The sequence below is a fragment of the Triticum urartu genome, chromosome 7A (genome assembly GCF_056163025.1).
Source record: "Triticum urartu cultivar PI428250 chromosome 7A, HENAU_Tu73, whole genome shotgun sequence".
NCBI lineage: Eukaryota > Viridiplantae > Streptophyta > Magnoliopsida > Poales > Poaceae > Triticum > Triticum urartu.
Genome location: NC_141879.1, coordinates 291,217,607 through 291,289,695, shown reverse-complemented (window position 1 = coordinate 291,289,695; position 72,089 = coordinate 291,217,607). Strand labels below are relative to the sequence as shown.

Genomic DNA, 72,089 nt, shown 5'->3' with positions numbered 1-72,089 from the left:
CGGTGGTCGCTTCGCGACGACTATTCCACCGACCTGGAGCACTCGCTCACCTTCCCCAAAGCGGGCGACCCGCCAACGGCGGACGATGTCGATACCACCTGCTCATTTTCCGGCCCGCTCAGCGCCACCGCCACCGGTCGCAGGACAGACGAGGCCGAGAACGGCGACACGCCGGAAATTTGCGAGGTCGACCGTAGGCCATCCGAAGCCGAAGAAGACAGTCGGCCATGGCCGCCGCCGGGAGCAGCCGAAGCAGAGGAGGAGCGCATGCTGGAGGTGGAGTGCAGGGGGCTGGACCACGCGGACGCCCTGGGCCTCATCGCCATCGGCAACCGGCTGCGGTGCATCAGCAACTGGCTGGTGGTGGCGATGCAGAAGCTGCGGCACCCGCACCCGGAGCACGGCGGCGGGAAGCAGCTGGTGCGGGTGTACGGGCCGCGCGTCAAGTTCGAGCGGGGGCCCTCGCTGGCGTTCAACGTGTACGACTGGAAGGGGGAGAAGGTGGCGCCGGCGCTGGTGCAGAAGCTTGCCGACCGGCAGGCCATCTCCCTCACCTGCGGCTTCCTGCGCAACATCTGGTTCGCCGATAAGTACGAGGCCGACAGGAGCGCCGTTCTTGAGCAGGCAAGCGACGGCGGCGGCGAGGTGGGGATCCACGTGGTGAATGCGTCGCTGGGGTTCTTGAGCAACTTCGAGGACGCGTACAAGCTGTGGGCGTTCGTGGCCAAGTTCTTGGACGCCGACTTCGTGGAGAAGGAGAGGTGGAGGTACACGGCGCTCAACCAGAAGACCGTCGAAGTGTAGGTCGCCACCGCCATGTTCGTCGCTGGCCGGCCCGGTATGGTTCTGTTCACTGCGTCATTTGCTCACGACGCCATTTTTGTGGGATCAGCTCGACCGGGCCGACAGTGAAAGAGCTACTCTCTTCGTCGGAGAGAGTTGTAGCGCTTCTGCTTCTGTGTGAACTGTTAAAATGTAGACTCTGTTTCGTGGCTGGGTGGGGGCGTTCGTTCTTCTGTACTGCATTTGGAAATACAGGCAACCATTGGTAAGGGAAAGGACAGCTCAGGTGCTTAGAGCAACTCTATCTGCCCGATCACCATAACAACCGTCCATATAACGATTTTAGCCGAAAAGGTTGTTCTAACACTGTCGCCATACACCTCTTGATCGACAGAATTTATGAACGGAGCTTCAAATTGAGCCTGCAGGCCTCCATATTTAGAGGCTGTGAGGCATTGGGTTGGAGGGCGTTTCATTTGCAAATCGCTTGCATGAGAGGGAAGTTTCACCTCCCTCCTCAGCCTCTCACGCCAATGGCGTCGAAGGCTAGGCGCCCATGGCACCAATTAATGGTGGTCGTCGCCTGGCAATTTCCCGTGGTCCTTCCCGCCACATTTCCTGCGGCTATAAAAACGGCGACGCTAGGGCTAAATAGCCCATATCCTCGCTGCCTACAACCTCCACTTTTCTCCCCGTCGTCATGTCACTTTCCCGCGTGATGTAGGGTGGCACCCTAAACGGCCGATCTTTCACGAAAAAGCGGATTCCAACGAAGAACACAAAGGACACGAGGGGAAACATGAGAGAATCACTCAAACCAACAAAGAACGATCACACATATGCTAGATTCTCGAACACAAAAGAGATACACGATCCAAATCCAACAATGGACGATACATAGGATAACCGGTTCTTCTCCATGAGGAGGTCTTGATGTCTTCCCGTTAGGGGTCTTAAATCCAGGTGGATCTTCTCCGAAGAGGTGACGGTCCCTCGCGGAGGAGTAGATCCGGATGGATAAGCGAAGCTCTATCTCACATATGAGCTAACACAACGCTAACCCTAACTAGGAGGAGGAGGAGGTCTATTTATAGTCTTAGTGCAAATGAGGGCAAAGTGAAGGGGTACATGGGCCTCGGGCTCGGAACTGAGCGCAGACACCTACCGGACGTCCGGTGGGACGGTCGTCCGGACGTCCAATGGCTTCCGTACTTCCGCTGGTTCTGGCTCGGTTGAGGTGGCACCGGATTTCCGGAGATGGCCGGTCGTCCGGTCGCGTCGGACGTCCGCTGTTTCGGCTCGGGTGCGGGGGCGCCGGTCGTCCGGTCCTGGTCGAACGTCCGCTCACTGTAGCTTGCGTTGGCCGGGGCCTGGACAGGCTGGGGCTTCAGGTGTCGGAAGTCTGGTGCTGGCTGGTCGTCCGGTGGCTGTAGCTTCAGTGGCAGCTCTTCTTCTTGGCACTTGCTGTCCTCGTCGTCTTGTCCGTTGGATGTAGCTGCACCTTGGCTTTCCTCCAAGCACCTGATTACACATAGTGTTTCCGCTTGAGGTAGCAGCCATGTCTCATGTATAGAAAGTGGTAGTTCGGAGAGGAGCGGGTTCACCTTATCTTCGATAGCCTTTGCTCGAGCTCTTATCATTGGTCCAAGTGGTATCGTAGGAGACGTAGGTAGGTCCATGGGGATGACCTTGGGATGCTCCACATCATCTCCCTCCCTTGGGAAAGACCCGACCTCGGATCAAAATCTTCATCATCATGGTAGGGCGAGAGATCCTTGACGTTGAAGACGTCGCTCACGTTGTACTTGTCGCGCGGGAGGTCGATCTTGTAAGCGTTGTTGTTGTAGCGTGCTAGCACCTTGAAGGGTCCATCGGCTCATGGTAGAAGTTTGGACTTGCGTTCGTTGGGGAAGCGTTCCTTGCGAAGGTGTAGCCACATGAGATCTCCAATGTTGAATATCATGGGTTGCTTGTTGACGTTGAGCTTGGTCGCGAGTCGTTGTACTTGGCGCTCGGTGGTGTGCCTTATATCTTCATGCATCATCTTGAGATAGTTCACTCGTGCACTCGCGTCCATATTGATGCGCTCTTGTAGTGGTAGAGGAATAATCACTACTGCAGGATGCTGCTAACGCGACACTACGATCAGAGACCCTTCGACGAAACTGTGTGCGATGCCATAATCGCAAACGGTGGTGTAAAAAACCCATCAAAATAGGTGCAGAACATTTGCGATGGGGGATGCATCAACACGGTTCAGATTTTAGTTACGTGTGCGATGCAGGGCATATGGTTCAGCTCAATTAATTGTTTGTGATGAGGAGGAACAAAAGAAACGGACAGCCAGATGAAGGTGTGTGCGATATACAGCATACGGTTCACTCGGATGAACTGTTTGTGATTAGGCAACACAAAAGAAACGGGCAGCCAGATGAAGATGTGTGTGATATACGGCTTGCGGTTCACTCAGATGAACTGTTTGTGTTGATGCAAGAGAACAGAAACGGTTCAATATAACAAGATGTTTGTGATATGCCGCAAGCAGGTTTGTAATCAGAAATGTGTGCAAATACTGATAATAACAGAAACGGTTTCCTAGTGTGGTCCGTGTTCATCTGATCATCATCTCCTTCTTGTGCCAGCTCGATGTTCCTTCTATGCTAACTTTCCATTAATTGATGGCGTTTTATGAACACGCCACCGTTTTCCACCATTTCCTCACCTGTTTCCCGCCACCCAGCAATATTGCGCATAGGCGGCGCGCGACGCACGAAGGCGACAAGGGCAGCTTGTAGCACACCCACCTTTTCCAAGCATGCCAACCCACCAAAACGCCGCCTCTGCCATCAACCTCGTCGACGAGGAAAACGAGCAGGCGCCATGGCCCGTCGAGGCCGAGGCACTCCCCGGTAACGCGATGGACGACGTTGTGATGTGCGTCATCGCCAGGGTTGAGCAGACCTTTGGCGCATGGCACTTGAGCGCCGCGGATCAAGATAGGCATGTCAGCGCCGATAGGCTGCAGCTCGCCGCACATCATGATCAATGGCGCGCCGCAGAGAAAGCTAGGTGCATCTGCACCGATAGGTTGCGGCTCGCCGCACGGCGGGACCGTTTGAGCGCTGCAGAGCGAGAGGCACGGGGCGCCGCACAGTAAGAGCGGATCCATCGGCGCTTGCCTGCTATCGACACGACGTTGCAGCTGGGTACCCATCCGATCAGTACCACATTCCTCGCTAGGAGTGGGCAGAGGCCCTCAGCGCCGTACTTGCACCAGAGGCCGGCCGCGCCGTACTTGCACCGGACGCCCGCCGCGCCGTTCGCATGGGTGCCGATGTTTGCCTTGTCCGCGGCCCGCTGGATGCCAACACGCTGGTCCGTAGGCTCGACCGCCTCCTTGGCCCAGGTGTCCACCTGGGTGCAGTAGAGGAACATGGCCGTCGCATCCTCGAGCTGGTGATCTCCGATGAAATAGCCAACTTGGAGCTCGAGATTGCGCTCCAGATGTACCGCGGGCGTGTCGACCACTTGGACGGACGCCTGCACGAGTTCAGGCAGAGCCAAGAGCTACCGTAGGCAAGGGCTGCTGGTCATGGTCTCATGGACGCGTTTTATTTTGAGAAGTCATTTCGACGTGGATAGCTATGTGTTCACAACAATCATAGTATTGCTCTGTTTATTGCTCTGTTTCAATGTGTGTACTCTATTTTCCATTCTTATATGTTTTGTTCCAATGTGTGTATATACACTTTCCATTCTGTATATGTGGATGATAAATTAGTATACAAAAACAAATAGAAAATGGAATTCATAATATAAATATATATATATATTAAATGTTCATTAATTCATCACAAAATATATATATATATATATATATATATAATATCATCACATATACGTGATCATACTTAACTACTAGGTACAATGCATAAAATTGAAAACGAACAATACTAAAACTAGTAATCCCTCCTAGGGCCAGTATTCCGGCAGCCCCTCGCCAGCAGCTCCCTGGTGCGCTGTTATAATAAATCCGAGGCACACCGTCGATCATCCGAGGACCAAGCAATCACACGAGCACGACACCGAGATTTGTTAACGAGGTTCACCGATATGGATACATCCCCGGGACCTGAGTATGGGCGCTCCTCCCCATGACACCGCTACAATACCGCACCCGGTCGCCCTGGACACTGGCACATGCCGCCGGCTTCCCCTGCGTTCCGGTGCTATTATATTGGCATGGGTTACATCGTGTTTCTAGCCCCGCTATATATGAGAGGCCTAGGATACAAGTGTCCTACTAGGACACGACTCCATATCCTATCTAAACACAATACAACTACAAGTCCAACTGTAACCTACCTTGTACACTATATTCGACACAACTCCAACAAACTCCACCTTGGCGAATATACTCCACCACCCTGGATTTGTCCATGCGTCAAACTTCCATGTACATGTTGGAAATATGCCCTAGAGGCAATAATAAAATGATTATTATATTTCCTTATTCATGATAATTGTCTATTATTCATGCTATAATTGTATTATCCGGAAATCGTAATACATGTGTGTATACATAGACCACAATGTGTCCCTAGTGAGCCTCTAGTTGACTAGCTCGTTGATCAACAGATAGTCATGGTTTCCTGGCTATGGACATGGGGATGTCATTGATAACGGGATCACATCATTAGGAGAATGATGTGATGGACAAGACCCAATCCTAAGCTTACCTCAAAGATCATGTAGTTCGTTTGCTGTAGCTTTTCTGAATGTCAAGTATCATTTCCTTAGACCATGAGATTGTGCAACTCCCGGATACCGTAGGATTGCTTTGGGTGTACCAAACGTCACAACATAACTGGGTGACTATAAAGGTACATTGCAGGTGTTTCCGAAAGTGTCTGTTGGTTTGGCACGAATCGAGACTGGGATTTGTCACTCCGTATGACGGAGAGGTATCTCTGGGCCCACTCGGTAATGCATCATCATAATGAGCTCAATGTGATCAAGTGGTTGATCCTGGGATCATGCATTACGGTACGAGTAAAGTGACTTGCTGGTAACGAGACTGAACAAGGTATTGGGATACCGACGATCGAGTCTCGGGCAAGTAACGTACCGATTGACAAAGGGAATTGTATACGGGGTTGCTTGAATCCTCGACATCGTGGTTCATCCGATGAGATCATCGAGGAGCATGTGGGAGCCAACATGGGTATCCAGATCCCGCTGTTGGTTATTGGCCGGAGAGCCGTCTCGGTCATGTCTACGTGTCTCCCGAACCCGTAGGGTCTACACACTTAAGGTTCGGTGACGCTAGGGTTGTAGAGATATGAGTATGCAGTAATCCGAAAGTTGTTCGGAGTCCCGGATGAGATCCTGGACGTCATGAGGAGTTCCGGAATGGTCCGGAGGTGAAGAATTATATATAGGAAGTGTAGTTTCGGCCATCGGGAAAGATTCGGGGTCACCGGTATTGTACCGGGACCACCGGATGGGTCCCGGGGGTCCACCGGGTGGGGCCACCCATCCCGGAGGGCCCCATGGGCTGAAGTGGGGAGGGGAACCAGCCCATAGTGGGCTGGTGCGCCCCCCCCTTGGGCCCCCCTGCGCCTAGGGTTGGAAACCCTAGGGTGGGGGCGCCTCCACTTGCCTTGGGGGGCACTCCACCCCCTTGGCCGCCGCCCCCTTGGGAGATCCCATCTCCAGGGCCGGCGCCCCCCAAGGGGGCCTATATAAAGGGGGAGGGAGGGCAGCCGCACCTGAAGTCTTGGCGCCTCCCTCTCCCCTGCTACACCTCTCCCTCTCGCAGAAGCTCGGCGAAGCCCTGCTGTGATCATTGCTGCATCCACCACGCCGTCGTGCTGCTGGATCTTCATCAACCTCTCCTTCCCCCTTGATGGATCAAGAAGGAGGAGACATCATCCGCTCCGTACGTGTGTTGAACGCGGAGGTACTGTCCGTTCGGCACTTGGTCATCGGTGATTTGGATCACGGCGAGTACGACTCCATCATCCCCGTTCTCTTGAACGCTTCCGCTCGCGATCTACAAGGGTATGTAGATGCACTCTCCTCTCGTTGCTAGTTGACTCCATAGATTGATCTTGGTGAAACGTAGGAATTTTTTTTGTTTTCTGCAACGTTCCCCAACAGTGGCATCATGAGCCAGGTTTATGCGTAGTTACTATGCACGAGTAGAACACAAAATAGTTGTGGGCGTCGATATTGTCAATTTGCTTGCCGTTACTAGTCTTATCTTGATTCGGCGGCATCGTGGGATGAAGCGGCCCGGACCAACCTTACACGTACGCTTACGTGAGACCGGTTCCACCGACTGACATGCACTAGTTGCATAAGGTGGCTGGCGGGTGTCTGTCTCTCCCACTTTAGTCGGATCGGATTCGATGAACAGGGTCCTTATGAAGGGTAAATAGAAATTGGCAATTCACGTTGTGGTTTTGGCGTAGGTAAGAAACGTTCTTGCTAGAAACCTATTGCAGCCACGTAAAACTTGCAACAACAATTAGAGGACGTCTAACTTGTTTTTGCAGCAAGTGTCATGTGATGTGATATGGCCAAAGTTGTGATGAATGATGAATGATATATATGTGATGTATGAGATCATGTTCTTGTAATAGGAATCACGACTTGCATGTCGATGAGTATGACAACCGGCAGGAGCCATAGGAGTTGTCTTTATTTTTTGTATGACCTGCGTGTCATTGAGAAACGCCATGTAAATTACTTTACTTTATTGCTAAATGTGTTAGCCATAGTAGTAGAAGTAATAGTTGGCGAGCAACTTCATGGAGACACGATGATGGAGATCATGGTGTCATGCCGGTGACAAGATGATCATGGAGCCCCAAGATGGAGATCAAAGGAGCTATATGATATTGGCCATATCATGTCACTAGATTGCATGTGATGTTTATCATATTTTTGCATCTTGTTTACTTAGAACGACGGTAGTAAATAAGATGATCCCTCATAATAATTTCAAGAAAGTGTTCCCCCTAACTTTGCGCCATTGCGACAGTTCATTGTTTCGAAGCACCACGTGATGATCGGGTGTGATAGATTCCAACATTCACATACAACGGGTGTAAGACAGATTTACACATGCAAACACTTAGGTTGACTTGACGAGCCTAGCATGTACAGACATGGCCTCGGAACATAGAAGACCGAAAGGTCGAACATGAGTCGTATAGAAGATACGATCAACATGAAGATGTTCACCGATGTTGACTAGTCCGTCTCACGTGATGATCGGACACGGCCTAGTTAACTCGGATCATGTTATACTTAGATGACTGGAGGGATGTCTATCTAAGTGGGAGTTCATTGAATAATTTGATTAGATGAACTTAATTATCATGAACTTAGTCTAAAATCTTTACAATATGTCTTGTAGATCAAATGGCCAACGTTGTCCTCAACTTCAACGCGTTCCTAGAGAAAACCAAGCTGAAAGACGATGGCAGCAACTATACGGACTGGGTCCGGAACCTGAGGATCATCCTCATAGCTGCCAAGAAAGATTATGTCCTAGAAGCACCGCTAGGTGACGCACCCGTCCCACAGAACCAAGACGTTATGAACGCTTGGCAGACACGTGCTGATGATTACTCCCTCGTTCAGTGCGGCATGCTTTACAGCTTAGAACCGGGGCTCCAAAAGCGTTTTGAGCGACACGGAGCATATGAGATGTTCGAAGAGCTGAAAATGGTTTTCCAAGCTCATGCCCGAGTCGAGAGATATGAAGTCTCCGGCAAGTTCTTCAGCTGTAAGATGGAGGAAAATAGTTCTGTCAGTGAGCACACACTCACAATGTCTGGGTTGCATAACCGCTTGACTCAGCTGGGAGTTAATCTCCCGGATGACGCCGTCATTGACAGAATCCTTCAGTCGCTTCCACCGAGCTACAAGAGCTTTGTGATGAACTTCAATATGCAGGGGATGGAAAAGACCATTCCTGAAGTATTTGCAATGCTGAAATCAACAGAGGTAGAAGTCAAAAAGGAACATCAAGTGTTGATGGTGAATAAAACCACTAAGTTCAAAAAAGGCAAGGGTAAGAAAAACTTCAAGAAGGACGGCAAGGGAGTTGCCACGCCCGGTAAGCAAGCTGCCGGGAAGAAGCCAAAGAATGGACCCAAGCCCGAGACTGGGTGTTTTTATTGCAAGGGAAGTGGTCACTAGAAGCGGAACTGCCCCAAATACTTAGCGGACAAGAAGGTCGGCATCACGAAAGGTATATGTGATATACATGTAATTGATGTGTACCTTACCAGTACTTGTAGTAGCTCCTAGGTATTTGATACCGGTGCGGTTGCTCACATTTGTAACTCAAAGCAGGAGCTGCGGAATAAGCGGAGACTGGCGAAGGACGAGGTGACGATGCACGTCGGGAATGGTTCCAAGGTCGATGTGATCGCCGTCGGCACGCTAACTCTACATTTACCTACGGGACTAGTTTTAAACCTCAATAATTTTTATTTAGTGCCAGCTTTGAGCATGAACATTGTATCAGGATCTCATTTAATTCGAGATGGCTACTCATTTAAATCCGAGAATAATGGTTGTTTTGTTTATATGAGATATGAGAGATATGTTTTATGGTCATGCTCCGATGGTGAATGGTTTATTCTTAATGAATCTCGAGCGTAATGCTACACATATTCATAGTGTGAATACCAAATGATGTAAGGTTGATAATGATAGTCCCACATACTTGTGGCACTGCCGCCTTGGTCACATAGGTGTCAAACGCATGAAGAAGCTCCATGCAGATGGACTTTTAGAGTCTCTTGATTACGAATCATTTGACACGTGCGAACCATGCCTCATGGGTAAAATGACCAAAACTCCGTTCTCAGGAAAAATGGAGCGAGCAACCAACTTATTGGAAATCATACATACTGATGTGTGCGGTCCAATGAGTGTTGAGGCTCGCGGTGGCTAACGTTATGTTCTCACCCTCACTGATGACTTGAGTAGATATGGGTATGTCTACTTAATGAAACACAAGTCTGAGACCTTTGAAAAGTTTAAGGAATTTCAGAGTGAGGCTGAGAATCAACGTGACAGGAAAATCAAGTTCTTGCGATCAGATCGTGGGGGAGAATACTTGAGTCACGAATTTGGCACACACTTAAGAAAATGTGGAATAGTTTCACAACTCACGCCGCCTGGAACACCTCAGCGTAATGGTGTGTCCGAACGTCGTAATCGCACTCTATTAGATATGGTGCGATCTATGATGTCTCTTACTGATTTACCGCTATCATTTTGGGGCTATGCTTTAGAGACTGCCGCATTCAGTTTAAATAGGGCTCCGTCAAAATCCGTTGAGACGACACCGTATGAATTATGGTTTGGGAAGAAACCTAAGCTGTCATTTCTAAAAGTTTGGGGATGCGATGCCTATGTCAAGAAACTTCAACCTGAAAAGCTCGAACCCAAGTGGGAAAAATGCGTCTTCATAGGATATCCTAAGGAAACCATTGGGTATACCTTCTACCTCAGATCCTAAGGCAAGATCTTCGTTGCCAAGAATGGATCCTTTCTAGAGAAGGAGTTTCTCTCGAAAGAAGTAAGTGGGAGGAAAGTAGAGCTTGATGAAGTACTGCCTCTTGAAGCAGAGAGTAGCGCAGCTCAGGAAAATGTTCCTGTGGTGCCTGCACCTATTAGAGAGGAAGTTAATGATGATGATCAAGATACTTCGGATCAAGCTCCTACTGAACTTCGTAGGTCCACAAGGACACATTCCGCACCAGAGTGGTACGGCAACCCTGTCTTGGAAATCATGTTGTTAGACAACGGTGAACCTTCGGACTATGAAGAAGCGATGGCGGGCCCAGATTCCGACAAATGGCTGGAAGCCATGAAATCCAAGATAGGATCCATGTATGAAAACGAAGTATGGACTTTGACTGACTTGCCCGTTGATCGGCGAGCCATAGAAAATAAATGGATCTTTAAGAAGAAGACAGACGCGGATGGTAATGTGACCATCTATAAAGCTCGGCTTGTCGCTAAGGGTTATCGACAAGTTCAAGGGGTTGACTACGATGAGACTTTCCCACCCGTAGCGAAGCTGAAGTCCGTCCGAATCATGTTAGCAATTGCCGCATTCTATGATTATGAGATATGGCAAATGGACGTCAAAACGGCATTCCTTAATGGTTTCCTTAAGGAAGAATTGTATATGATGCAGCCGGAAGGTTTTGTCGATCCTAAGAATGCTGACAAGGTGTGCAAGCTCCAACGCTCGATTTATGGGCTGGTGCAAGCATCTTGGAGTTGGAACATTCGCTTTGATGAGATGATCAAAGCATTTGGGTTTATGCAGACTTATGGAGAAGCCTGCGTTTACAAGAAAGTGAGTGGGAGCTCTGTAGCATTTCTCATATTGTATGTAGATGACATACTTTTGATGGGAAATGATATAGAACTTTTGGACAACATTAAGGCCTACTTGAATAAGAGTTTTTCAATGAAGGACCTTGGAGAAGCTGCTTATATATTAGGCATCAAGATCTATAGAGATAGATCAAGACGCCTCATAGGTCTTTCACAAAGCACATACCTTGATAAGATATTGAAGAAGTTCAATATGGATCAGTCTAAGAAGGGGTTCTTGCCTGTGTTGCAAGGTGTGAAATTGAGCTCAGCTCAATGTCCGACCACGGCAGAAGATATAGAAGAGATGAGTGTCATCCCCTATACCTCAGCCATAGGGTCTATTATGTATGCCATGCTGTGTACCAGACCTAATGTAAACCTTGCCGTAAGTTTGGTAGGAAGGTACCAAAGCAATCCCGACAAGGAATACTAGACAGCGGTCAAGAATATCCTGAAGTACCTAAAAAGGACTAAGGACATGTTTCTCGTTTATGGAGGTGACGAAGAGCTCGTCGTAAAGGGTTACGTCGACGCTAGCTTCGACACAGATCTGGATGACTCTAAGTCACAAACCGGATACATGTATATGTTGAATGGTGGAGCAGTAAGCTGGTGCAGCTGCAAGCAGAGCGTCGTGGCGGGATCTACATGTGAAGCGGAGTACATGGCAGCCTCGGAGGCAGCACATGAAGCAATTTGGGTGAAGGAGTTCATCACCGACCTAGGAGTCATACCCAATGCGTCGGGGCCGATCAAACTCTTCTGTGACAACACTAGAGCAATTGCACTTTCCAAGGAGCCCAGGTTTCACAAGAAGACCATGCACATCAAGCGTCGCTTCAACTCCATTCGTGAAAATGTTCAAGATGGAGACATAGATATTTGTAAAGTACATACAGATCTGAATGTCGTAGATGCGTTGACTAAACCTCTCCCTAGAGCAAAACATGATCAACACCAGAATTCCATGGGTGTTCGATTCATCACAATGTAACTAGATGATTGACTCTAGTGCAAGTGGGAGACTGTTGGAAATATGCCCTAGAGGCAATAATAAAATGATTATTATATTTCCTTGTTCATGATAATTGTCTATTATTCATGCTATAATTGTATTATCCGGAAATCGTAATACATGTGTGAATACATAGACCACAATGTGTCCCTAGTGAGCCTCTAGTTGACTAGCTCGTTGATCAACAGATAGTCATGGTTTCCTGGCTATGGACATGGGGATGTCATTGATAACGGGATCACATCATTAGGAGAATGATGTGATGGACAAGACCCAATCCTAAGCTTAGCTCAAAGATCGTGTAGTTCGTTTGCTGTAGCTTTTTTGAATGTCAAGTATCATTTCCTTAGACCATGAGATTGTGCAACTCCCGGATACCGTAGGATTGCTTTGGGTGTACCAAACGTCACAACGTAACTGGGTGACTATAAAGGTACATTACATGTGTTTCCGAAAGTGTCTGTTGGGTTGGCATGAATCGAGACTGGGATTTGTCACTCCGTATGACGGAGAGGTATCTCTGGGCCCACTCGGTAATGCATCATCATAATGAGCTCAATGTGATCAAGTGGTTGATCACGGGATCATGCATTACGGTACGAGTAAAGTGACTTGCTGGTAATGAGAGTGAACAAGGTATTGGGATACCGACGATCGAGTCTCGGGCAAGTAACGTACCGATTGACAAAGGGAATTATATACGGGGTTGCTTGAATCCTCGACATCGTGGTTCATCCGATGAGATCATCGAGGAGCATGTGGGAGCCAACATGGGTATCCAGATCCCGCTGTTGGTTATTGGCCGGAGAGCCGTCTCGGTCATGTCTACGTGTCTCCCGAACCCGCAGGGTCTACACACTTAAGGTTCGGTGACGCTAGGGTTGTAGAGATATGAGTATGCAGTAATCCAAAAGTTGTTCGGAGTCCCGGATGAGATCCTGGACGTCACGAGGAGTTCCGGAATGGTCCGGAGGTGAAGAATTATATATAGGAAGTGTAGTTTCGGCCATCGGGAAAGATTCGGGGTCACCCGTATTGTACCGGGACCACCGGATGGGTCCCGGGGGTCCACCGGGTGGGGCCACCCATCCCGGAGGGCCCCATAGGCTGAAGTGGGGAGGGGAACTAGCCCATAGTGGGCTGGTGCGCCCCCCCCTTGGTCCCCCCTGCGCCTAGGGTTGGAAACCCTAGGGTGGGGGCGCCTCCACTTGCCTTGGGGGGCACTCCACCCCCTTGGCCGCCGCCCCCTTGGGAGATCCCATCTCCAGGGCCGGAGCCCCCCCCAGGGGGCCTATATAAAGGGGGAGAGGGAGGGCAGCCGCACCTGAAGTCTTGGCGCCTCCCTCTCCCCTGCTACACCTCTCCCTCTCACAGAAGCTCGGCGAAGCCCTGCTGCGATCATTGCTGCATCCACCACGCCGTCGTGCTGCTGGATCTTCATCAACCTCTCCTTCCCCCTTGCTGGATCAAGAAGGAGGAGACGTCATCCGCTCCGTACGTGTGTTGAACGCAGAGGTGCCGTCCGTTCGGCACTTCTTCATCGGTGATTTGGATCACGGCGAGTACGACTCCATCATCCCCGTTCTCTTGAACGCTTCCGCTCGCGATCTACAAGGGTATGTAGATGCACTCTCCTCTCGTTGCTAGTTGACTCCATGGATTGATCTTGGTGAAACATAGGAATTTTTTTTGTTTTCTGCAATGTTCCCCAACAGTACATTGGACTTGAGTTTATCCCATGAGTACCGCTGCTACTCCAAAGACTCCATGTGACTCCACTGCAACTTGTAGTCCTTTCTTTTCTTGACCACAGTCAACACTCGAGCAAAATTAAGTTCCTTGTTACTCTAGTTTGTGCTTCCAACTTCCAGAGTATCCGTCCAACGTCATCACACACTGATCACTGACCTGCGTGAAAGTGAACAACTCACATATTGGATGCCACACATAAGAGTTACCTGAACTCAACATCACCGCTCCTTTCTTGACCGCCTATCTGAAACTTGAAGGAATTTCACCATTGCTTGTAGTCACCCCGAGTCAAATTCGCAGTTGTCTCACCACATGTATGACCACCAGAGCCCTGGCCCATCTCCATGCCCCGTGCATACCGCACGCCTCGCCGCTATTACTGCGTCGAGCCTCCGATGTCCTGGTCGAGCCTCAAGGGTCGCGAACCCACACCACTCAACCCCCACTTCAGAGTACCACCGATTATCACCGACCGATGAAGAGTTTCACGCTTCCGTCAGACCACTGGGCTCGAGTCCGAACTGCATGTCACTCGCTTTTCCTGCTGAATAGGCTTCAACTCTCTGTGCACTTACGTCGTAGCCCCTCAATCCAGCTCCACCTTCAACATGACTCCATGGTCGATGATCAGTCCACCCCTGCGCCCCGTCGACTTCAAGCTCACATGTGTACGCCATCTTGAATCAACCCCGCGCCATAGTCTTATTGAAGCCACACAAGCCCTCGGGGCCTGCGCCACGTGTTTCCATGCCCCAGAAGTCGGTCACCATCAGCATCACGCTCCTATGTCATCGTCGCCGATCCCACCACCGTCTTCTGTACCAACCGACTTGCGTCAATCCGTCAGACTGTTCAGGCCAACTGCCCTATGTGTCTGACTTGAGCCAAACTTTCCTGACTGCAACCATCTGCAACTCCTCACAACCATCATCGTCCATCTTAACTGGCTTGACATCCCACAACGCCTTCAAGCATCACTATTGTGCCAACAAATTTTTCATTCTTGTCTGCCATAACCCAAGGTTTCCAGTTCCGTTGAACATCTCCACCTCAAACCTAGTATTCGTTGATGCCATGGTTCTTTGTATGACTAACCCTGTGAAAAATAACTGAGCGGTCTTCCCGTGATCCCCAAGTACATGAACAAAATGCGTACTACTAGCGATTCAACTAGCTGGTCTTCACGTGACGTAGCTCCTGTCTTGGCTCAACTCCCGATGCTAGCAATTGCTCTCAATCCCTTAGCCTATTCCAATAGACATGTTACATGAAGGAGCTGCCTTGTTGCTGCACATCTCCGGCTCAAACACAAGGACACTTAATCCTCCTAGGACTCGGTCCCTTTTCTTCAAACAAATCTCGTGCAGATCGCTAATGCATCCAGCAAACCAGCCTGGGCCTTCCTCTGCATGTACGTGCCACGCGTGCCTGCAGCTCTCGTGTCCCCCACGCAGTCCACGCTAGCCGGCCGTACGGGCCGCATCCACATGCTCATTGCACAGCCTCCACCTGGGCCGCGATGTACGCGCTTTCGATCCATCGGCTCCTCTGTGTGGCTGCAACCACCAATGCTCGAGTTGGCCTGCGGCACTTCCAATCCGCTAGCGAGTCGTTTTGGATTGCTTCTTCCAATCTTGTCAAGAACCACACCGCACCGGGTTGCATCTCAACTCAATCCTTCCTCTGAATCAACGATCCACAGCCTCCAATAACCTAGCTCATGATACCACCTGTTAGAATAAATCCGAGGCACACCGTTGATCATCCGAGGACCAAGCAATCACACGAGCACGACATCGAGATTTGTTAACGAGGTTCACCGATATGGCTACATCCCCGGGACCTGACTATGGGCGCTCCTCCCCATGACACCGCTACAATACCGCACCCGGTCGCCCTGGACACCGGCACATGCCGCCGGCTTCCCCTGCGTTCCGGTGCTATTATGTTGGCATGGGTTACATCGTGTGTCTAGCCCCGCTATATATGAGAGGCCTAGGATACAAGTGTCCTACTAGGACACGACTCCATATCTTATCTAAACACAATACAACTACAAGTCCAACTGTAACCTACCTTGTACACTATATTCGACACAACTCCAACATGCGCGGCGTCTTCCCAGTGCGGAGGCAGTACTCAGCCTCCTCCGCCTCGCAGCGCTTGACGTACCAATCTGCCTCTTGCTGGCGGACGCGCGCGGCCGATCTTGCCATTTCGTTGGGCGCCCACCGGAGCTCCTCGTCGGTGGCACACTGGAGCTTATCGGCCCACCTTCACGCAGTGACGAGGCGCCCAACGCCTATGACCTACCTCACGAAGTACACGTCTTCGTACACATCCTCAGCACGATGACGCGCCCGGCCCCAAAGCTCCGTCGTCTCCTTTTTCCAGGCGGCATCACGGGCTTCACAGGCCGCCTGGTACCTGTAAGTGCATCTAGTGCCACCCCTAGTTGGTTTTGGAGTATTGACGACAAACCTAGTTGAGGGACTAATGTGTTTGTGAGAATTGCAGGATAACACAGGTAGAAGTCCCTCATTGATTCGGTTTTCCTACCAGAGATGACCCCTAAAAATGTATGAAGACATTGAAGTCAAAGGTGGTATATGAAGATATTCACATTGAAGACTATGACAAGAGAAGACACCACATGAAGCCTATGGAGCTCGAAGACTTAGATCTTTCGTAGTTCTCTTTCTTTTGTGTTGAGTCATAGGAACCACCGTACTGTTAAGTGGGGTCCAAGAGAACCAGTCAGAATGACTGAAGTGATGCTTAAACAAAACCTATGTCTTCGAGTGAAGACTTTGAGAGCGAATCTTGTCCAGAGTCGGGCAAGTCAGCTTTGCTTGGAGCCCAAGTAAAGTTGCCGTGTGAGTTTGAAATCTGACCGTTGGAACACGTGTCAGTTCCTTAGTGACCCAGGGTCATTTCGGACAAATCAGGTCGGGTTGCCAAGTGGCTATAAATAGCCCATCCCCTACAACCATAAACGGTTGGCTGCTCAGATTGAGAGTACGGCTTTTGTCGTTTGAGAGCAACCCACCTCGAAGCCTTTGAGAGAGAATTCCTTGCGAGGATAAAGCCCTAACCACCCAGAGCCAAAGAGAATTAGGCATCACTTAAGTCTTCTTGTCTGTGTAATCTGAAGACTTATTACACTTGAGGACTATGCATCCTCCAACCGGTTAGGCGTCGCGTTCTGAGCATCCAAGAGACATTGTGGATTGCCGGTGAACGAAGTCTGTGAAGGTTTGGGATTCTACCTTGAAGACTTACCAGAGTGATTGGGCGAGGTCTGTGTGACCTTAGCTCAAGGGGAATACGGTGAGGACTGGGTGTCCTGAGCTGCGTGTTCAGGACTGGGTGTCCGGGACTGTGTGTCCTAAGGTTTAAATACCTAGCCGCCCTAACCAGACGTACAGTTGTCACAGCAACTGGAACTGGTCCAACAAATCATTGTCTTCAACGAGTCACTGGTTTCATCCTCACTTCACTTTACTTACTGTTTCTCCTTGTGAAGTCATTGTATGTTTGCTTTATCATTTGTCTTCACTGAGTGACTGCGTGTTCTGTTTGGCTTCAGAATATCTTCCTACCTGATCCTTACTACCTAGCTGCTACTAGTCATTGTGCTTTCACTCTATTGAATACTTGACTATGGCTTGCCTAGTGTAGTCTACCTTCTGCTGCAGGGTATTAGGTTTATTTCTATCGTTTGTCTTCATAACTTCCACGTTTTGAAGACTTTCATAAAAATCGCCTATTCACCCCCCCTCTAGTCGATATAACGCACTTTCAGTACCTGGCTTCCTCCTCCGCCATCTCCTTCTTGAACGCCACTTGTCTGGCTTTCTCAGCCGGCGGTAGCGACTTCCACAGACAAAGATTGTACTGGCCCCAAAACCAATCCAAAGTTGGGGGGTCCGGCACAACCTCGTCAGGCGGCGCGTAGGGGTCCTCGTCGCTGCTAATCGAGTGAGCGTCGATTTGAGAGAGAGAGAGGGAGAGAGAGAGAGGGGGGAGAGCGAGGGGAGAATGTAGATGAGAATGCAGACGGGACGACGTGAGCAAGGTAGTATTTATTGGCGGCCGGAATATAGATCGATGGGGACAGTACACACGCCGATCAGTGGAATTTATGAGTACTGTAATTTGAATTACACACGATTCCCGCAGGAAAATCCGTGTATGAACATAATAGCCAAAATCTGTGTGTGAACATAATAGCAGACGGTTTCCAATGCAGACCCGTGTCTGATTAATGATCCCCGCCATTCACCTACCAAACCTCGAGCCGCGAGATAGACTGCCAATCATGTGGGGGCCGGTTGTCTTGCCAGATCTTTACATTTTCTTTTCTGAACACCAGATATTTTACATCGTCTGATTATTTTTTAACTCACACACAAATACATAAAAATATGATTTTTGAAACTGTTATGGTTAGGCGTTGCATGTAGATGTAGTTCAAATTCAAATTACGGTCATTAAATGGTTAGAAAATCACTTAAATGTGTTTAAAAGGTGAAATGACCCTTGAAATTTTGCAAATTTTTACAAGACAGTTGTATTAGTGCATGTTAAACGTAGAAAAAAATTGAAGGCCGTAAGAGGAAGCTATCTCCCGTCCGTCATCAAACATGCATTGTTCCCTCTCGGAACCACGAACTTTCTAGTGAGTTGCTCCGGTTTGTGAGGGGTGTGTGTCCAAACATTCATCAAACAGGCCAATTTTTTTACCACATCATCTTGGTGGCATGACATTAAATCAAGCAAGGTTTCATGTTTTTATGATTATTTTTTAATTTTTTGGAAATAAAATGCCATGCTACTCCATGCATGTGTGTCCATGCCTTGAGACCAATATGTTTGAAAATTCCTTCTAATTTACTGCACATGGAATTAACTCGCACACAAGTACATAAAAATATGATTTTTCAAACTGTTATGGTTAGGCGTTGCATGCAGATGTAGTTCAAATTTGAATTACGGTCATTAAATTGTTAGAAAATCACTTAAATGTCTTTAAAAGGTTAAATGACCGCTGAAATTTTCAAAAATTTCACATGACAGTTGGATTAGTGCACGTTAGATGTAGAAAAAAATTGGAGGCCGTAAGAGGAAGCTATCTCCTGTTCATCATCAAACATGCATTGTTCCCTCTCGGAACCACGAACATTCTAGTGAGTTGCTCCGGTTTGTGAGGGGTGTGTGTCCAAACTTTCGTCAAACAAGCCAATTTTTTCACCACATCATCTTGGTGCCATGACATTAAATCAACCAAGGTTTCATGTTTTTCTGGTCATTTTTTTTATTTTTTGAAATTAAAATGCCATGTCACTCCATGCATACGTATGCATGTGTTCATGTTGTAAGACCAATATGTTTGAAAATTCCTTCTAATTTACTGCATATGGAATTAACTTGCACACAAGTATACAGATATGATTTTTCAAACCGTTTTGATTAGGCGTTGCATGTAGATGTAGTTCAAATTTGAATTACGGTCATTAAATGGCTAGAAAATCAATTGAAATTTTTAAAAGGTCAAATGACCCCTAGAATTTTCAAAAATTTCATATTAGAGTTGTAGTAGTGCACGTTAGACGTAGAAAAAAATTGAAGGCCGTACGAGGAAGCTATCTCCCGTTCGTCATCAAACATGCATTGTTCCCTCTTAGAACCACGAGCTTTCTAGTGAGTTGCTCCAGTTTGTGAGGGGTGTGTGTCCAAACTTTCGTCAAACATGCCAATTTTTTATCACATCATCTTGGTGGCATGACATTACATCAACCAAGGTTTTCATGTGTTTTTGATATTTTTTTTATTTTTTGGAATTAAAATGCCATGTCACTCCATGCATACATATGCATATGTCCATGTCATGAGACAAATATGTTTGAAAATTCCTTCTAATTTACTGCACATGGAATTAAGTCGCACACAAGTACACAAATATGATTTGTCAAACCGTTATGGTTAGGCGTTGCATGTAGATGTAGTTCAAATTTGAATTAAATGGCTAGAAAATCACTTAAATGTCTTTAAAATGTCAAATGACCCCTAGAATTTTCCAAAATTTCACATTACAGTTGTAGTAGTGCACGTTAAACATAGAAAAAATTGAAGGGCGTTAGAGTAAGCTATCTCTCGTTCGTCATCAAACATGCATTTTTCCCACTCGGAACCATGAGCCTTCTAGTGAGTTGCTCCGGTTTGTGAGGGGTGTGTGTCCAAACTATCGTCAAATAGGCCAATTTTTTACCACATCATCTTGGTGGCATGACATTAAATCAAGCAATGTTTCATGTTTTTCTGATCATTTTTTAATTTTTTGGAATTAAAATGCCTGCTACTCCATGCATGTGTGCCCATGCCTTGAGACCAATATGTTTGAAAATTCCTTCTAATTTACTGCACATGGAATGAACTCGCATCCAAGTATACAAAAATATGATTGTTTTTAAACCGTTATGGTTAGGCGTTGCATGTAGATGTAGTTCATATTTGAATTACGGTCATTAAATGGTTAGAAAATCACTTAAATGTCTTTAAAAGGTCAAATGACCCCTGAAATTTTCAAAAATTTCACATGAAAGTTACATTAGTGCATGTTAGACGTAGAAAAAAATTGAAGGCCGTAAGAGGAAGCTATCTCTCATTCGTTATCAAACATGCATTGTTCCCTCTTGAAACCATGAACCTTCTAATGAGTTTCTCCGGTTTATGAGGGGTGTGTGTTCAAACTTTCGTCAAACAGACCAATTTTTTACCACATCATCTTGGTGGCATGACATTAAATTGACTAAGGTTTCATGTTTTTCTGATCATTTTTATATTTTTTGGAATTAAAATGCCATGTCACTCCATGCATACGTATGCATGTGTCCATGTCGTGAGACCAATATGTTTGAAAATTCCTTCTAATTTACTGCACATTGAATTAATTTGCACACAAGTACACAGATATGATTTTTCAAACCGTTTCGATTAGGCGTTGCATGTAGATATAGTTCAAATTTGAATTACGGTCATTAAATGGCTAGAAAATCACTTGAATTTTTTAGAAGGTCAAATGACCCCTAGAATTTTCAAAAAATTCACATTACATTTTTAGTAGTGCACGTTAGACGTAGAAAAAAAATTGAAGGTCGTAAGAGGAAGCTATCTCCCGTTCGTCATCCAACATGCATTGTTCCCTCTCGAAACCACGAGCCTTCTAGTGAGTTGCTCCGGTTTGTGAGGGGTGTGTCCAAACTTTCATCAAACATGCCAATTTTTTTACCACATCATCTTGGTGGCATGACATTACATCAACCAAGGTTTCATGTGTTTCTGATATTTTTTAAATTTTTTTGAATTAAAATTCCATGTCACTCCATGCATACATATGCATGTGTCCATGTCGTGAGACAAATATGTTTGAAAAATCCTTCTAATATACTGCACATGGAATTAACTCGCACACAAGTACACAAATATGATTTGTCAAACCGTTATGGCTAGGCGTTGCATGTAGATGTAGTTCAAATTTGAATTAAATGGCTAGAAAATCACTTAAATGTCTTTAAAATGTCAAATGAACCCTATAATTTTCCAAAATTTCACATTACAGTTGTAGTAGTACACGTTAAACATAGAAAAAATTGAAGGCCATAAGAGGAAGCTATCTCCTGTTCGTCATCAAACATGCATTGTTCCCTCTCGGAACCACGAGTCTTCTAGTGAGTTGCTTTGGTTTGTGAGGGGGGTGTGTCCAAACTTTCGTCAAACATGCCCAATTTTTTTTCACATCATCCTGGTGGCATGAAATTATATCAACCAAGGTTTCATGTGTTTCTGATTTTTTTTCGAATTAAAATGCCATGTCACTCCATGCTTAATTGTGTCATAGCCTTGAGACCAATATGTTTGAAAATTCCTTCTAATTTACTACACACGGAATTAAATCGCACACAAGTACACAAAATATGAGTTTTCAAACCGTTATGGTTAGCTGTTGCATGTACATGTAGTTCAAATTTTAATTACGGTCATTAAATGGCTAGAAAATCACTTAAATGTCTTAAAAGGTCAAATGACCCCTGAAATTTTCCAAAATTTGACATGAAAGTTGTATTAGTACTACAAAATTTCTCGTACATTCAAAACACCATCCGTTGCCACTGTACTCCAAATTCGTCTTTCATAGCTAATAAAAAATATCTACAACATCACACACAGTTGTTTTCGAGAAACCGTTTGCGATGAAAATATCTGGGTCTATTTAAGTCTCCCTTCTTAAGCTTCGCCGGCTCGTCTGCTCTAGTGTCGGCAACCCTCGAATCCACGATTCCCGACCCCCATTCCCGCACCCCCTTCTTGCAAAGATGACGTCGTGGAAACGCTTCGTGAAGGCCCGTACGATGGCCGCGCCCCCCCCCCGAGTGCCGCCTGCGCCGAGAGCGCAGCCGCCTACGCCGAGAGTGCCGCCGCATCCGCATTGAGCGCGGCCGCTTTCACCGAGAGGGCGTCTGCGACACCCGACAGGGCAGCTGCATCAGCCGAGACGGCTGCAGCTACTGCTGCGACGGCGGCTGCAAACGCAGAGAGCGCTTGAGCTGTCGTCCGTGCCGCTGATGTCGCCATGGCTCGGGTCGAGGCCATCCACACCATGATCGAGGATGCACACGCCACCTCGGACTCCAGCATGCAACCCACGTCTGAAAAGGTGGCGGCAGCCATGGAGCACCTGCTTCCTCATGAGGTCGCCGAGCGGGAGCTGGAGATGCAGGAGGCGGCGGAGATCGAGGAGCGCCGGGAGGAGGAGTTGCGCGTGGCCGAGGTCGAGGTAGAGAAGAGTCTGTCCATGGAGGAATCAGCGGTGGAGTACCAACGTGAGCTCTGGCATAGCCACTACTACGAGTACTACAACCTTGAGGGCGGCGCCGAGGACGAGGACGAGGACGCGGTCGACTTCAGCAGGGGGGCGCGGAGTCCACCAACGTCAGCATGTCGCCAGGACAAGTCATCGACGTCTCATCTCACACCGGCAATGCATAGGGCCGCGCGGCGGCAAATTTGTTAAAATTATGCGTACTTAGGCTTTGTTTTTAATGCTGGTCTTTTGTTAGAGCAATGTTTAGGTCAACTAGCTTTATTTAATTACTAAAATTGCTCGATTCAGTAAGTGTGGTCTGTCTGCTGTACACTCTTTTGTGTGCCTAAATTAGCAAGCGATGTTAAATTATGCAATGACGTACCCGGGGGAATTTTCACCAAAATTTGAATTATCAAACTCATCCCATGCGTGTAAAGCATAAGAATCATTTGCGATGCACACAATCATTCAAAGTGAATGGTCCGGCGGCACCGCGCACAAAGTTTCCCTGGACATTTCCAAAATTTTGGCCTAGCGCCAAAATATCTACCCCCACCCCCTTCCCCAACCCCTTTTCTCCCCGACCACAAGTCACATTTCCCCTGTTTCCTCCTTCCTTCCTTCCTTCTAAGCTATAGCCGCTTCCTCGCTCTCGCCATCTCGCATCCTACCGCCGGGGTCGCCATGGTCTTCTTCAAAGACCTCTTCAGCGGTTCCTCCTCCTCCGACTACTCCTTCACCACCCGGGTATGCCTCTCTTCTCTCTCTCTCTCGGTCTATGACTTGGAATGAAGGATTTTTACCCGGCAGTCGATTTGAGTCATTTCTTCCTCTTGTAGCTCCCTAAGACCATCAGTGGCAACGAATGGAGCGGGGTTGCTGAAGATCTATCTGCTCATTGTCACCATCAATCTCCATGCGTGAAGCTAGTTGCATTTGATTCTATGGACAGTGGAAGGAAGTTCCTGGCATGTGCAAAGAAGGTTAGACCCTCTTTCGTTGTTACAAATCATTTGTTAGATGTGATTCAGACACTGTCACGGTCCCAACCCATTCATACCACACCTTCAACCAAACGCATCCTAAGATAGTGTCACAGTTTATACCTAGTATCTTAAATTGTTGCCATCTCATCAGCGGTGCCATTAGAAAATTATTTGGCACCGCTTCAGCAGTTTGTGCAGCCAACTTTGGTCCACACATCCGAGCAGCCAAGCAGTAAAATACTAAATCTTTATGGCGCAAAGGAACTGGGCATCGGAGCAACTACGTGCTCCGGAGTCCGGGTCCCTGATTTTTTTCCGCTGCATCGGCTCGCCAGTGTAGGGCACCGGTGCGAGATGTAGAAAGAGTTGTCTTTACCCTAATTTTGGCATACATAGTGGACGGCCTTAGTGCTATTAGTTCTATGTTACTAAATTTGTGCATGTAAACACCTGCTAGTATCAATTTGCTGTCATCCGAACATTGTCGCTATGTTGTTGTAGTTATATTTACCTTCCTCATAAAATTTTTAATTTTTTATTTATTGTACATGAGTAAGAACTTGTAGCGTCGTTGTAGTTAATTATAGCTTCTGATGTTCCAAATTTGGTTGTTGTCTCAGTACCAATTATTTCATTTGCACATTGATCTTTTTGAGAAGATATGTCATAATTAACATGTTTCTTTAGTTTTTCAAAATAAGCATTGGTAATTTTCTATGTTGCTATAAACCCATTTCCCCTACAATTGTTAGTGATCTAGTTTTAAATATTATAGGATGAACGGAAGTGTTCTTACTTGGAGTGGGTTGATCTAGAGTGGCCACAGTCTTTGAAGATGTGTGTAGCGAAGCTCTGGAGCATGTATGAGGAAGAGAACACATGTAGGCTTAGAGAAAGTGTTGTCAACGATGAAGCATATTTCAAGATGCGGGATAAAAAGTTGAAGGTGGAGAATGAGCTCAGATTTAAAAATCAGACTTTGCTAAGGTGGTGTTAGCGAAGGAGGAGGCACTTTCCTAGTTGGCCCGTGCAAAACGGGTTCTTACTGAACTAAAAGCAGAGGTGTATAAGACGAGCTTGGATGATCTCAATTAGGGAAATGAATATATTGTTCTTATGAAGTTGAACTAGCTATATGTTGTACTGTGTTGTTTTCATGTAGCTACCGTACTATGATGTTATAATATATTTATGTGCCTGATATGAAATTGGCAAACAGCCGTTCGATATGAAATGTGAATTTGCGTAATACTGGAATTATTAATTTTAAACTAATAAACCTGCTAAATGTGTCATGGACCTTTGCAAACGGTTCTAGCAGTAAAAGCGCTTGCGATGGATAGCCCAATGCCACATAGTTTTCTTCATCAAATAGTGTGTGATATAGTTGATAAAAGCAAACAGTTAACCATGGAAAACCGTGTGTGATAGTTACACCTTTCACACACGAGCCTACACATAAAACTGTGTGGGATGTACGTCAGAACGGAAACGTGTTCCTTGGATTGATAGTGTGGGATGTACATAAGAACGGAAACGTATTCCTTGGATTGACTATGTGTGATATACATACAAACGGAAATGTTTTTTGGGATTCACCGTGTGGGATATACATACCTACGGAAATGATTTACTCGGATTACCGTGTGCGATCTACATACCTACGAAAATGATTGGGTTTAGATGCCTCGCTCGATCGCACATGGCCCCAGCCAGGGTCCCAGGAGGGCCTATCCCCGACGATTTCTGGGTCGTGTGTGAAGGACACCCTACCGCACACACTCACTTGGCGACGGTTCCAAATGACGTCACAGAAAGGGGTTAAAACCCATTTGTTTAAGACCGACGCGCACCAGTGAATGTCCAATGGTGACAACGGGTTGAATCCGTAGACGACCTCGAAGGGGGACTTGCTGGTAGTCGAATGTCTTGCATGGTTGTAGGCGTACTCGGCGATCGGTAGGCACTCTTCCCACTCCTTGATGTTCCTCTTGATCAACACGCGTAGTAGGGTGGAGAGTGTTCGGTTCGTCACTTCCGTTTGGCCGTTGGTTTGTGGATGGTATGTCATGGAGAATAGTAGCTTGATTCCGAACTTGGCGCATAGGGTCTTCCAAAAGTAACTCAAGAACTTGACGTCGCGGTCCGAGACAATTATCTTTGGCACTCCATGCAGGCGTAAGATTTCCCTACAAAAGAGATTTGCAACATGTGAAGCATCATCTATCTTGTTGCATGGTATAAAATGAGCCATTTTAGAGAATCGGTCCACAACAACAAACACGTAATCTTTGCCATTTCTAGTTCTAGGCAAACCAAGCACAAAATCCATGCTAATATCTTCCCATGGGTGATATGGAATTGGAAGGGGTGTATATACACCGTGAGATTGAGCTTTGGACTTAGCTTTGCGACATGTCGAACATCGAGTGGTGAAGCGTGTGTTGGGGAACATAGTATTTCAAAACTTTCCTACGACCACGCAAGATCTATCTAGGAGATGCATAGCAATGAGAGGGGAGAGTATATCTACGTACCCTCGTAGACCGAAAGCGGAAGCGTTCAGTAATGCGGTTGATGTAGTCGAACGTCTTCGTGATCCAACCGATCAAGTACCGAACGCACGGCACCTCCGCGATCTACACACGTTCAGCTCAGTGACGTCCCTCGTACTCTTGATCCATCTGAGGCCGAGGGTGAGTTGCGTTAACACGATGGCGTGTTGACGGTGATGATGAAGTTACCGATGCAGGGCTTCGCCTAAGCACTGCGACAATATGGCCGAGGTGGAAAACTATGGAGGGGGCACCGCACACGGCTAAAGATCAACTTGTGTGTCTATGGGGTGCCCCCTCCCCCGTATATAAAGGAGGGGAGGAGGAGGAGGCCGGACTGTCACAAGGGGCGTGACTAAGGGGGGAATCCTACTCCTAGTAGGAGTAGGTTCCCCCCTTTCCTAGTCCAACTAGGAGAAGAAGGAAGGAGAGGGAGAGGGAAAGAGGGGCCGCGCCCCCCTCCCCTTGTCCTATTCAGACTCCCCTTGGGGGGCGCCACCTCCTGGCTGCGGCCCTCTCTCTCCCCTAAGGCCCACTAAGGCCCATAACTTCCCCCGGGGGGTCCGGTAACCCTCCGACACCCCGGTTTTATCCGAAACTATCCAGAACACTTCCGGTGTCCGAATAACATGGTCCAATACATCAATCTGTATGTCTTGACCATTTCGAGACTCCTTGTCATATCCGTGATCACATCCGGGACTCCAAACAACCTTCGGTACATCAAATCACATAACTCACAATACATATCATCATCGAACGTTAAGCGTGCGGACCCTACGGGTTTGAGAACTATGTAGAAATGACCGAGACTCATCTCCTGTCAATAACCAATAGAGGAACCTGGATGTTCATATTGTTTACTACATATTCTATGAAGATCTTTATCGGTCAAACCGCATAACAACATACGCTGTTCCCTTTGTCATTGGTATGTTACTTGCCCGAGATTCGATCATCGGTATCATCATAACTAGTTCAATCTCATTACCGGCAAGTCTCTTTACTCGTTCTGTAATGCATCATCCCGCAACTAACTCATTAGTCACATTGCTTGCAAGGCTCATAGTGATGTGCATTACCGAGAGGCCCCAGAGATACCTCTCCGATACACAGAGTGGCAAATCCTAATCTTGATCTATGCCAACTCAACAAACACCATCGGAGACACTTGTAGAGCATCTTTATAATCACCCAGTTACGTTGTGAAGTTTGATAGAACACAAGGTGTTCCTCCGGTATTCGGGAGTTGCATAATCTCATAGTCATAGGAACATGTATAAGTCATGAAGAAAGCAATAGCAATAAACTAAACGATCATAGTGCTAAGCTAATGGATGGGTCTAGTCCATCACATCATTCTCTAATGATGTGATCCCGTTCATCAAATGAAAACACATGTCTATGGCTAGGAAACTTAACCATCTTTGATTAACGAGCTAGTCAAGTAGAGGCATACTAGGGACACTTTGTTTGTGTATGTATTCACACATGTACTAAGTTTCCGGTTAATACAATTCTAGCATGAATAATGAACATTTATCATGATATAAGGAAATATAAATAACAACTTTATTATTGCCTCTAGGGCATATTTCCTTTAGTCTCCCACTTGCACTAGAGTCAATAATCTAGATTACACAGTAATGATTCTAACACCCATGGAGTCTTGGTGTTGATCATGTTTTGCTCGTGAGAGAGGCTTAGTCAACAGGTCTGCAACATTTAGATCTGTATGTATCTTGCAAATTTCTATGTCTCCCTCCTCAACTTGATCGCGGATGGAATTGAAGCGTCTCTTGATGTGCTTGGTTCTCTTGTGAAATTTGGATTCCTTTGCCAAGGCAATTGCACCAGTATTGTCACAAAAGATGTTCATTGGACCTGATGCACTAGGTATTACACCTAGATCAGATATGAACTCCTTCATCCAGACTCCTTCATTTGCTGCTTCTGAAGCAGCTATGTATTCCGCTTCACACATAGATCCCGCCACGACGCTCTGCTTAGAATTGCACCAACTGACAGCTCCACCATTCAATAAAAATACGTATCCGGTTTGTGACTTAGAGTCATCTGGATCAGTGTCAAAGCTCGCATCGACGTAACTGTTTACGACAAGCTCTTTGTCACCTCCATAAACGAGAAACATATCCTTAGTCCTTTTCAGGTATTTCAGGATGTTCTTGATCGCTGTCCAGTGATCCACTCCTGCATTACTTTGGTACCTACCTGCTAAACTAATAGCAAGGCACACATCGGGTCTGGCACACAGCATTGCATACATGATAGAACCTATGGCTGAGGCATAGGGAATGACTTTCATTTTCTCTCTATCTTCTGCAATGGTCGGGCATCGAGTCTGACTCAACTTCACACCTTGTAACATAGGCAAGAACCCTTTATTTGCTTGATCCATTTTGAACTTCTTCAAAACTTTATCAAGGTATGTGGTTTGTGAAAGTCCAATTAAGCGTTTTGATCTATCTCTATAGATTTTGATGCCCAATATATAAGCAGCTTCACCGAGGTCTTTCATTGAAAAAAATCTTATTCAAGTATCCTTTTATGCTATTCAGAAATTCAGTATCATTTCCGATCAACAATATGTCATCCACATATAATATCAGAAATGCTACAGAGCTCCCACTCACTTTCTTGTAAATACAGGCTTCTCCAAAAGTCTGTATAAAACCATATGCTTTGATCACACTATCAAAGCGTATATTCCAACTCCAAGATGCTTGCACCAGTCCATAAATGGATCGCTGGAGCTTGCACACTTTGTTAGCACCTTTTGGATTGACAAAACCTTCCGGTTGCATCATATACAATTCTTCTTTAAGATATCCATTAAGGAATGCAGTTTTGACATCAATTTGCCAAATTTCATAATCATAAAATGCGGCAATTGCTAACATGATTCGGACGGACTTAAGCATCGCTGCGGGTAAGAAGGTCTCATTGTAGTCAACTCCTTGAACTTGTCAAAAACCTTTCACAACAAGTCGAGCTTTATAGACAGTAATATTACCGTCAGCATCAGTCTTCTTCTTGAAGATCCATTTATTCTCTATGGCTTGCCGATCATCGGGCAAGTCAACCAAAGTCCACACTTTGTTCTCATACATGGATCCCATCTCAGATTTCATGGACTAAAGCCATTTCACGGAATCTGGGCTCATCATCGCTTCCTCATAGTTCGTAGGTTCGTCATGGTCAAGTAACATGACTTCCAGAATAGGATTATCGTACCACTCTGGTGCGGATCTTACTCTGGTTGACCTACGAGGTTTGGTAGTAACTTGATGAGAAGTTTCATGATCATCATCATTATCTTCCTCACTAATTGGTGTAGGAATCACTGGAACTGATTTCTGTGATGAACTACTTTCCAATAAGGGAGAAGGTACAGTTACCTCATCAAGTTCTACTTTCCTCCCACTCACTTCTTTCGAGAGAAACTCCTTCTCTAGAAAGGATCCATTCTTAGCAACAAATATCTTGCCTTCGGATCTGTGATAGAATGTGTACCCAACAGTCTCCTTTGGGTATCCTATGAAGACACATTACTCCGATTTGGGTTCGAGCTTATCAGGTTGAAGCTTTTTCACATAAGCATCATAGCCCCAAACTTTAAGAAATGAAAACTTGGGTTTCTTGCCAAACCACAGTTCATATGGTGTCGTCTCAGCGGATTTCAATGGTGCCTTATTTAACGTGAATGCAGCCATCTCTAAAGCCTAACCCCAAAATGAAGCGGTAAATCAGTAAGAGACATCATAGATCGCACCATATCTAAGTGAGGTTACGACATTCGGACACACCATTACGTTGTGGTGTTCCAGGTGGTGTGAGTTGCGAAACTATTCTGCATTGTTTCAAATGAAGACCAAACTCATAACTCAAATATTCACCTCCACGATCAGACCGTAGAAACTTAATTTTCTTGTTACGATGATTTTCCACTTCACTCTAAAATTCTTTGAACTTTTCAAATGTTTCATACTTATGTTTCATCAAGTAGATATACCCATATCTGCTCAAATCATCTGTGAAGGTCAGAAAATAATGATACCCGCCACGAGCATCAACACTCATCGGACCGCATACATCAGTATGTATTATTTCCAATAAGTCGGTTGCTCCTTCCATTGTTCCAGAGAACGGATTCTTAGTCATCTTGCCCATGAGGCATGGTTCGCAAGCATCAAGTGATTCATAATCAAGTGGTTCCAAAAGCCCATCAGCATGGAGTTTCTTCATGCGCTTTACACCAATATGACCTAAACGGCAGTGCCACAAATAAGTTGCACTATCATTATTAAACTTATATATTTTGGCTTCAATACTATGAATATGTGTATCACTACTATCGAGATTCAATAAAAATAGACCACTCATCAAGGGTGCATGACCATAAAAGATATTACTCATATAAATAGAACAACCATTATTCTCTGATTTAAATGAATAACCATCTCGCATCAAACAAGATCCAGATATAATGTTCATGCTTAACATTGGCACCAAATAACAATTATTCAGGTCTAATACTAATCCCGAAGGTAGATGTAGAGGTAGCGTGCCGACCGTGATCACATTGACTTTGGAACCATTTCCCACGCGCATCGTCACCTCATCCTTAGCCAATCTTCGCTTAATCCGTAGCCCCTGTTTCGAGTTGCAAATATGATCAACAGAACCAGTATCAAATACCCAAGCGCTACTGCGAGCATTAGTAAGGTAGACATCAATAACATGTAGATCAAATATACCTTTCACTTTTCCATCCTTCTTATTCGCCAAATACTTAGGGCAGTTTCGCTTTCAGTAACCAGTCCCTTTGCAATAGAAGCACTCAGTCTCAAGTTTAGGTCCAAACTTGGGCTTCTTCACTTGAGCAGCAACTTGTTTGCCATTCTTCTTGAAGTTCCCCTTCTCCCCTTTGCCCTTCTTCTTGAAACCAGTGGTCTTGTTGACCATAAACACTTGATGCTCCTTCTTGATTTCTACCCGCAGCTTTTAGCATTGCGAAGAGCTTGGGAATTGTCTTATCCATCCCTTGCATATTATAGTTCATCATGAAGCTTTTGTAGATTGGTGGCAGTGATTGAAGAACTCTGTCAATGACACTATCATCAGGAATATTAACTCCCAGTTGAGTCAAGTGGTTGTGGTACCCAGACATTCTGAGTATATGTTCACTGACAGAACTATTCTCCTCCATTTTGCAGCTATAGAACTTATTGGAGACTTCATATCTCTCAATTCGGGCATTTGCTTGAAATATTAACTTCAAATCCTGGAACATCTCATATGCTCCATGACGTTCAAAACGTCGTTGAAGTCCCGATTCTAAGCCGTAAAGCATGGCACACTGAACTATCGAGTAGTCATCAGCTTTGCTCTACCAGACGCTCATAACATCTGGAGTTGCTCCTGCAGCGGGCTTTGCATCTAGCGGTGCTTCCAGGACGTAATTCTTCTATGCAGCAATGAGGATAATCCTCGAGTTACGGACCTAGTCCGTGTAGTTGCTACCATCATCTTTCAACTTAGCTTTCTCTAGGAACGCATTAAAATTCAAAGGAACAGTAGCACGTGCCATTTATCTACAACAACATAGACATGCAAAATACTATCAGGTACTAAGTTCATGATAAACTAAAGTTGACTTAATCGTATTACTTAATAACTCCCACTTAGATAAACATCCCTCTAGTCATCTAGATGATCACGTGATCCATATCAACTAAACCATGTCCGATCATCACGTGAGATGGAGAAGTTTTCAATGGTGAACATCACTATGTTGATCATATCTACTATATGATTCATGCTCGACCTTTCGGTCTCAGTGTTCCGAGGCCATATCTGCATATGTTAGGCTCGTCAGGCTTAACCTGAGTATTTTGCTTGTGCAAAACTGGCTTGCACCCGTTGTATATGAACATAGAGCTTATCACACCCAATCATCATGTGGTGTCTCGGCACGACGAACTGTATCAACGGTGCATACTCAGGGAAAACACTTATACCTTGAAATTTAGTGAGAGATCATCTTATAATGCTACCGCTGTGCTAAGTAAAATAAGATGCATAGAAAGATAAACATCACGTGCAATCAAAATAAGTGATATGATATGGCCATCATCATCTTGTGCCTTTGATATCCATCTTCAAAGCACCGTCATGATCACCATTGTCACTGGCTTGACACCTTTATCTCCATCGTAGCATCGTTGTCGTATCGCCAACTATTGCTTCCACAACTATTGCTACCGCTTAGTGATAAAGTAAAGAAATTACATGGCGATTGCATTTCATACAATAAAGCGACAACCATATGGCTCCTGCCAGTTGCCGATAACTTTGTTACAAAACATGATCATCTCATACAACAATTTATATAATCAAGTCTTGACCATATCACATCACAACATGCCCTGCAAAAACAAGTTAGACGTCCTCTACTTTGTTGTTGCAAGTTTTACGTGGCTGCTACGGGCTTAGGAAGAACCGTTCTTACCTACGCATCAAAAACCACAACGATTTTTCATCAAGTGTGTTGTTTTAACCTTCAACAAGGACCGGGCATAGTCACACTCGATTCAACTAAAGCTGGAGAAACAGACACCAACTAGCACGTCGGTAGAACCAGTCTCATGAACGCGGTCATGTAATGTCGGTCTGGGCCGCTTCATCCAACAATACCGCTGAATCAAAGTATGACATGCTGGTAAGCAGTATGACTATTATCGCCCACAACTCTTTGTGTTCTACTCATGCATATAACATCTACGCATAGACCTGGCTCGGATGCCACTGTTGGGGAACGCGGTATTTCAAAATTTTCCTATGATCACGCAAGATCTATCTAGGAGATGCATAGCAACGAGAGGGAAGAGTATGTCTATGTACCCTCGTAGACCGAAAGCGGAAGCGTTAAGTAACGCAGTTGATGTAGTCGAACGTCTTCGCGATCCAACCGATCAAGTACCGAACGCACGACACCCCCGTGATCTACACACGTTCATCTCGGTGACGTACCTCATACTCTTGATCCAACTGAGGCCGAGGGTGAGTTGTGTCAGCACGACGGCGTGTTGACGGTAATGATGAAGTTACCGATGCAGGGCTTCGCCTAAGCACTACGACAATATGACTGAGGTGGAAAATTGTGGAGGGGGACACCGCACACGGCTAAAGATCAACTTGTGTGTCTATGGGGTGCCCCCTCCCCCGAATATAAAGGAGGGGAGGAGGAGGCCGGACTGCCACAAGGGGTGCGCCCAAGGGGGGAATCCTACTCCTAGTAGGAGTAGGTTCCCCCCTTTCCTAGTCCAACTAGGAGAAGAAGGAAGGAGATGGAGAGGGAGATGGAAAGAGGGGCTGGGCTCCCCTCCCCTTGACCTATTCGGACTTCCCTTGGGGGGCGCTACCTCCTGGCTGTGGCCTCTCTCTCCCCTAAGGCCCACTAAGACCCAGAACTTCCCGGGGGGTTCCGGTAACCCTCTGGCACTCCAGTTTTATTTGAAACTATCCGGAACACTTCCGGTGTCCGAATAACATGGTCCAATATATCAATCTTTATGTCTCAACCATTTCGAGACTCCTCATCATATCCGTGATCACATCAGGGACTCCAAACAACCTTTGGTACATCAAATCACATAACTCACAATACATATCATCATCGAACATTACACGTGTGGACCCTACGGGTTCGAAACTATGTAGACATGACCGAGACTCATCTCCAGTCAATAACCAATAGCGGAACCTGGATGTTCATATTGGTTCCTACATATTCTACAAAGATCTTTATCGGTCAAACCGCATAATACATACGTTGTTCCCTTTGTCATCGGTATGTTACTTGCCCAAGATTCGATGTAATAGCGTTCCCAAGATGTATGCGTCAAACATTTGGCATAAGGAATAGCAAAAGTAGGATCATGCACATATAAGTCTTTTATGTGTTCAAAGCCTATGACATTCAATTCAAGTTGAGTAACAAGCATGCATATATGGGAAAGCGCATCCACCATGACATTTTCCTTGCCTTTAATATACTTGATGACATAAGGAAATGACTCAATGAATTCACTCTGTTTAGCATGATGCTTGTTCAACTTAGTTTGACCCTTAAGGTATTTAAGCGTTTCATGATCGGTATGAATGATAAATTCATGAGGACAAAGATAATGTTCCCATTCATGCAAAACTCGCACTAAAGCATATAGCTCTTGTCATACATGGGGTAATTGAGTTGCGCTCCGGAAAGTTTCTCACTAAAGTAAGCTATGGGGTGCTTCTCTTGCGTTAACACACCTCCTATGCCATTACCACTAGCATCGCAATGAATTTCAAAAGGTTTGTCAAAGTTGGGTAATGCAAGCACGGGAGCATGAGTAAGAAAATTCTTAAGCTCAATGAATGCGGTATCTTGGGATGGTCCCCAAACAAAAGGCGCATTTTTCTTACTCAAAGCATGCAAAGGTGAAGCAATGGTGCTAAAATCCTTGACAAATCGACGATAGAAACCTGCTAAACCAAGGAAACTACGCACTTGTTGCAAGTTGGTTGGTTGAGGCCGAGTTTTAATAGCATCGATCTTAGATTCATCTACATGAACACCCTTAGAAGACACAACGAAACCCAAGAAAACAAGCTTGTCAACACCGAAAAGGCATTTGTCCATATTAGCATAAAGGTGCTCTTTTCTAAGAGTTTGTAGCACGGTCCTAAGGTGGGTTACATGATCTTTGAGAGATTTGCTAAACACAAGAATGCCATCAAAGTAGACCACAACAAATACACCAATATAGGGTCGAAAAACAAAATGCATGAGTCGCATGAAAGTACCGGGTGCTTCGGATAAACCCATTGGCATAACAGTCCATTCATATAAGCCAAACTTGGTCTTAAATGCAGTTTTCCATTCATCACCTTCTTGGATGCGTATTTGATAGTAGCCACTTTTAAGATCAATCTTAGAGAAAATGGTGGCTCCGCTAAGCTCATCAAGCATATCATCTAGGCGTGGTATGGGGTAACGATAACGCATGGTAATAGCATTGATAGGACGGCATGTGAATCATTTGAAGCATTTGAAGGAACTTGTCTTGATGGTCTCATCGGTTGGGGTAGATGATGATGAAGCTCTTGGCTTGAAGTTGCTTGTAGTAGGAGGATGACTTGAGGTTGTCGAAGTTTTCTTGTAACTTGACTTGTCGTCGTTGCTTGTAGATGGCTTGGTTGAGGTAGAAGATGCCGGAGTCATTGAAGCTTGATGGTTGGAGAAACCATGGGACTTGGATAAGAACTTGGCATATTTGAAGTCATCTTGCACTTGACGTTCCGCCTTGGTAGCTTGATGCACTAGCTCGATGAGGTTCGAGTATGGTTGGAAGTCGGCAATCTTCTTGATAGGATGATTGAATCCATTCAAGAAACGTGCCATACTTTGCTCATCATCTTCCGTGGCATTAGCTCATATCATGGCAATCTCCATTTCCTTGTAGTATTCTTCAACGCTCTTGGTTCCTTGCTTGAGGAGTTGGAGTTTCTTGAAGAGGTCGCGGTTGTAGTATGTTGGCAAGAAATGTGCTCTCATGACATCCTTCATTTGCGCCCAAGTAGTGATGGGTGGTTCACCTCTTGCCTCACAGCGCTCAGTGACTTGTTCCAACCAAATGAGGACGTAGTCTTGGAACTCAAGGGATGCCATCGCGATCTTCTTCTATTCCTCATAGTTGTGCAAGCGGAAGATTTTGTCAACCTTCAATGCCCATGAAAGGTACTCTTCGGGGTCATTGCTTCCATTGAACTTGGGCATGGTGAACTTTAGCTTTCCGTATCGTTGCTCTTCATTGTGTTGGGGTCGAGGGTGGTGACGTTCTTGACGAGGAGGATTGTCTCCCTCAACTTGCTCTTGTTGTGGAGGATTTCCATTGTCTTCTTACTCTTGGTGAACTTGGGGTTCTTGGCGAGGAGGACGTGGAACTTGACGATGCACTCGAGCTTGATAGTTCCTCTCTTGAACTTCTTCGCGAAGTACTTCTCGGTGCTCACAATTTTGCCGGTTGCGCATGGCTACGGCTCGATTTGAATCTCGGAGGGCACGTTGCGCCTCAAGTGCTTGAGCTTCTCACAATTGTTGTTCTTGATGTTGTGCCTCGACATCTTGTGCATCTTGGTGTAGACGCGCTCGCTCTTCCTCTTCTTGATGGCGTTGGCGTTGCCGTTCTCGTGCTTGCGCAAAAGTTGCTTGGTTTTGACGGTGTCGTTGCTCTTGAGAGGCGTTGTCGTGTAGAGGATTGCAGTTTGCTTGACGATCTTGGCGTGCGGCACATCGAAGAGTATTCGATGTCGGAGTACTTGAGCCGGAGATGGTGTCGTTGGAGTGTTGACTTGAGCGGCTCCTTCTTGAGTAGGACGACGAGGTAGAAGAGCGGTTGTCCATCATTGTTCGAATATCCTCCTTGAGAGATGCCATGGACGTGTCGAAGTAGTCTCGTGTACGTTGCTCGGTGAGTCGCAAGTCGGTGGCGAGGTTGTCGATGCGTTTGGTCATTGCTTGTTGCTCTTCATGCAAAGCTCGTTGTGCACCGAATAGGTGGCTCTTTGTGACGTAGGAAGACATGTTGTCGTCTTGCTCGATGAAGAGTGGGTTGGTAGAAGTACTTGGCCTATCCATCATTCCAAGCAAAATATGTGAGTGGGAGAAGGAGAAGAACTTATACCAAATGTACCTTGACTGATGTTGAAGATGGAACAATGATCACTCAAATGTGGAACAAGGAAATAGCACAAGTGGTACCAATTCTTGTCGGTTTCTCACACCTACACAAGTAAAAGCTTATGGTGGAGCTCGGTTAGGATGGTGGCACAAAATTTGATGCAATTGTTAGTGAGCTTCAATAATGTTGGAACAAAAATCACAAATTTGCAAATGCAACAAGTAGACCAATAGCAAAATATGGTACATGGGAACTCACACACGGAGAGATAAATGGGATCGTGCAACCAAGGAATGAGCTAAAATATGGAAACCACGAAAATGCTCTTGTTGCACAACACTAGAGAGACGCTAGCACGATTGCACAATAGGCGGATACGAAGACTTGTGCACAACCTACTAAGCAAAAATGCAACGACTTCTATCCCAAGTATGCTCTATGTATGGTGTTCCAATGATATGATCCAAGATGATCTAGAATGACAATCTTAATGTAGTATGATGCTATGGTTCTTGCTTAAAAGTTCTTTGCTTATCTTTTCTTTTGCTTAAAAGCTTGTTTAGCTCTTTCTCTTTTGAGCTCTTTTCTCATGCAATTCTTCACGAACCAAGATAGCAATTGTGTATGCGATGACAACTTTGTGACACAAAAAATGATACCAATATATGCACCAAAATGATATGGTATGTATGCTATGGGGAGTATGATCACTAAGGTGCACAAGTCACATTGCCGGCAATACTCAAAGGCTAGTCTCGATGGGTAAGATACGCAAAATTGGGCTATGGTGGTTATTAATGCAATGGCAAGATTGTATAATGATGATGTATCACGATACCAAGAAGAGGTTACCGTTCTTGCTTACGGTATGGTGTCAAAATGGTGGAGTGGTTGTTGTCGATGACGAATCCGTGGCGAAGATGAGGGGCGGTGATGTTGATGACGAACCGTCCCTAAGTAGCCGAAACACGTTAGGAAACGGGAACCACAACTCAAATTCTCAAAGCAAAATGTGGCAAAAATGTGTCAGAGTGCGAAGCAAGTCAGCAAGGGTGGTTGCGGAAAGCGAGTGTGGTATTGGGTTGTGTATGTGGAAGTGGAAGTGGAGAGGTGGTGGTGACCGAACTGAATTTTTTAGTTTCGTCAGGAAACGTCGGACATCCGGTGGTGGAGCGGTCGTCCGGTCGTTGGACGTCCGATGACTTGCGGACGTCCAGTGCCTGGGTGGTTTCGGGCATGGGATGAACACCTAGGGTTCGTGGTGGTGGAGGCAAAATCGGTCAAATCCGGGCGATTTTGTGGATGGAAAAGGTGGGGATGATGGGGGAAAGGTAGATCCACTCGTGGCAAAACAAATATATGGATCAAACCCAACAAAACTTCATCACACCACCAAATCACAAAAAAAAAATTGGGGCTATTTTTGGTGGGGATTTTTGAAATTGGGGAAGAACACAACAAAATCAAGCTAGAAAACGAAGAGGGGAGGCTCCGAAATCGTGATCAACGTGGCTCATGATACCAAGATGATGTAGGGTGGCACCCTAAACGGCCGATCTTTCACGAAAGGAGCGGATCCCAACGAGGAACACGAAGGACACGAGGGGAAACACGAGGAAAAATACGAGAGAATCACTCAAACCAACAAGAACGATCACACATATGCTAGATCCTCGAACACAAAAGAGATACACGATCTGAATCCAACAAAGGACGATACATAGGGTAACCGGTTCTTCTTCATGAGGAGGTCTTGATGTCTTCCCGTTTGGGGTCTTGAATCCAGGTGGATCTTCTCCGAAGAGGTGATGGTCCCTCGCGAAGGAGTAGATCCGGATGGATGAGCGAAGCTCTATCTCACATATGAGCTAACACAATGCTAACCCTAACTAGGAGGTGGAGGAGGTCTATTTAAGTGTTAGTGCAAATGAGGGCGAAGTGAAGGGGTACATGGGCCTCGGGCCCGGAACTGTGCGCAGACAGGTACCGGACGTCCGGTGGGTTACGGTCGTCCGGTGGCTCGTGGTTGTCTGGACGTCCGGTAGCTTCCGCACTTCCACTGGTTCTGGCTCGGTTGAGGTGGCACCGGATTTCCGAAGATGGCCGGTCGTCCGGTCGCGTCGGACGTCCGTTGTTTCGGCTCGGGTGCGGGGGCGCCGGTCGTCCGGTCCTGGCCGGACGTCCGCTCGCTGTAGCTTGCATTGGCCGGGGCCTGGACAGGCCGGGGCTTCAGGTGCCGGTCGTCCGGTGCCGGCCGGTCGTCCGGTGCCGGCCGGTCGTCCGGTGGCTATAGCTTCAATGGCAGCTCTTCTTCTTGGCACTTGGTGTCCTCGCCGTCTTGTCCGTTGGATGTAGCTGCTCCTTGGATTTCCTCCAAGTACCTGACTACACATAGTGTTTCCGCTTGAGGTAGCAGCCATGTCTCATGTATAGAAAGTGGTAGTTCGAAGAGGAGCGAGTTCACTTTATCTTCGATAGCCTTTGCTCGGGCTCTTGTCATTGGTCCAAGTGGTGTCGTAAGAGATGTAAGTAGGATCATGGGGATGACCTTGGGATGCTCCGCATCACCGCGGCTAGGGTGCCGCTCTTGAAGGAGGATCGGATCTTGGACAGGAGAATGAAATGAGCAACTGTTGTCAGTCAAATCTTTGAGGAGACAGCTCACAGGCACACATTGGCAAAGGAGAGCGGCCACATCATCTGGCTCCATTACAATGAGCCACAAGTTGATTTGGCGACAAAGAGGGAGCACATCATATTGTGCAAAATCGACATGGATATGATGACATTCACTGAGACGAATCATGTCATATTGAGTCTCCCCGACCTCAATGACAAGAATGGGACAAATACAAGGTTCATGTCATATTGAGTCTCCCCGACCTCAATGACAAGAATGGGACAAATACAAGGTCGCCGGACCATCATACTACCACATATAGAGGAAAGCCGGACCATCATACTACCACATATAGAGGAAAGTGGACTCGACACATATGCATGTGCCACGTGCACATCATTCACCATCGCACATTGCTTTTATTAGTACGAAGATGTCACTAATCGACTTTTCTACCCTATGTGACTTTGTAATGCAATGTTATCCCAAATTAGTGTTTTAATCACTCAAATTGAGTGTGATTATTGAGTTAATACAGCCAAAAAAGGGAAAGGGCAATAAAAGATATGGAGCCTACATTACAACGACTTTTGCGCACAGCCGCCACAGCCTTCAAATCCATATGAAGCTCGCTCCATATGCATTATGGCAATTGTTCATATGGCAACTCTGCTAGAATTGCTCTTAGACATAGAATACAAGTGCTCAGTAAAACACAGGATACAATAGTGCTCAATGCCTACTGCCATAATTCATTGATAATATCACAGAACAGTAAGTGGTCACTAGCAACAAAACAATTAAATCAAAGGCAAAGGTAGCAAGCTAGAGGAAAACAAGAATGCTTGTACTACACGAAGGTTTCAGTTCAGCTCAACACAAAAAATAAGCTGAAGAGTGTGGGGGAAACAACTTTAGAGAATAATGGCTTATTTGAAACCGAGCTAAACTGGGAATTCTAGAGATAAATACAACAAATTGTACTGATGATGGCTAATAAAATGCAAGGTGAACTAACAGTATCTGATGATATGCCACTAGTGACCATTTGCAATGCCATTGCTGCACTTGATTTTGCCGTCAACAATGCTATCGGTTTTCTTTTCGTAGAACCTCCTGTACATTGAATCAACTTTTGTAAGGTAGAATGTTCCTGGTGGCAACAAGCTTATGTCCTTGCTTGTTTCAAAATCTTTTGCTCCATATCGGTGCTCCATCAGCTTCAATGTGTCGATGAACTTCTCAGGTGAAGTCTGAAAACATGTAAAGGAACATGTCAGCTTGCTCTGGCGAAATTAAGGGGGGGGGGGGGGGGGGGGGGGGCATTCCTAGGGCAAATGGTTGTTGCCATGCAGATCCTAGCAACGCAGAATCTAATACAAACAGCAGTTCAATCTACTATGGACAGTGGTGACTCAATTAATGGTATGTAGCTATCTTCAAGAAAGGCTATTCTCTAGTACAATTGTAGAACTAAGTAAATTCCAAAATTGTCTAGAATAAGTTTAGCAAAGACCCTGATTTCCTTGATGAATAAAGCTCATATCACCATAGTGACCGGGGCAAGTTTTCTGAGTAATCACATACAGAATTCAGTTTTGTGTGCTTTTCAGGTTCAGAGCTTGTCCATAGTACGGACAACAAATACACTATGATTCCTTTTCTTTAATAAACTATAATTTGGTATGAAACCTCAAAAGGTTATTCTCCAAAATACTTGTAACAAATTCGAAAGCCATGTATGGTAAACCATACCACATTGGTATGACAAATGGCTGTAAAATACTCCCTCCACCCCATAATATAAGAGCGTTTTTGACACTACTGTAGTGTCAAAATCACTCTTATATTATGGGACGGATTGAGTATATGACAAGATCCGCTTTCTATCTACAACAGACTGGCTGAGGGTTGTGAGAATGAAAGACCATACCACATGTCTTGACTCAAGCTTTGCCGTCACATCAAGCACAGAAGCAATATTTGTTAAACTAAAGGGATGCTGACCCTCATTTAGTTTGAATGAAAACATAGTGGATGTCAAGCCACTGCCGTAAGAGAACATGACAATTCGTTGGCCGCTCTGCATAAGAAATGGAAGTTAACTACAAGGAATGAACAGGAGATACAAAGGCATACAAATATAAGATAGAGGCATAAAACCAAAACCTCACCAGACTAGCATGCTTGTTGTAGATTACAGATGCCAATGCAGCATACAGAGATGCAGTATACATGTTACCAATTTGTTTTGGAAGCAACGTTGACGGTTGAACTTTGATGTCATACAAATGCTTTGCAAGTTGTTGAGAGCCCTGAAAGTTCAGTAGTAGAAGATTTAATGGTCACATCAGCGAAGAAATTAAGCATTGTAAGAACTATTATCCACCTAACGAGGAATAACCTTTTCCAAGTCACGACTTTGGTAGCTTTCTTCACTAGTCAGGTTTGCAAAAGGCTGAAGCTTTTCTTTAGCATCATTATCAACCGAACTGACATCAAAGAAAACAAAAACAAATAAGTTCCTTCATCTAGGGGCCAAGACTAAGAGTGTCGAATGTGTATCGTATAACCCGACAAAGGGTGGAGGTCTTTTTACAAATTCAGAATATTATTTGGTCCACATATTAAAAGCTTATAGTTTTTAAGAAGCAAAAGGAGCATGTATTTAAAGGGAGGAACCGCAGACCTGCAATTGCGCATGAAATCGTTGAAGTAAAGTCGAGCAAAACTCTTCTGTACAAGCTGTGATAGTAACAAAGTGAGGAGTCAATGTCTGTATTCCCCAGAGGTTAGAGAACAGAATTGGGAGAATTAAAAGACTGCAAAATCTTATACATCTCCATGGCAGTGTGCAGTCATCATACCTTGTTATATGGAGAATGAAACACACAATAATCTGCGTCCGAAATCGAGAACTTTTCTCCCACTAGCTTCTCATACCTGATTTCGTGATCATAGTGTGATGTTATTGCTTGAGAAGAACAAAATGCTAGTACTGCAGTTGAGTGGGTAAATTATGGCAGTTAACTCACTTGGCACAATACTGTCTATAGCACGAATCCAGAGCCATCAGGTAGCATGTTTGAGATAGTTTCCCATCAACAACCTACAATAACCGAGGAACAGAAGTGTGGATATAATACTATGAAAGAGACAAAAAGTATATCTAGTTGAGAGTTTGTTTACATGCCTAAAACAAACAAACAAACAAAAACAAGTGATAGAATCCTAACCGGATATTCACTTGCAAGATCAGGCTTGTAGAAATCGTAAACATGAGCCATGTGAGAAGCTCTATATTTACTTTCGAAAGAAATAGGTGCATTTGGACCAATAAGCATAGCAATTGCAGCAGCTCCACCCGTAGGCCGAGCTGGTCCCTCTGCATAAACCTGAACATAATATGGGACATCAAATGAGTGCTGCACAGAGACAAAAGGGAGAGAAACTGAATCGACTTAGTGCAAAAATTAGATGGTGATATTGGCTGACTAACCGCGCTATCTGTGCAGACCACAAGGCCGTAGCGTCCATCCCAGCATCGACTTTCAACCCAGTTCACACAATTCAACAGGGCAGCTGTCCCACCATAACATGCGTTGCTTGAGTCAACTCCTTCAATGTCAGTATTACCACTTTCCTGTATTTGTGACAAATATTAACAATAGCGACATTGAGTGAGACTGAAACTGAACTAACAAACAACTAAATGAAGTGAAAACTGTGAATTCATCAAGATCCAGGTTTAGAGGGAATATATGTTGGATCCTAATTCCATGATTTACCTCAAAAATCTGCATCAGCCACGTTTTGATGGATTTACTTTTGTCTATCACTGTCTCACTGCCAACCTCCAGGCGGCCAATTAGCTTCGGATCTATATGGTACTTTTCCAGCAGGGATTTGACAACTGTCAAGCTGAAACAACTTTCCAACTTGAGCATTCACATACCGAATAGAGTATTGCACTAAATAGATATACGTATTTGATAAAATTGATTAGTAAATTCTACTCATCAAGAAGTTCAATCCCAGTAAAAGAAGGTAACGGACAAGGCAGCAATTTTTTCCAATGTGACAAAATATACCTCATCGAGATGACATCTTCTACCTCGCTGCAGAAGGCCATGCAATCTTGCCCAAGACCAATTGTGTACTTCCCCTTGCTGGCTCCGTCATGAACCTCCAGCGCTTCCTGCAACCAGTAGTTCAACGCATCAGCATTCAACTCTGAGTACAACAGCATTGAACGGACACAGCAAATTATCCATGTATTAGTTGCGCACAGCCGCTCCAGTTCCTCTCCAAAGCCACATCAGATAACCATTTGCTCGCTCTGTGAGATACGAAATACTGTACAAGGCAGATGCAGCATCCGACAGCAGGTATAACAGAGTGAAACTAATGATTCAAATATTCCTCGAGTAAACAAATAAATTCACCACCCGTGATCCACAAATTCGCACCGAGATGGCACCTCCGAATCATGCTTTCAGTTTCCGGAAACAATTCCATCGTGGCGATCTCAACTACGGAGTACTTCCTAAACCCGAAATCCCACACGTCTGGCTAAAACCCCGGCGGCAATTCCCCGGAAACTAACCCAAAATACCAAATCATCCGTGATCTCGACGCGGAGATGCTCGGAGCGTCAGATCAGCCACGTTCGCAGCACGCAGCGTGACACGACGGCGACAAATCGAGCGGGGGCGGCGGGAACAGCAGCTCTGGTGGAGAACCTCACCTGCTGGACGCAGGTGGGAGGGAAATACATGTCCATGGCGAGGATCCCGACATCCTTGCACTCCATCTCGCGATCCCTCCTCCCGCTCTGTGCTTCCGCGGGCTCTCCCAGTGGCTGCGAGGAGGAGGAGGCGTGTGTGACGTGAGAGAGTTCGTGTGACTTTGGCAGCGCCGTGGACGCGGAGCACGTCGGGGATAATATACGAGATTCCCAGATTCGTTTGTCTGCATCCCTGAACCGGTCCTGGCGATTTGTGGGCTGCGACGGCCTGCTTGGGCCAGAGGCACGGAAGAATTTTAAAACCTTTTCTGCGGCTTTTTATTCATATATATATATATATATATATATATATATCTATACCAATATAAAAAGATTCAAAAGGGCAGATCCAACTGATCTCGACCATCAAACTAAGTCAATCAAACGACTTAGATTGCTCCAATGGCGAGCGTTCAACATGTTTAACGTGCAATTAATATCATATCAAATATTGCACTAATCATAGAATTAACACACGAATAATAGCATACCTAATATCCGCGTGCAATTAATACATTGCCTAAATATTAACGTGCGTTGCACGTGCGCATTTACTAGTATAAGAAAATATACCAAAGTTGAGATCCATGAGGGCATGAGCAATGAAGGCATCAGCTTGATGCTGCCCCATGTCTTAATTTATACTTAAAGTATTGAAACTACCATTTATATTTTTACTCACTCAACAGAGGCAGCCATAGGTAGACCCCACTTGTTAGGAGCCTTCCTACCATCACGTGCTTGGGGGGTCTGGCCCGTTCCGAAACCACCAGGGCAATAAGAGCCTGGGAGGAGGCGACGTCGAGACCATCCAGTGGATCACGGCTATCGGCACGGCGACTTCCTCTTCTCCCCCTACCTCTGGCTTCTTCCTCCTTGCTCTTGAGCAATTCTTCTTGTATATGTTCCTGTGGCTCGAATTGGTGTTCGTGAGGAGTGAATCCACATCAGTACTCTAACATCTGGCATCAGAGCCAGTCCACCAGACTTTCGCCTTCTTCCTATTCGGAAAAATGTCTAGCCACCAAATGTCCTCAGATCAAGTTCTCAGCATGGTGGTGGAGCAAGCAATTTACCCAACCACCGTTAATGTGATGTATTCCCTCTTCGATCACTTCGGTATTGAGCAGTTGGTGGTGTATCCCCCAACAATATCAGAGGATGGACAACCATGTGTGGCGGCGGATGTGCGGTTTTGTTCGGCACACGCGGCGACATACTGGGATGGCCGCTGCATCTACTTCCGATGCTGTCGTCTGCAGATGTGGAACGCAACGCCTGACGTGTTGCTGGCCCGAACCTCACCACCAACGAGCACGACAACGCCAGCTGCCTTCATGGCGGGTGATATTGCTACATCTGCACACTCCACCGTCTTGGACTCCTCCGTCAACATCCCTACGGTGGCCAGCACCAACACGCCACCTCACGTCCAGGATACATCCCCCAAGTCTTCCCTCGACAGCAACGGTCGCGTCCTCGTCACGGGAATGACCGAGTACAGATTGGTGGCAGCAAATCTGGAAGTCGTCACCGAGCTCTCCATCCTCCCCGGCGACCCCTTCTCCACCACCAAGGCCCAGGAGATCCCCAAGGTTGCCCATGATGCAAATTGGGCCATATGAACTAGGTTGTGCTGGTATTGTTTTCCCTAATTGCTCTAAACATTCCCAATCGAAAGTTGCATGGCCACTCAGTTCCAAAAGGAAAACATTTGCTGGCAGGCCCTGTTTTATGCCATGGCCATCATTTGCTTGCTCTCCTGACGGAGTTACTCTGGAGCACACATGGATGCTACCACAAGTCATTTATGTGATGAAGAGTTTATCTGGTAATCTGAATTCTCTTAGAGATTTCTCAAGGTATTTTCCAAATCCGCAATTGAAGTCCAGATTCAGTCAAACAAATGTCCACCTGAAGCTTCCATGGCCATCTGATTCTTGCAATTGCCGAGCAGTGCAAGTGTGTTCCGAGCTGCCTAAGGTGGAATATTTTGAACACCATTTTATGGGTGTTTGCGAGCATCACATAGCAGTTTGGGACCATGTTGTTTTGGGTTGCATTCCTATTTCTAAGAAAATGCATGGGATAATTCATCTTATGCATATGTCAGTGCGCTGGATTTTTTTGAGTCAAGAAGAATTTAAAGGCAGTGGTCGTGTTTCAATCGACTTTCACACTAATAATGCATGGGAACGGTGCTCCAATATCCTTGGGAATTGCACAAGGATACTTCCAGTGCAGATCTCATGCTCGTGGTTTTTGAAACGGGGCAAAAAGGATTCTGATTTCAGTAATCATGACAAGCTCTTTCACAGCAAGCAGCAATTGGGTGCTCTGTGTACAACATTTCCGAGTAGTGTCTGTCTACAGTTCGTGCATTTTTGTCCGTTATGGTCTTTTGCTCCAGCTGGTATCACAATGCAATGGCAGTGGGACAAGCATCAATCGCGGGACAAAAATTCACAACATATTTTTATGTTGTCGCGTTCCCCTTCTGAACCAATATCATATACTTCTGTTAGTGGCGATCACCTTGAGCAAATCTGGGACCCCGGAGGCCTTGCGAGCTATATATGCAATACATGTGCGTCGACTTCCTTGATGCATTACTTGTTTGAAGCTTGGCTTGCATATGCGACTCATATATGCACCCAATTGAGAATGGAGAAGCCAATGGCCAGCAGCGAACTAAATCAGTGGATGCCCATTCATTTCTTGCCTGGAACATGGGAGCTTGATTGCAGATTTGACAAGTTCATAGAGCTACGGGGGTTCTTGCTGCCACTATATTGCCAGTCATGCAAGTCCACGAGGAGCGAAAAAATCTGTGTGTGGAGCGTACCTGTGTTGGAAATATGCCCTAGAGGCAATAATAAAAGGATTATTATTATATTTCCTTGTTCATGATAATTGTATTTTATTCATGCTATAATTGTGTTATCCGGAAATCGTAATACATGTGTGAATACATAGACACCAACATGTCCCTAGTAAGCCTCTAGTTGACTAGCTCGTTGATCAATAGATAGTCATGGTTTCCTGACTATGGACATTGGATGTCATTGATAACGAGATCACATCATTAGGAGAATGATGTGATGGACAAGACCCGATCCTAAACATAGCACAAGATCGTATAGTTCGTTTGCTAGAGTTTTTCCAATGTCAAGTATCTTTTCCTTAGACCATGAGATCGTGTAACTCCCGGATACCGTAGGAGTGCTTTGGGTGTACTAAACGTCACAACGTAACTGGGTGACTATAAAGGTATACTACGGGTATCTCCGAAAGTGTCTGTTGGGTTGACACGAATCAAGACTGGGATTTGTCACTCCGTATAACGGAGAGGTATCTCTGGGCCCACTCGGTAATGCATCATCATAATGAGCTCAAAGTGACCAAGTGTCTGGTCACGGGATCATGCATTACGGTACGAGTAAAGTAACTTGCCGGTAACGAGATTGAACAAGGTATTGGGATACCGATGATCGAATCTCGGGTAAGTAACGTACCGATTGACAAAGGGAATTGTATACGGGGTTGCTTGAATCCTCGACATCGTGGTTCATCCGATGAGATCATCGAGGAGCATGTGGGAGCCAACATGGGTATCCAGATCCCGCTGTTGGTTATTGACCGGAGAGCCATCTCGGTCATGTCTACATGTCTCCCGAACCCGTAGGGTCTACACACTTAAGGTTCGGTGACGCTAGGGTTGTAGAGATATGAATATGCAGTAACCCGAAAGTTGTTCGGAGTCCCGGATGAGATCCCGGACGTCACGAGGAGTTCCGGAATGGTCTGGAGGTGAAGAATTATATATAGGAAGTGCAGTTTCGGCCATCAGGAGAGTTTCCGGGGTCACCGGTATTGTACCAGGACCACCGGAAGGGTCCCGGGGGTCCACCGGGTGGGGCCACCCATCCCGGAGGGCCCCATGGGCTGAAGTGGGGAGGGGAACCAGCCCATGGTGGGCTGGTGCGCCCCCTTGGCCCACCCCCTGCGCCTAGGGTTGGAATCCCTAGGGTGGGGGGGCGCCCCCACTTGCCTTGGGGGCTACTCCACCCTTGGCCGCCGCCCCCCTAGGAGATCCCATCTCCTAGGGCCGGCGCCCCCCTAGGGGAGCCTATATAAAGGGGGGGAGGGAGGGGCAGCTGCACCCTTGAGTCTTGGCGCCTCCCTCTCCCCTACTACACCTCTCCCTCTCACAGTAGAACGACAAAGCCGTGCTGCGGTGACCCCTACATCCACCACCACGCCGTTGTGCTGCTGGATCTTCATCAACCTCTCCTCCCCCTTGCTGGATCAAGAAGGAGGAGATGTCACGCTGACCGTACGTGTGTTGAACGCGGAGGTGCCGTCCGTTCGGCGCTAGGATCTTCGGTGATTTGGATCACGTCGAGTACGACTTCCTCATCCCCGTTCTTTGAACGCTTCCGCGCATGATCTACAAAGGTATGTAGATGCAATCCGATCACTCGTTGCTAGATGAACTCATAGATGGATCTTGGTGAAACCGTAGGAATTTTTTTGTTTTCTGCAACGTTCCCCAACAGTGGCATCATGAGCTAGGTCTATGCGTAGTTCTCTTTGCACGAGTAGAACACAATTTGTTGTGGGCGTAGATGTTGTCAACTTTCTTGCCGCTACTAGTCTTATTTTGCTTCAACGGTATTGTGGGATGAAGCGGCCCGGACCAACCTTACACGTACACTTACGTGAGACCGGTTCCACCGACTGACATGCACTAGTTGCATAAGGTGGCTGGCGGGTGTCTGTCTCTCCCACTTTAGTTGGAGCGGATTCGATGAAAAGGGTCCTTATGAAGGGTAAATAGAAGTTGACAAATCACGTTGTGGCTTTCACGTAGGTAAGAAAACGTTCTTTCTAGAACACTATTGCAGCCACGTAAAACTTGTAACAACAATTAGAGGACGTTTAACTTGTTTTTGCAGCAAGTGTTTTGTGATGTGATATGGCCAAAGTTGTGATGAATGATGAATGATATATATGTGATGTATGAGATGTTCATGCTATTGTAATAGGAATCACGACTTGCATGTCGATGAGTATGACAACCGGCAGGAGCCATAGGAGTTGTCTTTATTTTTTGTATGACCTGCGTGTCATTGAGAAACGCCATGTAAATTACTTTACTTTATTGCTAAATGTGTTAGCCATAGTAGTAGAAGTAATAGTTGGAGAGCAACTTCATGGAGACACGATGATGGAGATCATGATGATGGAGATCATGGTGTCATGCCGGTGACAAGATGATCATGGAGCCCCAAGATGGAGATCAAAGGAGCTATGTGATATTGGCCATATCATGTCACTATTATTATTTGATTGCATGTGATGTTTATCATGTTTTTGCATCTTGTTTACTTAGAACGACGGTAGTAAATAAGATGATCCCTCATAATAATTTCAAGAAAGTGTTCCCCCTAACTGTGCACCGTTGCGACAGTTCGTTGTTTCGAAGCACCACGTGATGATCGGGTGTGATAGATTCCAACGTTCACATACAACGGGTGTAAGACAGATTTACACATGCAAACACTTAGGTTGACTTGACGAGCCTAGCATGTACAGACATGGCCTCGGAACACAGAAGACCGAAAGGTCGAGCATGAGTCGTATAGAAGATACGATCAACATGAAGATGTTCACCGATGTTGGCTAGTCCGTCTCACGTGATGATCGGACACGGCCTAATTAACTCGGATCATGTTATACTTAGATGACTAGAGGGATGTCTATCTGAGTGGGAGTTCATTGAATAATTTGATTTAGATGAACTTAATTATCATGAACTTAGTCTAAAATCTTTACAACATGTATTGTAGATCAAATGGCCAACGTTGTCCTCAACTTCAACGCGTTCCTAGAGAAAACCAAGCTGAAAGACGATGGCAGCAACTATACGGACTGGGTCCGGAACCTGAGGATCATCCTCATAGCTGCCAAGAAAGATTATGTCCTACAAGCACCGCTAGGTGAAGCACATGTTCTCCCTGCAGAACAAGACGTTATGAACGCTTGGTAGACACGTACCGATGATTACTCCCTCGTTCAGTGCGGCATGCTTTACAGCTTAGAACCGGGGCTCCAAAAACGTTTTGAGAGACACGGAGCATGTGAGATGTTCGAAGAGCTGAAAATGGTTTTTCAAGCTCATGCCTGGGTCGAGAGATATGAAGTCTCCGACAAGTTCTTCAGCTGTAAGATGGAGGAAAATAGTTTTGTCAGTGAGCATATACTCACTATGTCAGGGTTACATAACCGCTTAACTCAGCTGGGAGTTAATCTCCCGGATGACGCGGTCATTGACAGAATCCTTCAGTCGCTTCCACCGAGCTACAAGAGCTTTGTGATGAACTTCAATATGCAGGGGATGGAAAAGACCATTCCTGAAGTATTTGCAATGCTGAAATCAGTAGAGGTAGAAGTCAAAAAGGAACATCAAGTGTTGATGGTGAATAAAACCACTAAGTTCAAAAAGGGCAAGGGTAAGAAGAACTTCAAGAAGGACGGCAAGGGAGTTGCCGCGCCCGGTAAGCAAGCTCCCGGGAAGAAGCCAAAGAATGGACCCAAGCCCGAGACTGAGTGCTTTTATTGCAAGGGAAGTGGTCACTGGAAGCGTAACTGCCCCAAATACTTAGCGGACAAGAAGGCCGGCATCACGAAAGGTATATGTGATATACATGTAATTGATGTGTACCTTACCAGTACTCGTAGTAGCTCCTGGGTATTTGATACCGGTGCGGTTGCTCACATTTGTAACTCAAAGCAGGAGTTGTGGAATAAGTGGAGACTGGCGAAGGACGAGGTGACGATGCGCGTCGGGAATGGTTCCAAGGTCGATGTGATCACCATCGGCACGCTACCTCTACATTTACCTACGGGATTAGTTTTGAACCTCAATAATTGTTATTTAGTGCCAAGTTTGAGCATGAACATTGTATCAGGATCTCATTTAATATGAGATGGCTACTCATTTAAATCCGAGAATAATGGTTGTTCTATTTATATGAGAGATATGTTTTATGGTCATGCTCCGATGGTGAATGGTTTATTGCTAATGAATCTCGAGCGTAATGCTACACATATTCATAGTGTGAGTACCAAAAGATGTAAGGTTGATAATGATAGTCCCACATACTTGTGGCACTGCCGCCTTGGTCACATAGGTGTCAAACGCATGAAGAAGCTCCATGCAGATGGACTTTTAGAGTCTCTTGATTACGAATCATTTGACACGTGCGAACCATGCCTCATGGGTAAAATGACCAAGACTCCGTTCTCAGGAACAATGGAGCGAGCAACCAACTTATTGGAAATCATACATACTGATGTGTGCGGTCCAATGAGTGTTGAGGCTCGCGGTGGCTATCGTTATGTTCTCACCCTCACTGATGACTTGAGTAGATATGGGTATGTCTATTTAATGAAACACAAGTCTGAGACCTTTGAAAAGTTCAAGGAATTTCAGAGTGAGGTTGAGAATAACGTGACAGGAAAATCAAGTTCTTGCGATCAGATCGTGGAGGAGAATACTTGAGTCATGAGTTTGGCACACACTTAAGAAAATGTGGAATAGTTTCACAACTGACGCCGCGTGGAACACCTCAGCGTAATGGTGTGTCCAAACGTCGTAATCGCACTCTATTAGATATGGTGCGATCTATGATGTCTCTTACCGATTTACCGCTATCATTTTGGGGCTATGCTTTAGAGACTGCCGCATTCACTTTAAATAGGGCTCCATCGAAATCCGTTGAGACGACACCGTATGAATTATGGTTTGGGAAGAAACCTAAGCTGTCGTTTCTAAAAGTTTGGGGATGCGATGCTTATGTCAAGAAACTTCAACCTGAAAAGCTCGAACCCAAGTCGGAAAGATGCGTCTTCATAGGATACCCTAAAGAAACTATTGGGTATACCTTCTACCTCAGATCCGAAGGCAAGATCTTTGTTGCCAAGAATGGATCCTTTCTAGAGAAGGAGTTTCTCTCGAAAGAAGTAAGTGGGAGGAAAGTAGAACTTGATGAAGTATTACCTCTTGAACCGGAAAATGGCGCAACTCAAGAAAATGTTCCTGAGGTGCCTGCACCGACTAGAGAGGAAGTTAATGATGATCATGAAACTTCAGATCAAGTTGCTACTGAACTTCGTAGGTCCACAAGGACACGTTCCGCACCAGAGTGGTACGGCAACCCTATCTTGGAAATCATCTTGTTAGACAACGGTGAACCTTCGAACTATGAAGAAGCGATGGCGGGCCCGAATTCCAACAAATGGCTGGAAGCCATGAAATCCGAGATAGGATCCATGTATGAAAACGAAGTATGGACTTTGACTGACTTGCCCGTTGAGCGGCGAGCCATAGAAAATAAATGGATCTTTAAAAAGAAGACAGACGCGGATGGTAATGTTACCATCTATAAAGCTCGGCTTGTCGCTAAGGGTTATCGACAAGTTCAAGGGGTTGACTACGATGAGACTTTCTCACCGGTAGCGAAGCTGAAGTCCGTCTGAATCATGTTAGCAATTGCCGCATTCTATGATTATGAGATATGGCAAATGGACGTCAAAACGGCATTCCTTAATGGTTTCCTTAAGGAAGAATTGTATATGATGCAGCCGGAAGGTTTTGTCGATCCTAAGAATGCTGACAAGGTATGCAAGCTCCAGCGATCCATTTATGGGCTGGTGCAAGCATCTCGGAGTTGGAATATTCGCTTTGATGAGATGATCAAAGCGTTTGGGTTTATGCAGACTTATAGAGAAGTCTGCGTTTACAAGAAAGTGAGTGGGAGCTCTGTAGCATTTCTCATATTATATGTGGATGACATACTTTTGATGGGAAATGATATAGAGCTTTTGGACAGCATTAAGGCCTACTTGAATAAGAGTTTTTCAATGAAGGACCTTGGAGAAGCTGCTTATATATTAGGCATCAAGATCTATAGAGACAGATCAAGACACCTCATAGGTCTTTCACAAAGAACATACCTTGATAAGATATTGAAGAAGTTCAATATGGATCAGTCTAAGAAGGGGTTCTTGCCTGTGTTGCAAGGTGTGAAATTGAGCTCAGCTCAATGTCCGACCACGACAGAAGATATAGAAGAGATGAGTGTCATCCCCTATGCCTCAGCCATAGGTTCTATTATGTATGCCATGCTGTGTACCAGACCTGATGTAAACCTTGCCGTAAGTTTGGTAGGTAGGTACCAAAGTAATCCCGGCAAGGAACACTGGACAACGGTCAAGAATATCCTGAAGTACCTGAAAAGGACTAAGGAAATGTTTCTCGTTTATGGAGGTGACGAAGAGCTCGTCGTAAAGGGTTACGTCGATGCTAGCTTCGACACAGATCTGGATGACTCTAAGTCACAAACCGGATACGTGTATATTTTGAATGGTGGGGCAGTAAGCTGGTGCAGTTGCAAGCAGAGCGTCGTGGCGGGATCTACATGTGAAGCGGAGTACATGGCAGCCTCGGAGGCAGCGCATGAAGCAATTTGGGTGAAGGAGTTCATCACCGACCTAGGAGTCATACCCAATGCGTCGGGGCCGATCAAACTCTTCTGTGACAACACTGGAGCTATTGCACTTGCCAAGGAGCCCAGGTTTCATAAGAAGACCAGGCACATCAAGCGTCGCTTCAACTCCATTCATGAAAATGTTCAAGATGGAGACATAGATATTTGTAAAGTACATATGGACCTGAATGTAGCAGATCCGTTAACTAAACCTCTCCCTAGAGCAAAACATGATCAACACCAGAATTCCATGGGTGTTCGATTCATCACAATGTAACTAGATTATTGACTCTAGTGCAAGTGGGAGACTGTTGGAAATATGCCCTAGAGGCAATAATAAAAGGATTACTATTATATTTCCTTGTTCATGATAATTGTCTTTTATTCATGCTATAATTGTGTTATCCGGAAATCGTAATACATGTGTGAATACATAGACACCAACATGTCCCTAGTAAGCCTCTAGTTGACTAGCTCGTTGATCAATAGATAGTCATGGTTTCCTGACTATGGACATTGGATGTCATTGATAACAAGATCACATCATTAGGAGAATGATGTGATGGACAAGACCCGATCCTAAACATAGCACAAGATTGTATAGTTCGTTTGCTAGAGTTTTTCCAATGTCAAGTATCTTTTCCTTAGACCATGAGATCGTGTAACTCCCGGATACCGTAGGAGTGCTTTGGGTGTACTAAACGTCACAACATAACTGGGTGACTATAAAGGTATACTACGGGTATCTCCGAAAGTGTTTGTTGGGTTGACACGGATCAAGACTGGGATTTGTCACTCCGTATAACGGAGAGGTATCTCTGGGCCCACTCGGTAATGCATCATCATAATGAGCTCAAAGTGACCAAGTGTCTGGTCACGGGATCATGCATTACGGTACGAGTAAAGTGACTTGCCGGTAACAAGATTGAACGAGGTATTGGGATACCGACGATTGAATCTCGGGTAAGTAACGTACCGATTGACAAAGGGAATTGTATACGGGGTTGCTTGAATCCTCGACATCGTGGTTCATCCGATGAGATCATCGAGGAGCATGTGGGAGCCAACATGGGTATCCAGATCCTGCTGTTGGTTATTGACCGGAGAGCCATCTCGGTCATGTCTACATGTCTCCCGAACCCGTAGGGTCTACACACTTAAGGTTCGGTGACGCTAGGGTTGTAGAGATATGAATATGCAGTAACCCGAAAGTTGTTCGGAGTCCCAGATGAGATCCCGGACGTCACGAGGAGTTCCGGAATGGTCCGGAGGTGAAGAATTATTATAGGAAGTGTAGTTTCGGCCATCGGGAGAGTTTCGGGGGTCACCGGTATTGTACCGGGACCATCGGAAGGGTCCCGGGGGTCCACCGGGTGGGGCCACCCATCTCGGAGGGCCCCATGGGCTGAAGTGGGGAGGGGAACCATCCCATAGTGGGCTGGTGCGCCCCCTTGGCCCACCCCCTGCGCCTAGGGTTGGAAACCCTAGGGTGGGGGGGCGCCCCCACTTGCCTTGGGGGCTACTCCACCCTTGGCCGCCGCCCCCCCTAGGGGAGCCTATATAAAGGGGGGGAGGGAGGGGCAGCCGCACCCTTGAGTCTTGGCGCCTCCCTCTCCCCTGCTACACCTCTCCCTCTCGCAGTAGAACGGCGAAGCCCTGCTGCGGTGACCCCTGCATCCACCACCACGCCGTCGTGCTGCTGGATCTTCATCAACCTCTCCTCCCCCCTTGCTGGATCAAGAAGGAGGAGACGTCACGCTGACCGTACGTGTGTTGAACGCGGAGGTGCCGTCCGTTCGGCGCTAGGATCTCCGGTGATTTGGATCACGTCGAGTACGACTTCCTAATCCCCGTTCTTTGAACGCTTCCGCGCGTGATCTACAAAGGTATGTAGATGCAATCTGATCACTCGTTGCTAGATGAACTCATAGATGGATCTTGGTGAAACCGTAGGAAAATTTTTGTTTTCTGCAACATTCCCCAACAACCTGATGATCTAGGGAGCTTCACGGTCATCCAGGAAGACTATGGGACTTCAGCTCCCAATCAAGGCACTCTTCAAGGAGGGAGGGGTTTCATCTCAAGTGCTGTTGTCATCGTCGTGCAGGGCTCCATCAACCACAAGTACTACCTTAACTTCGATCAAGACTATGTTGGCACTGACCACTTGCTCGATGCCTCTGTGAATGGAGTCACCATCGGCCACGACTACTACAACCTCCTCGTTCAAGTCAACCTCGACTACCATCATGACTTCGAGCTAGTCAAGGAACATCGAGTGTAATGGGATCCCGACGGTTCTAGGTGGTGTCAGCTTGGGGTCAAGCCAAATTTGAAGGAGGGGGATGTTAGGAGCCCTCCTACCATCACGTGCCTGGGCTAGCCCTTTGGGCCAACTAAGGGGGCCTGGCCCGTTCCGGAACCACCAGGGTAATAAGAGCCTGGGAGGAGGTGACGCCGAGACCATCCAGTGGATCACGGCTATCGGCACGACGGCTTCCTCTTCTCCTCATACCTCTGGCTTCTTCCTCCTTGCTCTTGAGCAATTCTTCTTGTATATGTTCCTGTAACTCGAATTGGTGTTCGTGAGGAGTGAATCCACATCAGTACTCTAACACCACTGTAGTGGTCCCCATCTAAGTTCTTTTCTCCTGTCTACTTCTCTACTTTTCTTCGTTCTCTCTCCTTATTTTCTCTTACTTCTCCCACCAAGCAGCTACCTCCTCTCCAAGAGACCGCTTCTTGTGCAGAGCACCATCCGAACCTGGTTTGCCCCACTCCGAGCCGAGCTGGACCTGCGGGGCAGCACCATGGGGCAGCCCGTTGGCCATGCCTTGAGGAAATAAACCAAAGTCCATATGCAACGCACCAGTTTAGTTTATTCGCGGGAGGAGGATGAACTATGATCAGACCTAAAGCTCCATGGCCGGGGGTCGCAAAGATACACACTGATGCAACAATGGCAAGATCACATGCGGCGGGTGCTGCTGCTGCAGTATGCAGGGACGCCCATGGCAACTTCTTGGGAAGTTCGGCGCTGGTCATGCATAGTGTTACAAACATGGTGGCGCTCGAGGCGATAGCTATCCGAGAAGGGTTGGCACTGGCTGAGGATCTTTATTTGCATGACTTCATTATAGCAACTGATGCAAAGCGGGTAGTCCTTGACATAAACAAGGGAGCTGATGGACAGTATGGTCCCATCATTAGAGAGATCTCCTCTCATTGTTCCTCTGTTAATTGTGACATCACTTTCGAAGATAGAGCAACAAATATAGATGCTGATAGACTAGCAAAATTTTCATACTCTCTGGATCAGGGGCAACATGTGTGGTTGCTCCACCCTCATGATCCTTTTTGTATCCCACAACATGTGGTTTTTGAGTAATAAAGATGGTTTTCCCCATAAAAAAGCTTTTTATATAAGGAGGAAAGTATCGTTTCACCCCTCAAATCATGTCTGATGGACCGACTCCCCCCACCCAAGTCTAAAACTGGACCAATCAGCCCCCGAACTCTCTAAAACCAGATCAATTCCCCCTACGGTGGTTTTCCACCTGATTTCGACGGTTTTGACTTTTCTTTTGCTGACTATACTAGCTGACTAGGTAGACTTCATGTGGTTTCATCAATTGGGGATGCCACTCGACCAATCAGCCCCAATTCAGGTGATTTCGCTCCTCGTTCCCCTCTTGCCTCGACCACGCCGCACGACCTTGCCGCCACGACCTCAACCACACTGGCGACGCCCGCCCTTGCCGCCACGGTGTTAATCACGCCGCCGACCTCCAACAGCTCTACTGCTCTGCCCGCTGGTGAGTCCCCATGTACACCTCTACCTCTATCTCTACTTCCTGCCGGCGTACGGTGCATCATCGAGGGGATTTAGGGCTTAGTGGAAAATGTAGCTACGATTTGAGGGGGTTTGTGGTAGCCAATTTTGCTGCCATGGCAGGCAAATCGAGCAGGTGCAGGGTTGATCATGAGCGGTTTGTTGTTTTTATGTGTAGTGATTTAAAGTTTTTTTGGGGGGGGGGAGGTGGTGTTGATGAGGCAGCAGATGAAGATGAATTATTTCATGTGTCACTGCATTATTTTGGCAAATCTCAGACAATGGATGGATTGGTTGAATACAAGGGAAGACTGATGATAACATTTCCTGTAGAGAGGAAAAACCTACAGTTTGAGATTTTGTTGTCGTATGCGCAGGACATGTATTTGAAAGAGGACATTATAGGGGGGATTATAGTTACAAGATGCACTGGCTTATTCCAGGAAAAATTTTGAGTGATGCTTTGCTTTTTATTCATGACGATTCAATTGTGGAGAAGATAGAGCATGCAACACGTATTGGGTCATGTGCAGAGATCTATGTGGAGGAAGTGTCATTTTCTGAACAAGCAGTAATGCAGTTGCATAACAGAGTAGATGATGTGCCAGTGTTAGTTTTTGAAACATATTCCAAGCATAAAGGTAGCAAATTTTCATTTCTAAATGTGGATGTTGTGGAGACAGACATGGTTGATGAGATGTTTTTATCAGATGTTGTAGCTCAAGCAGAAAAAGAAGCAGAGGCTCAAGTTGTTGTAGGTGTGAAAAGGTCAGCTGCCGAGGAAGAAAATCTGAGGATAATAAATCTGGTTCATGACTCTGTTACTACATATCAGAGTCCAGTGAAGATTAAGAAAAGTAGAACAACTAGACTTACAACTAAAAGAAGAAAAATGCCTCTTGCTACTCCAGCTGCAGCCACAACAGCTTCAGGTGTAGCTCCAGGAGCTCCAAGTGCATCCGAGCAGGTCCATGTGCACCTCCAACAAATCCAGGTGCAGCTCCAGGTGCATCCCCATCAGCTCCAGGTACAGCTACAGCAAGCCCAGCTGTAACTTGTGCAGAGAGAGAACAACAATTGCAAGGAAAGCAAAGTCCGCAAAGAAAAAAGCAGCAGCGGGTCCAGCACAAAGAGGAACAATGACACAGTTTACTAAAAGACAAAAACCAGCAACAACTTCTAAACTTGAGTATGTATCTACAGATCATGTTGAAATCGGAACAAATACAGATCTAGTATTATATGCAGATGAAAAAGTAGGAGAAGAAGGTGATGGTGAGATTGACATTGACTACCATCCTCTTTCAGAGCACACTTCCGCTGAAGAACCGGAGGTAGTGGAAGTTAGAAAATTAGCAAGGGAAACTAGGAGATAGAAGAGAGCAAAGAAATTAGGGGATGTCGTTGGGCCTATCATCAAAGATAATAATGTGATTGAATGATTATCTAGTGATGAGAAGTTGGATGGGTTAGAAGATGATGTTGTCTCATCAAATGATGACTCTTTTGATGGGGAAAGTGATGGTGAGGGGGGCACCCAGCTAGTGAGAAGGAAAAGTCAATGGAAGAAATATGACAGCAAAACAGAAATACCTATATTTGAGATAGAATGAGGAAGACATTAAATGAAGAAAGCTCTAATAAAATATGGTATTAAGCGGCATGTGCATACTGCTTTCACAAAGGATGAAAATCATAAAGTTGGTGCAAAATGTACTTGGCTTGGTTGCAACTGGATGATCTATGCTTCTAAAACTAGTAGAAATAAGTGGCTACAGGTGTCTACCTTCGTAGATGAGCACCATTGCACTCCATGAAGAGATAACAAACTTGTTACATCATCTGTTATTGCTACAAAATATGGTGGGCCTATAAGAGCAAATCCAAGTTGGAAGTTAGAGGATTTGAGGGAATTGTACTTGATGACCTATTTGTTGATGTGAAAGTTGCACGGTGTAAGAAGGCAAAGATGCAGAAACTGTTGCATTCCACTGAAGGAGAGTACTCCAAATTGTTTAACTATCAGTTAGAGCTCCTAAGAACTAACCCTGGAAGCACGGTAGCAGTAAAGTTGGACCAAGATGAAAATGATGGATCATATGTATTTCAAAGGTTCTACGTGTGTTTTGATGCCTTGAAGAAAGCTCTCCTGGCAGGCTGTAGAAAAGTTGTAGGCCTTGATGGTTGTTTTTCAAGGGTGCTTTCTATGGACAGATGTTGTGTGCTATAGGAAGAGATCCAAATAACCAGATGTATCCTATTGCTTGGGCAATTGTCAAGAAAGAGACATATGAGTCATGGTTCTAGTTTCTTACAAAAATAAACAAGGACTTGAAAACAAGTAATCAAGGAGATGGGTGGGTATTTATGCTAGATTAGCAAAAGGGACTTATAGGGGAAATTGAGTACATTTTTCCTAAAGCTGAGCATAGAATGTGTGCAAGACACATATATGCTAATTGTAAGAAAAAGCACCTTGACCATGAACTTCAGAAAAGGTTTTGGAGATGTGCAAAATCTCCAAATAGAGTGATCTTCAACTACAATAGGGCAAGGCTAGCACAGTTTATTGTTGAGGGTGCAAAAGATATGATGAACACTGGTCCAGTTCATTGGAGTAGGGCCTACATGAAACTGGGGTCCAATTGTGATTCAGTGGATAACAACATGTGTTTCAACAACTACATCCTACTAGCTAGGTACCTTGCTATTATCTCTATGCTTGAGTGGATTAGATGTAAAATTATGGTCAGGGTACAAGAAAATAGAGGAAGTCAGTTAACTTGAAAGGAACTACATGTCCCAACATTTTCAAAAAACTTAAGCAAAGTATAAGGAGATCAGGCTTCTGCCATGTACTGTGGAAGGAGAAAGATGGATTTGAAGTGCAAGAGCATGAGAAATTTAAGTTTATTGTGAACTTGCAGCAATGGACTTGATCATGTAGGTATTGGGAGTTGTCAGGCTTACCCTGCTGCCATGCCATCAGTGTCGTCTATAAAACAGGACAGAAAATTGATGATTATATTGCTCCTTGTTATTCCATAGAAGTGTACAACAAGATATATGATCATTGCTTACAACCTTTGGAGGGAGACGAGAGTTGACCTATTTCAACAAATCCAAAACCTCAATCCCCTAGTCATATTAGCTTGCTAGGAAGGCCTAAAATTGAAAGGAGGAAAACCTGAGGGTACTAAGACGAGCAAAGTAGGTGGCCAGATTACATGTAGTTCTGCAAATGGCAAGGACATAATAGATCTAGTTGTACAAATAATGATGCAGTTAAACACCCTAGCAATGCACACTTGGTGAGAGAAGCTACAAAGAAAAAGAAGCAAGACAAGAAGGTTTTTGATGCTCTTAAAAATCAGAAAGCTATGCAAGCTAAGGTATGGTCCATGATTTTCATTGTTTGTATTTCTATTTTTTGTACTAGTCAATAACTTGTCTTGCTTCTGTTGTTTGTATTTTTCTCAAGGTTGTTGATATAAAAGGCAAGGTAGTGGTTGTGTGTTCAAGTCCAAAGAAGTTGGAAATAAGAAGAAAATAAGGAGCCTTGAAGATCAATAAGCCTAGTTCTTAGTAGAGCGCACATCCAAGCTCTTAACCTAGGTCGTAACCAGTCTCACAAGCTAGACTTCCTCAGCACCATGTCTTCAACCTTGCTACATACAAGGAGGCACTAAGTTCTAAAAAAGGACCATCTATTTGATGAAAAGTATCTGGCTAGTTGTACTATAGACAGTCTCTGCTACATTTCTGTATTGTTGCTACATTTTTGGCAAGTTTTTGTGCATGCTAGAGCATGCTACATTCCTGGCATGTTGCTACTTGATTTGTACTACACAACTTGTTCTTCTAGACTCGTGTTGGGCCTCCAAGTGTAGAGTTTTGTAGGATAGTAGCAAATTTCCCTCAAGTGGATGACCTAATGTTTATCAATCCATGGGAGGCGTAGGATCAAGATGGTCTATCTCAAACAACCCTGCAACCAAATAACAAAGAGTCTCTTGTGTCCCCAACACACCAAATACAATGGTAAATTGTATAGTTGCATTAGTTTGGCGGAGAGATGGTGATACATGTGTAGTAATGATAGTAGATATTGATTTTTGTAAAAGGAACAAAAAACAGCAAGGTAGCAAGTAACAAAAGTGAGCACAAACGGCATTGCAATGCTTGAAAACAAGGCCTAGGGTTCATACTTTCACTAGTGCAATCTCTCAACAGTGCTAACATAGTTAGATCATATGGCAATCCCTCAATGTGTGATAAAGAATCACTCCAAAGTTCTTATCTAGCGGAGAACATAAGATGAAATTGTTTGTAGGGTACGAAACCACCTCAAAGCTATTCTTTCCAATCAATCCATTGAGCTATTCCTATAAGCGTCACAAATAGCCCTAGAGTTTGTACTAAAATAACACCCAAAAAAATCCAGATTCATAATACTCAATCCAACACAAAGAACTTCAAAGAGTGCCCCAAGATTTCTACCGGAGAAACAAAGATGAAAACGTGCATCAACCCCTATGCATATCACTACAGGAATCGGCTACTTTGTCGTCTGCCAAAGCAGACAGCAAAGGGCCAGCCTGCAAATGGCAAACATCTGCTGGCTGACGGCCCAACTTTCGGCACTGAAAGTCATGGTAATGAGCTACTTTACCGTCTGCAGAAGCACAATGGATGGCAAAGACGTTTGTCGTCGGTCCTCCTGGCCAAGCTGACGACAAAGCTCATGGACGACAACATATAACCAGGCCTTGTTAGGTGGCTAACGACAGACTTTGCCGTTGATAACCCACAAGTATAGGGGGGTCAATTGTAGCCTCTTTCGATAAGTAAGAGTGTCGAACCCAACGAGGAGCTAAAGGTAGAACAAATATTCCCTCAAGTTCTATCGACCACCGATACAACTCTACGCATGCTTAACGTTTGCTTTACCTAGAACAAGTATGAAACTAGAAGTACTTTGTAGGTGTTGTTGGATAGGTTTGCAAGATAATAAAGAGCGCGTAAATAAAAAGTAGGGGCTGTTTAGATAAAGAAGCAATAAAGTTAGTATAGCGAGTGTGGAAAAGTGGTGGTAGGAGTTGCGAAATTGTCCCTAAGCAATTGACTACTTTACTAGACCGATAGCAAGTTTTATGTGGGAGAGGCCACTGCTAGCATGTCATCCCTGACTTGGAATTCTATGCACTTATGATTGGAACTATTAGCAAGCATCCGCAACTACTAACGTTATGCTGGTCATGACCGCTGGTGATGTCCTCTCCTCCAATGGAAGTTGATGTCAAATCCCCTCCTCCAAGGTAATAATCTACTCATGCGGATTTGCTTCTCCGGGTATTTCACTCAACCCCTACAAATATTTCATGGAATCCATGAGTTCTCTTCTGTACTGATTAAGCCAGTTGCAGGTAAAAAGATTGTGCGATGAGGCAAATGAGATATTAGGGAGGAAGCTAATGTTCAGGTATGGTAGATCCTTCTCATAATTTTGCAATGGAGTCTGTTAATAGGTAATAGGGTGTTACAAAATATAATGGTGATATGCTCTATTCAGTTGTAGACTTGTAGTAACATCATGCCAGTATCCTCTTCGGCGTCTTCTGCTCTGTTCACTTTGCTCAAAATTTTGTAATGGAATCATTTTGTTTTGTTAATAGTATGGAATGAACCAACTATAAAAAGTTAGGAAGAATGTCTTCATGATCATTTTTTTGGTGCTGCGTACATGAAATACCTTCTCCAAGTTTTAATTTATGAAGTGGACTAGGACCTTTGCTCCAAGCACCTGTGGAAGATACTAGCCGAGCTGCGATCTGGTGAGCCACGGGAAAAAGAAAATATTGTAGATGCAGTCACAGGTTGCGGGTGGATAGGCAAGCCGGTTGAGCCGATGTGGGCGATGTGTTCACGCGGGCATCCACCATCCGATCGGTGGTGATATGTTTATTTGATTTTGCAGGGCCTGGGTGATGGCCTTCCTCAGGATCTATGAACCTCTTGATGTTGATGGTCAAGAAGGCAAGGGCCACATGACAACAATGCGAACAAGTGAACCAGAGGATCCTATTATGGACGCTACAAGAATGTTTTTAGTAAATCGGAAACAACCATTTACACATTCTTAGCTATTCATATTTTCTACTATCTGTATACTATAGGAGGGTGATAATGCAGGTACATCCTTATTAAAGCTAATTAGGCATGAACCCATGTTCATGGACTACAGATTGTTTGCTTTGGTAAGACACTGGTACTATTTACAAGTACAAAATTAAGCCTGCCTTTGTTTCTGTTCTTCACAGTGCTATCATTTATCAACTAGAAGGAATCAGAATTCATAGAATATACATGGTTCATGAATCATGATAAGACGCAACTATTGATCAGACATGGCTCCTGTTACTGTCAGTTTTGAGCATCAACTGAAAAAAAGGGATAGCTAAATGCAAATGTTCCAGTTCTGTCTAATTCCCTGTGTTAGCACGACGTTCCTTCTGTAATGAAAGAATTTATTTAATATATAAGTAGAATTTTATTCTAAATCATGTGATGTGTCACATTTCTCTCAATGCCAACTTTCGGAGAGGAGATCGGCATGGGTGATCTTAATGATTTTTGAGACATGGTAAATCTCAACCTATCTCTTGCCTTTGTCGTTCCTAATCTAGCAACCTCTTTAATTAAATCCCAACCCAATACTATTTGGTTCGGTGGTTATTTGCTATTTATAATTAAATTCTGTCAACGTGGTCTCTCTTTTCTACATGGATTACATTTCCCTTTTTTAATTAATGAAAAGAAAAAGGGGGAAGCATAAAGAAAAGCTCCTGGACTAGCATTTTGTATTTTTTTTTAATTTTTATGAAGTACATTGGAATGCCATTATTTGTATTGTCAGTTGTGCTGGTGGAGACTTGAAAATATATGAATATATTTTTCTTCTCTTTCTTTAAGGTTGTCTGTTGCAGAATATGTGATAATGGAGGTTTGCATTCATGGAGCTATCTATGTTATTAGAGTGGACTTTATATTGTTGTTAGTTTGTTGAATGATGATAGAATTTTCAGTTACACAAGGAGCACTTCAGCCTTGCAGATGCAGGATTAGAGATGTTACTATTTTTCTGCCAAAACTATGCCATGTAACTAAGATACATCTTTGTTTGTCATTTTACTGAAGAATATATAACTGGTGTCGCTGATGTATCGTATACTATCTATCTATGGAGTGTTTTGTGTCCCCTGTCTTCTCTTTAATACCAATGCCATTTTTCAATCTGCCAGCTATATTTTGCATGCATCAAGTTTCAATTATTCTTGATTAACAACTATATTCTTTGCTGGCAAAATTTCTAGCACTTCCACTACACATGCATAGTCATGATCTGTTGAAGGAACTAGGATAGTTGTTTCAGACCTCACTAGCATTCTCTGTTGGTCCACAATACACATGCTATTATTCCGGTACACTTCTAAATGCCTCTCCTACTGTAGTTACTTCGTAGAATATCATTGTACAGCCAAATTTAGGTGCTTTTGGAGGAAGATTACTCTGGTTTGATGCTTTCATTCTCACTTACATTTTCACATATATATATATATATATTTGATTCATTAGTTTTATTTGAGTTCAAAACTATGTATTTCGTCACAAATCTGCCAGGAAATTGTCTTCTTGTAACACCTATTTATTCTTGCTTCTTGGTCAATTAAATCCTGAAGATAGATTATATGGATAAATGGGCAAGCCAACATGCGACATGAAGGTTTGTGTTGGGGTCCATGTGCAATGCAAACAAATAAGTCCAAGAACAAGGCTAATGGAGATGTGATGGAACTTATAGTCTGCACTCTCTCATTTCAAAATAAACAAGAACTCTATGTTGTACATAAATTTCTAACCCTATCATATTACATTCAAAATGGACGGGTGCGGCAACGCGCGCCATCAATGATCTAGTTAAGGTAAAACCCAACCATAGCATTAAGATATATTGGTCCCCCTTCAATCCCGTATGCATCAATTTCTATGCTAGGTTGAGGTTTCTGTCACTCTTACCCTCCAATACATAGTCCTATCAACATACAACTAACCCTATGGTGTGATCCACGCGCGCGCTCATATGATGGGCACCAAAGGAAAACAACATAACCACAAGCAAATTAAATCAATCATAGCAATTCATCAACCACCGATAGGACAACAAAAATCTACTTAGACATCATAGGATGGCAACACATCATTGGATAATAATATGAAGCATAAAGCATCATGTTCAAGTAGAGGGTACAACGGATTGCGGGAGAGTGGACAGCTGTAGATAGAGGGGGGAAAGTGATGGAGATGTTGGTGAAGATGGCGGAGGTGTTGGTGTAGATTGCGGTGATGATGATGGCCTTCGGCGACATTTCGGCGCCACCGGGAGAGAGGGGGAGAGAGCCCCCTTCTTCTTATTCCTTGACCTTCTCCCTAGATGGGAGAAGGGTTTCCCCTCTGGTCCATGGCCTCCATGGCATGGGAGGAGCGAGAGCCCCTCCGAGATTGGATATGTCTCTCTGTCTCTCTCTATTTCTGCGTTCTAGGATTCTGCTCTTTCACCGTTTCTTATATATCCGGATCCGTAACTCTGATTGGATTGAAACCTTCGCCCCGATTTTTTTTTTCCGAAAATTAGCTTTCTTGCGGCCAAAGAAGAGTAGTAGCCGCCTTACGGGGGGCCCACGAGGGTCAGAGGCGCGCCTAGGGGGGCAGGCGCGCCCCCTGCCTCGTGGCCCCCTCGGGCACCGTCTCGCGTTGATTCTTTTCCCATATTTCACAAATATTCCAAAAATATTCTCCGTCCGTTTTTATTCCGTTTGGACTCCGTTTGATATGGATTTTCTGCAAGACAAAAAACATGCAACAAGCAGGAACTAGCACTGGGCACTGGATCAATATGTTAGTCCCAAAAATAGTATAAAAAGTTGCCAAAAGTATATAAAAGTTGTAGAATATTGGCATGGAACAATAAAAAATTATAGATACGACGGAGACGTATCAGCCGTCTGCCTGCGGACAGCAAACAAACACTTGCCTTTGTTGTCGACTTAGTGATGTCAGCAGGCCTGTCGCTGCACGTCACTCCTGCTTTGTCTTTGTCGTCTACCTGCGTAGAGAAAAATGACCAAATTGGTCAGACATAGTGCTCCCAGGTTGCACAGGTTGCTACCATGTGGCACCCTTGCCGTCCGCCTATCGATGGAAAAGGGCTTTGCTGTCCGCTGGCTGACGGCAAAGTGCTTGTATTGCCACTTTTTTTGTCTATTTTCTGTTATTTCCCTGCATTTGCAAAACACAAATATGATATATATAGTTTCAAGATGAGGCATAGGCCATGTATCCAACATCTAACAGTCCATCAATGCAAGAGAACACAAAGGGTATTAAAAGATCCAATACATACATAGTTTCACGGAGTTCGTCCATATATACATACATAGTTTCACATTGTTTATCAAAACAAAAACTAAACGCTAGTAGTCAATCAATGTCAGCTTCCATGAAGTGAATCAAATCTGCAAAAATGGGAGTAAGAAAGTTAGAAGAAGAAGAAGAAGACTAGAAGAAGAAGAAGACTGACGGCGCTCCATCCTGAGAGTCCTCCCCTTATTTTTTCTAGGTCAAAAGGCCTTATGTACCAGAAGATGGGCACCGGAGGTGGCTGGGCTAGCCACAACGCACCAGGGTGCACTTGGGGGGCCTGGCGCGCCCTGGTGTCTTGTGGTCACCATGTGGCCCCCCTCCGGTAGTTATTTGCTCCAGTATTTTTTATATATTCCAAAATAATTCTTCGTAAATTTTCAGCTCATTTGGAGTTGTGCAAAATAGGTAGCTCCGACATAGCTTTTTCAGGTCCAGAATTCCAGCTGCCGGTATTCTCCCTCCTGATATAAACCTTGCATATTATGCGAGAAAAGGCATCATAATTACTCCATAAAGCATTATTATGCATAAAAACATTATAAATAACAATAGGAAAACATGATGCAAAATGGATGTATCAACTCCACCAAGCTTAGACCCCGCTTGTCCTCAAGTGAAAAAATGATATCGAAAAACATGCCCACATGCTTAGAGAGAGAGAGAGAGGTGTCGATAAAAACAAAAGACGGACATAGTAGCATCATGCTTATTATTATAATACTATCAAAAAACTTTATCATATAACTTCTCATGAGCAAGTAACAATTCATCACAACATCGAAGTAAAAAAGCATAAACTCTATTGAAAACCAACAAACTATGTTCTCAGTCAACTTTGCAACTACAATTCATCATCTTTTCAGGAAGGGTCTCGTATCGAAGCCTTTTGACAAGTCCAGATAATCAACCATCATTTAGCCTTCTATGATTGCTAACACTCACTGTATACACATGAGCAAAAAGTTTCAACCGGACACATAGAAAGATAGGGGGGCTTATAATTTCGCCTCCCAACTCATTCACCTCAAGGGTGATGTCAACACTAATAACTCATGCTCACGCATATCTAACTCGGTATATGTGCCTAGATCTTTCCCCACCACATGATGCTTGCAAAAGGAGACAAATAAAAAGGAATAGGGAATAATACTTTGACTCTTGCATGAAAAGTATATGCATAAAGTAAAAGATAGGCCCTTCGCAGAGGGAAGCAGAGGTTGTCATGCGCTTTTTGGTTTGTATGCTCAATCTCTTAGTGCAAAAGAACGTCATGTTATATTGTCCCTTATGATAGCAACCTTTATTATGCAGCCCATCGCTTTTATTACTTTACCATCACAAGTTCATACAACGCTCAACTTTCTCTTACACTAAATGGTCATACACATTTGGAAGAAATTTTTATTGCCTTATTGCACCGATGAAAACTTACTTGAAGGATCTTGCTCAATCCATAGGTAGGTATGGTAGACTCTGAAAACAAGATTTTGGGTTTAAGGGTTGGATGCACAAGTAGTATTTCTACTTAGTGCGGATTTTTGGCTAGCAAAGATATTGGGCAAGCACCACATGTTGAAGGATCTATAACAATATAACTTCTATGTGAATATAAACAAGGATAATCATTATGTTGTCTTCCTTGTACAACGTCAACAATTTTGGCATATAATATTTAGTGAGAACTCATAATCATAAAAGATGTCCAAGATAGTGTATTTGCATGTGAATCTTCTCTTCCCTTATTAATTCTTTCATGAATTGCATCATTGACCAATGCTATCACTACTGCAGGATGCTGCTAACGCGACACTACGGTCAGAGACCCTTCGAGAAACTATGTGCGATGCAATAATCGCATACGGTGGTGTATGAAAACCGTCAAAAGGTGCAAATCATTTGCGATGGAGGATGCATCAAACACGGTTCAGATTTTAGTTGCGTGTGCGATGAAGGGCATACAGTTGATCTGTACGAACTGTTTACGATGAGACAGAACAACAAAAACGGGCAGCCAGATCAAGGTGTGTGCGATATATGGCATACAGTTCACTCTGATGAACCGTTTGCGATGATTGAGGTGAACACAAAACGATTCGGCTAACAAGATGTGTGTGATATCCGGCAAACAGGTCGGTAATCAGAATTGCGTGCGATCATTATAGACAGCCCATACGGTCTTTTTTGTGAATTGTGTGCTCGTCAGGGCACACAGTTCAACAAACCAACTTGTGGGCGATAATGTAGAAGATCTCTGTCGAATACATATTACTAACCATTTGCGATGAGATTGACAGGATAAACAGAGATATATACAGTCTGCTTAATTTAGTCCTTCTTCTTGTTGTTGTTGTTGGATGGCCCCGCGACATCGTCTTGGCGAGGATGCTTCTTGCCGCTGACCGTTGGCTTTTCATCGCCGCCGCCGTCGTCATCATCATTGCTGTCGTTGTCCTCCTCCTCCTCATTCGACCATTCCTCCTCCTCCTCATCGTCATCCTCTTCTTCGTCCTTCGACAGCTCCTCGTCCGTCTGGTTGTGTCTGACGACTCCGTAGGCGGCGTCCCTTCCATGAACCGGATATAATCAAGGTCTGGGCTCGACACCGGACTCATGGAATACGAGCAGGATGATTTTGATGTTGACCTATCATTAGGCGCCAGACTGCTGGCCGAGCTGTCGTCCTCGCTGTCGCTCGACATGGCTGCAGAGTGTGTGCCAGTGTGTAGCGCGAACTGCCGGGGACGATGAAGATGGTGGACACTTAAGCGCGGGGGGTATGCAGAGAAGAGGAACTGCCAGTTGAAGCGGGGGGGGGGGGGGTCTTGCGCGCGTGGGGGGGGGGAATTGAAGCGGGGGTTGACGTATTATCTAACTGCTGATATAATCAACTGCAATTATACCCAGTCGCTCCAAATTCCCAGGGTTGCGTAGGACTCCTATTGGCTATTTGGCCAGTTTCCTTTTTCAGGACAAAAACAAGGAACGATTTTTGGGATTATGCACCGGTACCGGTACGAACGGAGTAGTACAGTTGGCAAGCAATACATTGAGCTCTTCTTATTGATAAAGCCAGTAATAATCAAACTAGAAAGGATAAGACAAAGAAAAATATCTATCGAATCTTCGCGTAACATCAATAGCATATATAGGACCTAGATGTGCATTACTTAGAGCACATCTAGATGTGCTTTAGCAATACTGTCAAACAAAACCCCTAATCATCATTGCAAACAGCGCATAGAACATGGCTAATGCGACAACCACAACTACACATGCTAGTTCCTTCTTGTCTCTTGCTTTCATCTCTTGCCTATGATTGATTCTTTCTTACTTCATTGTACTGATTGTACATTCCAGATCAGCCAGTTTCTTCTTTAGCTTTACGTTATCTTCTGTGAGCTTGGTGATAACACTACTGCAGGAGACTGCTAACGCGACACTACGATTAGAGACCCTTTGCCGAAACTGTGTGCGATGCAATAATCGTAAATGATGGTGTAAAAAAACGTCAAAAAGGTGCAAAACATTTGCGATGATGTATGCATCAAACACGGTTCAGGTTTTAGTTGCGTGTGCAATGAAGGGCATACGGTTAATCCATTCAAACTGTCTGCAATGAGGCAGAACAACAGAAATGGGCAGCCATAACAATGTGTGTGCGATGCAGGACACATGGTTAATCCATTTGAACTGTTTGCGACGAGGCAGAACAACAGAAATGGGCAGCCATATCAATGTGTGTGTGATATACGGCATATGATTAACTCGGACGAACTGTTTTTGATTAGGGAACACAACAGAAACGGTTCAACTTAACAAGATGTGTGTGATATGCAACATACAGTTCACATGGATAAACTGTTTGCGATGAGCCAAAAGAACACAAACGAGTCATGTAAACAAGATGTGTGTGATACGTGGCAAACAACCGACTCGGATGAACTGTTTGCGATGAGAAATTACAACACAGACGGTCAATACAGTTACTTCGTGTGTGATTCTGTGTGTACAAAAAACTTTGAAAAATCCAAACTAGTTGCTTGCGGTGGCTAGGAGTATCGCACACGATGCGTCTGCGAGTACTCATGTGCGATGATCAGTATGTTACACATACGTTTCCTTATGTGAACATGTGTGTGAATTTGCAATATGGACAATAAATATGCAAATGCCTTCTGGACATCGGGCACACGCTTAAACTCAATGAACTGTGTACGATACTAATATTTTCCATGAAAATTTATGAACTTGGGTAACAACATTTGAGTAACATATATATAGTGGTTAAACTATTCGACAAAAGGAGGATCTTCGTAACACGGTTTTGACAACCATATGGTACATATCTACATACTTAACATAGTAACAACTATCACATTTTAAGAGGCTAAGCGCCAACAACCATATGGTCCATATCTACATACTTAACATATATAGTAACAGCTAGCACATTTTAAGAGGCTGAGGGCCAACAACCACAACTATCCACTGGAAGCAGCTTGATCACGGCGACTCGGCATCTCGTCAATGAAAAGGAAGAGCCCTCCTATGCCTTGGTAGAGCAGGAATAGAACAGTGTCTCCAATTTTCCAATATGGATGCATTGCCACGAGAAGCGAGAACTTGTTAATTTGAATGGTTCCATTTTTGCGGGAAATACAGTACCTTGCAATCCCTTTGGCGTTATTAGCAG

At 45.1% G+C, this 72,089-nt stretch overlaps 4 protein-coding genes and 1 pseudogene across 4 annotated transcripts in view; 4 read left to right on the top strand and 1 right to left on the bottom strand.

Moving 5' to 3' along the window:
• Positions 1-1,058, top strand: part of LOC125519783 (Pyridoxal phosphate (PLP)-dependent transferases superfamily protein) — a 2,769-nt gene extending 1,711 nt beyond the window's left edge. The window contains exon 1 of the mRNA XM_048684553.2: positions 1-1,058. This exon is cut by the window's left edge and continues 1,711 nt beyond it. Coding sequence (XP_048540510.1) covers positions 1-804 — 804 coding nt within the window. The 3' untranslated portion in view covers positions 805-1,058.
• Positions 1,059-40,470: 39,412 nt separating this feature from the next.
• Positions 40,471-44,720, bottom strand: LOC125520557 (hydroxymethylglutaryl-CoA synthase-like). The gene is made up of 12 exons (XM_048685510.2): positions 44,492-44,720; positions 43,836-43,942; positions 43,533-43,665; positions 43,244-43,387; positions 42,981-43,139; positions 42,780-42,853; positions 42,612-42,687; positions 42,434-42,489; positions 42,149-42,236; positions 41,919-42,059; positions 41,678-41,827; positions 40,471-40,997 (listed from the first exon to the last, which is right to left on the bottom strand). Exons 1-12 carry the CDS (start codon positions 44,555-44,557, stop codon positions 40,782-40,784), a joined length of 1,410 nt encoding a protein of 469 aa, XP_048541467.2. The 5' UTR covers positions 44,558-44,720; the 3' UTR covers positions 40,471-40,781.
• An 823-nt stretch (positions 44,721-45,543) lies between these two features.
• LOC147959347 (uncharacterized) lies at positions 45,544-46,131 on the top strand (the record flags this gene model as incomplete). The annotated part of the gene is made up of 1 exon (XM_087534393.1): positions 45,544-46,131. A coding segment is annotated over exon 1 (588 nt), but the record flags the coding sequence as incomplete, so codon positions are not given.
• A 1-nt stretch (position 46,132) lies between these two features.
• On the top strand, positions 46,133-56,368 carry LOC147959346 (uncharacterized). Its single transcript, XM_087532609.1, has 2 exons — positions 46,133-46,871; positions 56,085-56,368. Exons 1-2 carry the CDS (start codon positions 46,133-46,135, stop codon positions 56,366-56,368), a joined length of 1,023 nt encoding a protein of 340 aa, XP_087388735.1.
• A 4,137-nt stretch (positions 56,369-60,505) lies between these two features.
• LOC147959345 (uncharacterized) lies at positions 60,506-62,678 on the top strand (annotated as a pseudogene).
• The last annotated feature ends 9,411 nt before the right edge of the window (positions 62,679-72,089 follow it).

What these genes read in the sequence shown, in the direction of transcription:
- LOC125520557 (XM_048685510.2), bottom strand. Translation starts at nt 44,557, where the DNA reads ATGGAGTGCAAGGATGTCGGGATCCTCGCCATGGACATGTATTTCCCT. An exon ending in GAAGATGTCATCTCGATGAG is followed by an intron (nt 43,666 to 43,835) that starts GTATATTTTGTC and finishes AAGTTGTTTCAG; the next exon opens with CTTGACAGTTGTCAAATCCC. An exon ending in AGCTTGAGTCAAGACATGTG is followed by an intron (nt 40,998 to 41,677) that starts GTATGGTCTTTC and finishes ACATGTTTTCAG; the next exon opens with ACTTCACCTGAGAAGTTCAT.
- LOC147959346 (XM_087532609.1), top strand. Translation starts at nt 46,133, where the DNA reads ATGATGCAAATTGGGCCATATGAACTAGGTTGTGCTGGTATTGTTTTC. An exon ending in GCAGCAATTGGGTGCTCTGT is followed by an intron (nt 46,872 to 56,084) that starts GTACAACATTTC and finishes CTGATGATCTAG; the next exon opens with GGAGCTTCACGGTCATCCAG.